The sequence below is a fragment of the Melanostigma gelatinosum genome (assembly GCF_949748355.1).
Source record: "Melanostigma gelatinosum genome assembly, chromosome: 16".
Taxonomy (NCBI): domain Eukaryota; kingdom Metazoa; phylum Chordata; class Actinopteri; order Perciformes; family Zoarcidae; genus Melanostigma; species Melanostigma gelatinosum.
In genome coordinates this window covers 17,412,546-17,484,452 of record NC_136649.1, presented here as the reverse complement: position 1 = coordinate 17,484,452, position 71,907 = coordinate 17,412,546, and the positions used below count along the sequence as shown (strand labels likewise).

Sequence of the window (71,907 nt, the reverse complement as noted above, 5' to 3'; positions counted from 1 at the left end):
TGGCACGGATTTGCTCCCATGCAAATGCTCATTTTGCAAAGATGACATAGCACTTGAGAAAATGGGATTCCTCCTGGAACAAGACTCACTAACGACCTGAATGAAAAGAGAAAGGGATTCTATTCAAATCGGAGCTTTTTCTTCTTCTTTTACTTGACAAGCCTCGGTTGTGAGTGAACACATAGTGAAATATGAATCTGGGAAATGCACTTCTGTTTTTCCTCCTTTTAAATTGTGTGACAATGACTCTGTCGCTCTCCACGTGCACCACTGTGGACATCGACCATATCAAGAAAAAGAGAGTAGAGGCGGTCCGGGGACAGATTCTCAGTAAACTCCGGCTGACCAGTCCGCCTCAAACAACAGGTCCAAGTCAAGTACCGTATCAGGTTCTGGCCCTTTATAACAGCACCAAGGAGCTCATCGAAGAGCTGGGAAGAGACCGGCATCAGAGTTGTGGACAGGATAACACGGAGACTGAGTACTATGCCAAAGAGATTTACAAGTTCAACATGATCAATGGTCCGCCAGAAAACAGTAAGTTGATTGTTTTTGCTCATGATTATTCAGGTCTTTTTCGCAACTCCTCATACTCATCCAAAAACTACAAATATGCTGTGCTGAAGTGGGAGTGATTATCACACATATAGTGGAGTTATTATTTGTGATTGGCACGATGTTTTGTTTTGTCAGCGCAATGTTGCAACATTAGATGCCCAAACGAAATCCAAATGCCTTTGTAAACTCAATTGTGCAAATCTATACATTCACAAGACTACAAACTTGTATCTGGCCTCAATACAATTAAAAATGATATGTGAGGTAACAATATCAAAAACAGGGGTCCATTTTTTCCAGCTGGCGTTAAGTCCACTGCAGCCTTTACGCACAGACGCGCCTGTGAGCAGCGGAGCGGCGCGCAACGGAGAGGGCAAAGTAAACAGTCTAATTGGAATGAGCACCATTCCTCATACATACCTCACACCAAAGCCATGGGAACTCCAGCCTAAGTCTGACACATTCCTAAGCAGGGAAAATTCTCAGGCAGTTAGGTCGAGTATTTATTGCCAACTCCAATACCTCATTTCCATTTTCTGGCCATGAGTTTCCCAATATTTTTCATCCAGTGTGTGTGCACTCTCTCACTTCTATTTCCCCACTATGTCTCTCCAGTAGCAAGGAGCCGAGTAGCTCTCTGTGATGATCTAATTCCCTTGTTCATCCATATTGGTATTTCCTGTATAAGCTATGGTCCATTGATTGTTCCAAAAAACAGTAACAGAAGCTCACTGAGCAGCAGATCCTCCAGAGTAAGTCCGTTTTATAGAGGAAGAGTTAGATTTGTGCATTTTCACGGTCAGAGGCCAGTTAGTGCATGGTGTGACCATTGTGAAATCAACAGGTGTTTATGCTGTGCTGTGACACTAAGCAGAGCCTCTGCTGGTTCCAGCATACTTCCTGAATCAAATCCATTTCACAGGTCCCACAGAGTGCTTCTGACACTCAAAATACACAGCTCGGGGTTTATCCTCTGGTCAGAGGTAGCCAGAGCTCCCAAAACAAACACAGGTCTAAGGAGTGGGATCAGTGATGGCCAGGTGCCCAGGACACGTCACGCTGGTCTCATACTGTAGGCCATAGGTGATAACACAAGACGTGAACATTACTTATACCGGCAACACTTTCTGCACTAAACAGCTTATCCAAGCAGTATGTTAGGAAATTAACCGAACGTGCCATCATACATTAATTAGCACTCTCCCTTTCCATTCTGTCATTTTAAAGAGAGCGGGGCATGTTTCCGTACATATGAACATAATATCTGTCACCTTGGTCATTTTGCAGTCTAGTTCATTTTCATTCCTGCTGAATATAATGAGTTTTACATTCACCGTTTTTTGGAAAGGTGGGAGCGTTTGGGAATGTAGTCAAGTTTTGCCTTGTTAAAAAGTTAAACAGAAACTTTTCTGTCATACTTTAATGTGTCACTTTTCTTAGCCACTACCAAATCAAGGCATTTGTCATTTATGGCTAGATGAAGCATAACTGAGACTGGGCAGCAATAGGTCGTCCTTTTCTGGTGCATCAGAAAGCTAATGTGGCACATTATATATCGTCATTAATCAAATACTGCTGAAGAAATTAGGTAGAAACTGAACTGAACTGAATGATGACCTTTGGCACAATAACATTCTTAGAATCCACTGCCTCTTAAATTAGAAAGCCTTGCTCACTGACTGAAACATGCAGCTTCAGTGAGATTTTAAGCCAACTGTTGACTCAGTGTTGGGTCAGTAAAAAATGAGGATTAACGCTGAGGACAGCAGGGTATCTGATATATGGGATAGTAGAAGGATGATGTCATCTAAGCAAACAGAGACAGAGGTCTTTGGCCTATTCCCAAAGAAACACCATCTCTCCTCCCCCAACTCCCACGCCTTTTTTTGCTTCCTCATCCTTAATCAAGTGGGAAAAAAGTTGTTTTTCAACTTCAGAACAGAGCTGCGTCACATTATCTCATCTGCTGTAGTGGCCTGCCAGAGTATTGAAGCATGCGAGAGTCTCCTCTGATACAAAAACAGCATTTTAAATCTGTATTATTAAAACTAAATATCAATTGTGTAAATCTCCATGTGAAAATCAAACCACAGAAGCATATTGCAAAGAAATTGTTATTTCAGATACTGATTGTAAGTAATATAGCACTCAAATTACTACATTTCCAAAGCCATTGTCCTCTATGAGACCTATAGCCACCTCAGCAGCTGGCCAGCACCTGCTGCCTTATGCTTCCTATTTCCTTTGTTGACCTCCACAAAGCTGTGGAGAGACTGACATCACGGACAATCCTGCGGGCAAAAGGGCAAACAGAGGTGATGCCTGAGTTTATATTTCATCTTTTTCCTCAGAGGAGAGGATCCCAGACACTCAGGGTGAGAGGTGTGGTCGATAGCGTCTGGGCGAGGCACTCTATGCAAAGCTTTACAACGGAGTCTGTCCCCAGGACTTCCTGAATAACTTCCCCCCCTAAATCCCTCATTAAGAGCCCATCTAAGCTCTTAATAACACAAAAATGAGATCAACTGGGCATCTTGTTGTTATCCAGGCTTTTATATGTGACCATAAAGCAAACGTGTTAATGAGAATGGTTTGCAGTGAATCCAAATTCTCTTATTAGAATCTGATCTAAGAACAGTGTGTAATTTAAATCAGACAATGTACAACAATATATCTACTTTGTTTGAATCTAAAAATCTTTTTTTCAATAATTTCTGAGTGACAAGAAACAAGACCTCAATGAAGCTTATTCTGTTAAAAATAGTTTGCAGGTCAACCTTATGCCAGCAGCCTGGCACTCTTAAAAGCTATCATCTGAAAATGGTGGGGGCCAGAAAATTGCTGAATGTATTTCAGTTAATTATGCAAGCAACCCCCTCCACTTACCAACATGGAACAAATTACCTTTCAGACCCTTGGCAAAAATAAGCCATAATGTGAAATCCACCTAAAACCATTGCAATAGGAAAAATGAGGTCATCCAAAAGGAAACCAAAGACTTGATTAGAATTTTAAATCTCCCCTCAAAGTGGGGCTTTCCACCTTCTGTTGGAGGGGGGGGGGGGGGGGGGGGCAGTCAGATGGGTGGGGGGGACGGAACAATGAGTGAGGGGAGGACAAGGCTACTGAGGTTTCCTCCTTATAGATTGTGTGGAAACACTGGACAGATATCTGGCTGGGGATGAATGCTGAAAAGGTCACCTATAAATAGGGAAGGTTGAAAAAAACGTTGTGGAAATATCAGATAATGACTGGGAGGACACTGAAATAGGATTATGGGTCAAATGAAGTACAGATACTTGGAGATGTGCAAGTTCCTTTTGCATGACACAGAAACAACTGAACTTCTGAGTTCCCATTTGTCCCCAAACAGCTTGAGGTGCAAATCAGCTAAAGGTGCAATGCCCCTTTCAACCAGCAGATCTGAGGCTTGGTAGTAAAGTTTAAGCTTGTGGTAATAAATTAGCAACGGCTTGGCTGTAAATGACTGTTTCCATTTAGCCCATAAAAAGTTTGCTTTGTGCTTGTTTTGCTCAAAACTACATGTGCTTGGCCTGTTAAAATAATAAACTGTTCAATGGTATTAGGATGTAAAAAGGGGAAAGGTTTCAATGCAACAGGAAGTTTTTACATAGAATCACAATGTGGCCATTCATTTAGCTGATTCTGCTAAAGGCCAGTGTACAATCACATGCCTCCACCATGTATACAGCAAGTCATTGCTTGTCAAGCACTCAGTGGCGTTACTATCATGCCGGAGTCGACCTCCTCGATGGTTTCTCAGGTATTGTTCTGCTCCAGCATGTGAGTCCACATGTTCCCATAGCTCCAGGGAATACTTGGCTTGTGGCCGAGCCCTCGGAGCACCTGTTGGGCTCAAGAGCTGGTTGGAGGAGGAGCAGCACGCTGCCGTCCCGCTGCAGCCGGCTCCACCACCACATGGGACATTTGGTTTTCATTTCATGACTTCAACTTGTTGCTAACTCGGACCGCACAAAGTATAAGCAGATGGTTCGCGGTAATGGCCCACGTCTCTCTGGAATAGAGTAGAAACGGTTAAAAAAAAGAACAGCTTTTTTTTTATCTGCAAACTATATGAACTTGTAGAGGAGAATTCTCTGCAAAAAGTTGATCAATAATCAGAAGGTAAACATGGCCACTCCTGTATGGAAAATAGTGGAAAATAGGCTTTGATAACATGTCCACTCTAAGGTAACAGATGGATAAGGGTTTAAAAGGATTCTGAAAAAAGAAACAATGAGAGTTCCAGTCTGATCTATTTTTAAAGGCCACTGTTGTTAAGTCATCATTTCCACTTTACCTGCAGATGACCTCCCCTACTGCCCTAAGGGTATCACCTCCAAGGTATTCCGCTTCAACGTCTCCACCATGGAGAAGAACTCCTCCAACTTGTTCCGGGCCGAGTTTCGAGCGCTGCGGATCCCCAACGCCGGCGCCAAGAGAAACGAGCAGAGGATTGAGCTCTACCAGGTGTGTGAACTGACCGTTCATTTCCACTGTTAGCAGCGTGCAGGGTTTATGTGCTCTATTGCTCTCAGATGGCCTGCGTCGGTCAGCGAGAAAGATGAAAACATTTATATTAGGGTGTCCAACTCCCTCTCTCCTCTTTTTATGTGATCATTCTTCCATGTGCTTACAGTCAAATGGATTCTACGTTAGGACCAATTCAAGAGCTTGCACAGCCATCTCATAGCAGTTGTCCATCCTTGTTATAACAAGTAATGGGCTATGCTTTCAACAGGGTTTTTAGATCTGCACCTGCATTTGTGTGTTTATGAGACATTTGTTGTGTTAAAGCAAGCATCTGTTAGATGTCTGTGGGGTGGCAAGGATGGATTTTTTTGTTTTGTTCGGTTTCCTCATTAATCTCCCGTGAGACACTAGGAGTAATGATCAGGTTCCAACATTTCCTGCCAGGGAGACAAGCGTCTCCGGACTGCATACCGCCTCTGAGGCAAGGCTCTGGCCAGCGCTGAATACAGACTGTCAGGCCGTCGGATCGTTTCCAGGGGCCTAGGAGGCGATAGAGGCAGGGTCACCCACCGGGGGAGTAAACGGAGCTGCTTGCTCGCCCCCACACTTTTCAGGCTGGACTTGATTGGCAGAGGGCCCCTCGTTCCCACAGGAAGACAGATTAGATGCTGACAATGTTCAGGAACCTGGTTATCCAAAGCACTGCTGTGGGGCTCACCACCCAAACACACACATTTCTCACTACAGATAAACACCGTTGTTGAGAGAAGTGCTGATGGAGATAGGAATGTCTGAACCACACTGTTGCATTTTCCTCCATCGGCAGGTTTGTACATTTGGGGCCTCGACATGATAACACACGAATGCCCACGGATATACCTGGCAACAATGCTGTTTTTCTGAACGTCTTGAAACTGCATCTAGGGAGCCCGGCTAAAGTGTAACTTTGAACTGCTGATGTGAAGGACAGCCAGGTTCTCATTGGCAGGAGGGTAACACGCAGGCATTAACTTGAAAATGGGGATATCAACACAGGGAGTCACTTTTTCCATGAAGAGTAGACATTTGGCCCAAGGCATCCTGGAGAGTCTGGCTCAGACAGACAGCTCTGGTTCTGTGTGTGTGTGTGTGTGTGTGTGTGTGTGTGTGTGTGTGTGTGTGTGTGTGTGTGTGTGTGTGTGTGTGTGTGTGTGTGTGTGTGTGTGTGTGTGTGTGTGTGTGTGTGTGTGTGTGTGTGTGTGTGTGTGTGAAAGGAAGAGAGTTTATGCAGCTGGGTCACATTTTCATCTTTTCCTCGCAGATCCTCCAGAAAGACGACCCCAAAGCCAAACAGCGCTACATTGGGGGCAAGAATGTCCTGACCAAGGGAACTCCTGAGTGGGTCTCCTTTGATGTTACAGAGACAGTGAGAGAGTGGCTGATGTACAGACGTGAGTGGGACACCTCAATGCATATCCTGCCAAAAAAGCACGGACTCATTCAAAATGAAGGATAGCGGCCTGAGGGGAAAATGTCAGTTCCTTAAATCCCTCTGCTCTTGTTCCCTCCTCAGAGACCAATCTTGGCCTGGAGATCAGCGTGCACTGTCCCTGCCACACGTTCAGGCCAAATGGTGACATTATCGAGAACGCCAATGAGGTGCTCGAGGTCAAGTTCAAAGGTGAGACTGCGTCTCTCAGTCTCAATCTCACCTATTGTGAAGCTATCAAGCATAATCGAGTGTCCTATGGCCAGGCTGTGGTCGTTAAGTTGGTATCTGGACTGGATTCCACTCTGCTTTTGATCTCTCACAGTGAAAAAATGTTCTGCCAGTTTTATTATTGGTCCAGAGGTAACAAGTTTACGTCTGTTTGATTTATTTGATTTGTCTGATGTTCCAGAGAGGCATCTCCTGTTTGATGAAAATGTGTTTCATTCTGAGTATTGCTGTTGAGGCAGTGCTGGTTTTAGAATGATTTGCATAAATGGGTCTCAGGACCAGTTTATTCAAGAAGTTTGTCAGATAACTGACAAAGTTCTTGAATGAGGATTTGATAAAAGTATAAATATTTTAGATTAAGCTCTAATTTGCTCAATAGGCCTTTTGTTTCATTGCATTTATTGCCAAATGAAAGCTACCTGAGGCGTTTCTTCAGTCTCTTATTGTGCAGGGTATGTTCTAGTCTAGTGCAGCGTTGGCTACGACGAACGTGAATCTGGTTTGTGGTTGTAATACAATAACATCCACAATACGGTCCTTTTCATCCAGTCATCAACATGTTCCTCCAGCAGCATTACCTATTGAGGACTTGTTGGTAAGAGAATGGGTTTCCTTTCTAAAATGAAGGAGAGAGACACAGAGCATGGGAACACAATCGATCTGGTATCTCACTTAGCACCGGGGCCCCCGGGCCCTCGGCCCTGGGAAACACTCCCGACTGGCTTGGCCACAAGGAATGTGCTGCGACGGCGCTCAGACGCTTGAATTAAAGAGGGGCGTACCAATCCAACAGCAGTATCTCTCCCGAGATATCCACTGCTTTAGCTATCAGGGGCAGATTGGATGAGCAGACGCAGGCCCAGGGGGGAGAACGGAGGAAAGGAGGAAGTTAGAGACCAGTGTTGAATAAGGAGAAGGCCGCAAAGTTAGCCAAAAATGAGTGAAGCCCTTCCTGGATATTACAGTATCCTACTGTAAAGGTTACAGCTGACTACACAGATTAGAGTGAAGATGTGGTTCCACTGAAGTCGGCTCTTGAAGACATCTTTACAATTCTCAATAAATCTGCAGTTTTTCTTGGTACCCTGCAGACTAAGTGACTGTCTCCTGCAGGTATGGAAGCAGACTACGACGATCTGAGCCGTGTGAAAAAACAAAAGGAGCAGCTCTACCCCCATCTCATCCTCATGATGCTCCCTCCCCACCGGCTGGATGTCCAATCCTCCTCCCGCAGGCGTAAGCGGGCACTTGACACCAATTACTGCTTCAAGTAAGGCACATTTCCTTGCCCTGAAAAATGTCTTGGACTGTTATTGATGTAAAATTTCTCTGGCTGCACCTGCACTTCAGTTTTTGAGATTTGATATGTGGGGGTATCAGCTTTCACGTCTCAAAAAGATGGCAGTGAAGAAGAGTACATGGGCACTGAACACACAGAATAAGCTTGTTAATCACCTAGACGAGCATGACGGAGGTATTATCCGATACAAGTCTGAATCCGTCCCAGAACTAGCAAACGCCACCTCCTCTTACACGCTGTCTCCTCAGATCTGGATTTCCTCTGTCAGGCTGACAAGCAACACCAAAAACACCTGGGCTGACTCCAAGAGGGAAAATAAGGGCACACCTAAGAGTGGAATTCCTGAACTTCACTCTCATCTCTGGCTGTGGGCCCATAGGGAGAAAAAATGGATACTACTGCTAAAATTGCTTATTATCTGTGAAATGAAGAGAGTATAATAATCCTCTCTGTCCTCTCTTCTTTGCAGCAATTATGAGGAGAACTGCTGTGTACGACCACTATATATTAATTTCCGGCAGGATTTGGGCTGGAGGTGGATCCATCAGCCTGAAGGGTACTACGCTAACTTCTGCTCCGGCCCCTGTCCTTATCTACGCAGCGCAGACACCACCCACAGCTCGGTGAGACAAAGTGCCACGACGCGTTAAAGTTGCGGATCTATTTGGGAAGCGTGATTGCTGATCCCTATCTCCTTCTGCTCTCTTTCTGCCATAGCTGCTGAGCCTGTACAACACCTTGAACCCCGAAGCATCCGCCTCACCCTGCTGCGTTCCTCAGGACCTGGAGCCCCTCACCATCCTCTACTACGTGGGTCGCTCCCCTAAAGTTGAGCAGCTCTCCAACATGGTTGTTAAGTCCTGCAAGTGCAGCTAAACTTCAGGGCTTTAGGGATGTGAGACGCGGCGGCTCCCAGCACTACTCAGGAGCGGGTATGAGGGGTTGAGGGGGCGCGGTACACTTTGCCCCACAAAAGTACCTCCAACCCCTGCTTCAGCCTTTCCTGAGCTCCCTCTCTCGCTCTCTCTCTCTCTTTCTCTCTCTCTCACGAAAAACGAAAGCTGCAGTCCACCACTCTGCTCACAATCATTGGCAGCATTTACCAAGAAGACTTGTCAAACACCACTCCACTAACGACACTCTCAAACCCATCAGACCTCTTCCCTTACCAATCGCCTTTTGACATCAGTGTTTCTCTTCTTTTTTTATGTTATATTCCAGCATTTTGAACAGCCTGTACCTCAGCGTTACATCCCAGGAAGAACAGAACAATAATTGCTTTTCAATGACCACTGCATTCCTAAGGACATACAATAATTGCAGTCAAAACGAGAAAATGACTGAGAATGCAGACTGAACTCAGCATAATAGGAATACGTCAAAGAGGGTGAAACCAAAGTGATTGTTTGTTGAGAGCAAACGTATTCCCTCGGCTCTGACGCACAGGACACCTTCCGATGTCCGAGCTGGAAACTGACGCTGTGCACGCCACAGCTCCCTACACTGTTTGTTTAGGATTAAAATGCTGTCAAATTACAATTACTTTAGAGAAAAAAAGAAAACATGCTGGAAACCAACCTTTCATTCAAAGTCATATTTCCATGGTTTTATGTTTCGCTCTGTAATACAACAGGATGGTGATTCCAGGGATCGTTTTTGTTTTTAAGTGGAGCCTTGCTGTTGTATGAGATGACCTATGTCACTAAGTGAACACTTAACTAGATCACAAACTGTAAATGTTTTTTCTATTACTCTTGGAAACACCTTTTTTTAATTAAACATGGACAGTTGGATAGAATTGTTCTACTTTCATTGTTGTTGGAGTTTTACTGTTTTTGTTTAGTATTTTAGAGCACTTTATTTTGATAGGGTACATTTTTGATGACACAAGTAAAAGAATCAAAGAACGACAACTTCCAGTGTGCAGTATGTGTGGTGAGCAAATACATTTACTGACATGATCAGCATGTTTTGACGTTATCTATTCATTTCAATGGTGTTTGATACAGACTGACTCGATGATTCCAAACATGTTACAATCCCATGCATGTGTGTTGTAAACAATCAGCAACCAAACAGATTAAATGATCAGACTGTAAACAACGTTGTATCACCACAGCAGAGTATACACATTGATTTTGATTCTACCGTTGGAGTTTTGTAACACGTCGTGCACTGGCTTATAAAAGTAGTAGTAAATCAACAACATTACGTTTAACATCAACCACGACAGAAACAATACTATCAATTGTATTAAAACCAGTTCTGTTGTACTGCATGGAAAACGACCGTACAAAATCACGACGATGATAATCATCAGTTGATATGACAAAAACATGCATGACATTCAAGTGTTGCTGACACGGTCATCACAAACATGTGCTGAATCTTTTGATATACAACACAAATGTTTTATTAACACACCCTGAGTTAACTCGCTAAACGGTCACAAGCAACAGAATATCCACAAAGGTATCGGCCTGTGAGTGCAATATTGACCTTCATTGTAGGCAATGCTGTGCATAACCATCAACCATTTTTATGCCTCGAGCTACAGAAATGGCCAAAAAGGCCGTTTGGTGGACAACGTACAGTAAATAAATACTGATGCAATAACAATAATTTACTTATTTAGACTACAAAAAATATTAAATTTGGTCCACCTAAGGAAAACAACATCAACATCTCAACAGCTGACAGGAATAACCACAAGCCAGCTGTCTTCTAATCTTGATATGAAGCTCAAACATCCCAGTAACACTGTTACATCATCCTTGTAAACGGGAAACAAGGCAGGAACCAATCGTATTGAAGCTCCTTCTTTTAAGCCAACAAGCAGAGGATGCTATACTTTAAGACATCCTTAGGCAATGGCCATCGTGTATGATTTGGCAACAACTTGTCTTCAAACAAGGACCTGGAGTTGGAGCGTCTAATACCAAGAGTCTTCTCGTGAGAGAAGCTTCTCTGCATGCTTGTCTGTTTGTATAACCTTCTAGGAAGATAAAATCTCCACGAATGGCTAGCGGTGCGCATGCTACTGCATGAGCAGAGAAGAAAAGGTTGAAATGCCACTGGGGCATTGAAGAACCATCTGCTGAAGGCTATCTGTCAGTGAAATCTCTCTGCCGTATCAGTAGCATGGAGAGAATGAGGGCGGACAACTGTTGGGATGTGTGAGAGTAGCCAAGGGGGGGGGGGGGGTGAGCGGAGGGTGGGAAGGAGCTGTAAAGGCCAACTAATGTTGAGCTGAGCAAATAATAGAAAGCTGGGCATTCCTGGCCTGGAAGACTATCCTCTTGCAAGTCCGTGGCTGTATCATGGAGAAATGAAGAGCACCCTGTTTGATGTCTCGGATATGTCCATCTGTTGCTGTTGTCCTTTCCCAGAATACACCTCTGTGAGGATGTAGTTACATGCAGAGACACCTGTCAGGCCAGCAGAGGGGCAGGACGCGCCGCTGGTCGCTTTCATGTCATCTGTGACCAGCCTCCTGGCCCTGGAACAGATTGCGGTGCACAGAAAGACCTTGGGAAGCAATTGATGAAAGTAAAATGAATAAAAAGAGATCGAACGGCAGCACAAGGTTTCCCTACAGCACAAACAAAGATGAAAGAGTCTTACTTCTAGAGAGTGCACTAGAACCCTCCCGGTGAATGTTTTGTTGATCTTTTAAACTTTTGGTCATGGTGGTCACCAGCGGATCTGCTCTGTCACCTCAGGGCTTAGCCTGGTGTCTGATTGTCACTTCATTCTCAGCTACTCATCCTATCTGCTGGCTCAGGGCCAGGCATCCAGTAGAAAAGGGCATTCCAAGTACAGTTAGAGCTGCCGTGTTTGTGCTCCCAAACAGTATTTCCTTTCATTCCCTCTCTGCACACTCTGTTTATTTTGGTGCTCTTTTACATCGTGGGGCCTGACTAACTGGAAAACGAAAACATCTCCCTGACTTCCAATCCGATGACATGACCGCTGGAAGCAGCTTCCTCCGGCTCGGCAAGAGAAAAGATAAAGGGACAACACTGCCTCTAGCATGTCCCTCTCCAGACGACGCTTGGAACTAAAAATGACGGAAGAAATGGTGTCAACAGTCGGTCTAACAAGTGGCTCAGTATAATCAGTATAATCAGCTACCTCCCATAAATATTCAACAGTATCGCTTCGAATCAAACATCCAACAACTTACACAACACATATGAAAAGCGGATGACGGCCAATAACTAATCCTTTCTCAACAGGGCACCACACAGTCGTATTTTGATAGAGAGAGGCCTACGCTATCCGTCCTGACATGATCAGACTCCCATTAAAATGGCACAAGTGCAGCATTCATTTCCTTCTCAAACTGAAAGCAATAAATCTCCCCAGTCACCAGCTGTGGAGCCATGAGAACTTCAAGGCAAGCATTGTAAAACACATGTGGTCGATATGATCTAAGGTTTGTAAGCTATGATAGGTCCTCATCAAAACCCTCCCTTCATCTCATGTCAAAAATGAACACAGAAGAAGTGGGGAAGGAAAAAGGGGGAATGGGTTGAGGGAGCAGGAACAGTTTTCAGAGGATAAAGGGAGAGTTGTATGAGCAAAGAGAGGAAGAGATTAAGAGAGCGCACAAGAGAGAGAGATAAAGGGAGGGTGTGATTAATGGCGGTTGACAGCTGATCATAGAGAATGCTCTCCGTTTGGACCCGCTCTAACTCCCTGTCAGAGTCAATCAGGGGAGCTCAGTCATCTCGCTACAAAGGTACACTGGGCAGGCAGAAAGACCTGACGCACTCCTAAGCTCCACAATAACACCCCCCCCCCCTCCTCCCAACACACCCCACTGAGTCTCTGTTCAACTCCCAGTCCCATTCTAAAAAGCACAGTTTAACCTGCCTTGCTAGCTGGTTTCGGTACTGGGTTTGTTTTTAGTTAAGAGCGAAGCATCTCCCCAACCCTTTAAGCCCGGAACGACGGAAAAAATGCATTCATGAGATTCAGAAGCTTCTCCCAACGGATCCAGTTACAGTAATTGATGAGTTTATAAGATGTTTGTTAACTTAAGCCAGCCTCCATAGTTTTGGGGGGGAAGACGAAGAACGAAAAGAAGTGTTCTGGTCACAGACACAGGCACTGAATTTCTTTTTTGGGGGGGGGGGGTTCTGGGTGGTGCAAAGCTACTGTGTTTTTCCGACAAGCTGATTTCTGGGTCACACACGTTATGTGATGAATGGTACGATTTGCTAATGCTAATGTATAGTGGGTCTATGGAAAGAAAAGCTCTTGATCAGGCAAACAGATGTGTGCATCAGCGCAAACTGCTTAATATCACTGTTACTGCAATAAGCTCAACACTTCGCTCGGGATGGAAAGAGTTGTGGAAATAGGGCAGGATGACAGAGCACACGTGAGTGCATGCAACCACAATTGCAGTGCATTACTCATAATACACTTAGCAAAGACTGAGCTCGATTTTTCATTCTCTCACTGTGATTTCTGGGGTACAACTGGACGCCACGTTTGGCGGACAGACAGTGATTACGACTGCGTAGCAATGACCAACAGATGGGAATGCTCAAACTGTTCCCATCACTGGATCTCATTACAAAAGAAAGATGTCATCACTGCTATGCCTCTTTATCTTTCTGCAGTAATCTGACCTCTACTCTTAAAAAAAAGAAATATGATCAAATGGCAAATTACAGCACTGGAGAGTTTGTTTGTGCACATTCAGATCTGGCTGCTTCTGTCATAAACTTAAAAGAGGGTTATGACACAAGTCTTATGATATAATAGCCAATAAAACCTCACTTGTACTATTGCAACAAGGTTGTAATTAAAGTTTGTACTTTATTTATCATTATGACAATATAGTGTGCAGACTACATTGACATAATGCTACACACCAGTGCGCAGGCAGGAGCTGGCTAAAAATATCCAGTGGTGTTTATCAGTCCTCCACGGGGAATGTCCACTATGCCTGGCCGTAATCACGGACACTGGCATAGAAAGGGCATAACACCAACAGGCCAAGTTACAGCTCGGTACTAAGCGTGTGTAGGACTGCAGCATCAGACCCACCTGTTCTACCACAGATGGCTTCGTAGACCACATGCTGGCCGCTGGGCAAGCTTCCACTGGCTGAACTCTCTGCGGACGTCTGCCTGTTAATAAAGAGACGATAAGTGTCGGTGATGAGCAAAAAGATCATTCCCCAAGTTGTTATACATACGACGACGAACTGTATCTGTGTATCTCCACAGCCCAGGTCAAAGCTATGGATTCATCCCAATGTACTGTCCCACTTAGAGCTCAATATCCAAATAAATAAATAACAGCTGGAAACTGTTTGTGGCAACTCCAGAGGAGTGGAGTCAGTTTCAAATAGTCTCTGTGTGTGTGTGTGTGTGTGTGTGTGTGTGTGTGTGTGTGTGTGTGTGTGTGTGTGTGTGTGTGTGTGTGTGTGTGTGCAGCCATTGGAGGCTGGTGGGGGTGAAGTGTTTGCTGAGTGCTTCTCATGAGCTATTGTGACAAGAAGGGGCCAAATTCCGGCTCCTTGTCCTCGGTGATGTGATTTTCACAGGATTGTTGTGGCGATTGCTGACTATGTGCACCTGAGGGCAATGGCTATAGACACAGAAGGCGTATACATATTGGGTGAATAGTCAGTACAGTAGTGTGTATTCATCTCACAGGGATACAGGAGTTTGGAGACCACAGAGAGGGAACTATATCGGCTTTTTTTTCTTTCTTTTAAAAAAATAATCAGACAGCAAATACAGTGTTTTCAAAGAATAAACCATTATAAGAACCGGTGAAGCATAGAGCACGTCTGTAACCTTATACATTCAATCTGCTAAGCATTTTTTCGGGGGAACAATAAATAAAGCTTAGCTGGCATTAACCTCTCGCCCCGTAACAGCAGCTTGCCAAAGGAGCATTAACAAGGTAATGAGGGTACACACTGCCTCCTTGTAAGGGACTGCACAGTTGTTCTTTCACACCATTACACAACCACAAATAGAACTGGCCCACTTTAAGCGTGGCATACCTCGACAGGAAGCAACCCCTTTCATATTGAAAGAGAGGGGGAAACTTGACCTCTGGGTTTTTCACATCACTCTCTTTGTCAACAGTCTCTCACTCTGTCACTTCAAGAGTCAGGCAGCAGCCAGAAACACTGCAGGTGAGAACAAGAACTGAACTTGCAGTTTATGCACGGATGGAATATAAACCTAAAGTAAAAGAATATTTCACACGACTCATAGAGAGCATGGAGGCCTTCTGTAAACATGGCTGATGTGCCGTTTTTTTTTCATGCATTCGGGTAACAAGCATGTCTTAATGTTATTCAGGTTGACCAAAGGGGATAAAGTTTAACCATAAACACACTTTTGGCAGCTTCTATGTGTATACAGTATCCTGTGAAAATAACTACTGTTGTGGCTGATGAATAGGGAGCGAAAGCAGCAGCAGGGCTGACATTAATGGTGGCGCTGTAATTGTCACCCTATTAGTAATGCCACACGACAGCCCGGGTTTCCGTAGTTACAGCTGCGTCTAGCCAAACCTTGCAAACAAAATACCAAACAGGCTCATTTATTTGTGTTGCAAATTGCTCCTTTCAAAGCCTTCACTGAAGTCATACCACTTTGAGTCCTCGCAGCCCCTTGAGGTGGCAGTTGTGGTATGTTGATGGACCAGAGAGCCCTGCCCTGCCGAGTAGATACCAACATGAAGCACATTCGCTTCAAGCAAGTGCGATTGCATGTTAGTTGAGCTTGGAAATGAAAAAGGCATTGCGAATCGTTGCCGCGGTCTACTCAGCATTTTTTAGTCTTCAATTAAAAGTGAATGCTGACTAATCACTCCGTTCAATCGCTGGACACAAGTCAGCAGATTCAGAAGGAAATGGATTGGACAGCACTGTTGTAGGATTTCGTCTCCAAACTGAGGAAATCATTTTGCTGCATTGACTTCACTCCACTTCCTTTCCTAAACAAGTACAGACACCAAATGTGATTCTGATAAATAGATTGAACTAAAGGCTGTCAGTGATCATCAGCGGTGGATTACTCATGGGAGACTCAGGCGAGGCCAGTGCTGGGAAATGTGTATCAAGCAACAGTTTTACAGTTGAACAGCTGGCTAGAGGAAGGTGTTTTGGAGAGCTGGATAACCTTGAACTGTTTGAATACACCCAGCAGAGTGATTCTATTGTAAGTTGGAGGAGCTTAGGTCTACAGTGGGATGCATTTCAGATGTGCCTCAATAACAGAGGTATTGAGTTGCCCCAAAAATGAGCGCTGGAAATAAAGGGAAGCAACTTATTATCCCCCTATTCTCTGCAAACAATCATCTCCTTTCTCCCGGACCGAGTTCACTTTTCGCTGTCATTCTTTCTTTTCCCCTCTCTTTATTTTTCATTGTTTCCATCGGTGCATTTTTGGTCCTGAAGCTTCCGTTTTTCCCACACTCTCCCCTGTCACACTGGTCGACCACAAAAATGCAGGACAGAGGAGAGTGTGAGGGGGCTCTGGAATTCCACATGCAGAGGGTAAACACAGCAACTGCCAGGAAGACACACACACACACACACACACACACAGGAGCAAACACAGCACCTATCCGGCCGCCCCTAACCTATTCTGGAAGCCCTGCGCTGCACCCCTGCCCTCTTAACTCTTGGCTTGCCAGCTACAGTTTGTCCAGTCGAGTAAGATGACTGAACGTAACACGTCAGCAGAGCGAGGGCTTTGCTCGGTGCTACCTGCTACTCTCAAACTCTACTGCTTAGATTGTCAGGAGACCTGCAAAGTGGCAATAAATGAATTAAGTCAAACAGAGAAATGGAGAGTTTTGTGTCCTTTTGTCTTACACATTAGAGGAGCGTAAAGAGCCCTTTACCACTGCGACTGCTAACACTGATCACAGAGGTTTGCTGTTGTTGTGTAATTTGGCCAGATGTTGCAGTAATAAAGTCATGAAGTCATAAAGTAAGCCAGGGAAATAGCTGGCAGTTCAGCCCTATTTCCCTCCTTTCCTTTTATTTTCAATTCTGTGCTCTTCAGCTTATCTCCAAACCAAACAGGAATTAAACGGCGCTCGGAACCCGGGGCCCTTCCACTTAACTACGTTCTGTTTACGGTTCAGGCAGAAATCAGGCCTGTGATGAGGCTGTTTACAGATACACCCTGCGGCCAAAAGACTGGGAGCACTCACATATAACGCTCATTAGCATGAACCCTATCCCCTTGAACTCACCGATGCCATGCGCTTTGTCTCAATCCACAAGCAGCGGCCAATCAATACCAACCCACTGCAATCACTGAATGGGCTATCCATTACCTGGTGACTTTGTTAAACTCTCAGCTATACTGGATTTAAGTATCATCAGGAGTCAGGAAGAAGTAAATCAGGACTAAATGCATTCAGTTGGTAGGCCGGTCTTACTTGATGAGACGCTTAGTCGCTGTTTTCCTGATCTGTCCCTCTCGGGCACTGCTGGGTGGCTTTGGGGCGAGAACAGGACTAACGCAGGTTTGAATCTGGCCGTGACTGTGATTGGACCGAGCATGAAAGCTGGACGGAGGGCAGCCGGATGAGTTTTTGGAAGCCTGAGCGTGTTGAGTACTCGTCTGGTCTGGAAATTGAGCCTAAGAAAGAAGAAAAACAGCAGTTATTTAAGGTTAGCATCATTGAGTTTACGATTGAAGTTTAACCTTTAAGGACAGGCATTATAAAGCTGTCAGTGCTGTAAGATGTTTCATTTTTAAGAATTAACAATTTCATACAGATAAATTGAATCATTCAAATGTTAGGGCAATACAGGGTAATAAACACAACAATACTCTATTGGCTTTTGAGAATGGCAAAGGTATGAGATCATACATAATCTAAATTATTTTTAAATTCAAAGGTATGGTTGTTTTGAATCAGGATATTCTCAATGTGTAGGTGACCCAAAAGAGGAGCAGGAAGAGCAATCACATTTAGAACGGGTTAGTCATGGGAAAATAAAATGTATTCTCTGGTCATTTAGGTGAAATATCAAAGTGAATTAGAGCAGACATAAATGAAATGCCATCCAGTATCAAAACAAGACCCTTTTTTTTGCCGTCGGCAGCACTAAAAAGCAAATTCTTCACATTATTTATTTGTTTATAAGATCTCTTTAAAGCCTTGGGAAGGGGGGAAATGCCGTTTAGTTTTTGACATAATAAAATAGAGTTACATTTCACTCTGTCCTTGCAGTGCTGGTGAATGCTTTGCATACATTCCTTCCACATCTCACGTCAATGCTATTTTCTCAGCAGCTTCATACGGCTATCTAACAGGCTAATGGTTCTCCAGCCTCACGGTGCAGCCGTTCAAAGGGGCCGCCAGTGTGACGGGGAATATCTGATGTAATTTGTGTGTTGATAAATGAGAAGCTGAGTTTCCAGGTTGCGAGACCCACGGTCGCAATTCAGTTTGAGCGGGACCAGGAAGGCCACCTTTCTTTGGCTGCCAGGTGGCTCGGAGCCAAGCCTGTGGAGGAGCCGCGCAGTCTGCACCCAGTAACCGGAACGTGGACTGGAGTGCCGGAACAGCCCCCTGTCTCTTTGTCATCTCACAGAAGCACACGCTCACACATGGGCACTCGCACTTGGTGAAGCGCTTCCTTTGTCTCTTCAAATAATCCTAAATGATCAATTCATTTCACCAGGAAGCCATAAAAAAACAGCAATGGGAATTCAGGGATGTGACGTACTAGTTCCTGGACCGATCAAAGAGTTTTAAAGAGGGACGTCTGATTTGATGGTGAGACAGTTACAGTATATCCAGAGTCAGCCTTCCTATGAGCTCAGTCTGTGAGGGTTCAACAACTCTCTGTTATAAAGAACTCATGCAGGAGTGTGATGGAGCACGTCAACAATAAAGGACATTTGGTCAACTGTGTTCGGACTATGAGACGAAATGAGAAGGGGAGTGGAACAGAGGAAAGGCATGGCATGTCCCATGACACTGTCCTGTCTCCATTTCTATCCATCCATAGATGGATACAAAAATCCTCTTGAAAATGAATTCACTCTTCCGTTTAAGATCCTCTTTCAAAGCAATTATACTAAAAAAACAGGGGGGCTGTTTTTTTTCTCTAAACATTAAAATGATGCTGCGCAAAAATGACCATGACCTCTTTACCTTTCTAATCTCCCTGTAAAAACAGCTAAATCACATCCGTCACAGCTAGTCAGACAAAAATGCTTTTTGTTGCTACATTACTACTGCTGAGAAAATCTCATATCCCAAACTTTTATTTGTGTTGTAATTGGAATGGAAATGGAGCTCAAATCTGATATGTACTGTAAAAACTTCAAGCTCATAACGGAGTCTGTACCGGGGCCTCTCTGGTGCCCTCCTGGGCAGCATTCCTTGATCACTCACCTTCCAATGTAAACCTAGCAGAGTCAATCAGCCAAACAATGTAATCTTGGAGTGAGGAGTCATGTTTGGCTCTCCAGGAATGAGCTTCTGTTGAGGAGGATATTCTCACGAACACCATTCTTTTTAAGCGGTTTGGAAAGAGAATCTTAGAATAGCTCTGAAAATGCTAACATGAAAGCTTTCCCCTTGACGTGGGTGTATTTTGCACTACTTTGGCGGGCGCAGTGCTTCGGTAAGGGAATATTCTGTACAGGCACAAATATGAGTTTTCCTGAACAATAGCGCGATAGTTCTCAAACACAACCCAAACGCTGTTATATACCTGGTGTCTGCAATGGCCTTGGTCCAGAAATTGTTGAGACTGTAGTTTCTGCTGTTGCAGTTTCTGTATAGCAAACTGAAGCTGGTAGCTCTCTTGGGTGGGCTGGTAGCGCTGCTGGGGGTTCACCCCTGTCACCAAGCTATAGGCACTCTGCATCTGACCATCCCAGAGACCCTCCTCATGCTGCAGTGGCCTGTGAGTTGAAGAGCACAAACGAGGAGGTCAGTGAAAAGTTGAAAGAATCAGAATGAACAAAAAGACATTTTGCTTCAGATTCATGCAAACTGTGTTGGTTTGCAGTCAATGCCGCCTCGGTACAGTACATGCGTCAGCTCAATGTTACTGATTTGCACTCGAATAGAAATTGAACATCTACAGTATGAAGGTTTCACCTCGTGGTGGAAAAGGAAAGGGTATTAAAGATGAATAAAACAAACTTAACATTAAAAAGCATAATTTCTATGACCAGTGAAATTTGAATATCGACACACCAATCACGACACATCATCAGCAAGAGACACATGTGTTTTGCCACTGTTAGCTAACATTCCCTCAGATGCAGTGACACAAAATGGATCGTTTTTTGAAAGGAAAAAGTGAGACAACCCGGCACCAGTAAAAGCTCCAAAGTGTGTGGTGAGCAAATATGAACCTGAATACATTTATTTGATTAAAAATGTCAGGCAGTGATGGGTGAGGGTAAGCAACATTTCTTCTTATCTATTTGGGAAGGTGGGCCTCGGAGTTTTTTAACAATCAGAAGTGATCAGGAGTAACAAAAGATCAAGAACGCCGTGGAAGAGGTGTGACGAAATACAATTACAGCATATATTGACAAGTAGTGCAGCATAATGTTAAAATACTTACATACAAAAGTCTACTGACGTACTACGAACCCATCTTAATAGCTAATAATTACCTGCAAAATTGCAAGATGGTGCAAGCTTCAATGGCTTAAGCCATGAAACCACAGTATTTGCTACCATCTTCTCCTTGTCAGTTATTTTACCATCCAACCAAAGCATGGATGTTGCAGTGCCTAATTAACTGACCCATTTCCCTCCACATGCTGAGTTGCAACACCACCGGCAAAAAGCAAAAAAAGACAAGACAGCTGACGGGAGTCCCAGTCGGTGGCTGCTGGGCCCACAGAAGCCTCAAGTCAAAGTGTGCAGTCAGAGTAGAGGGCAAGCCTGTGGCAAACACTGACCTAAAAACCTTTCCTCTTTGCCTCAGTGCTCCCAGAGCTTCACGTCCCATTTACATCACAAAGCCACAACCTGGAAAGCAAACCGTTTGACGAGTTGCACGAGTTTGTAACTGGATTATCTGTCATTAAAACGAAGCCTGTTTCAGCTTTTTTTCTTCATTTTTGGCCCCTGTTAAAGCAATGAGGCGATCCTCCCCTTCAGACATGCTTAAATTGCGTCTACGTTGAGTTTGGTGCGCGCAAACAAAAAGTGCCATAAAGAGCACTGTTGGGAACTGCGACAAAAAAAATCAAACGAGAAAGATACAAGTACAGTTTGAAGAAATGGGATCCCTGAGGGTCATAATCACAAAAGAAATCCTTGGGAATTCCTCCCATTACATGCAATAACATTTGTCCATTGGTCGAGAGTGAAAGGAAACACTGTCGACTTAAAATCACAATAGCTGCTATATTTGTAGAGCCAATCTAAAGTTAGAATTCAATTAATCTTGAACAATACACACTGTGGGAAAATAATCTTGTGTCGCTCAAGTGAAAACATATTCCTGCCCTGTGTGACACAAGGCACCTTAAACTCATGTGAACATAATGGGACATGCAGTATATTGCAAAAACAACCGGTGTGACCAGTCAATGTTTTTTAGCTTCTGGAAACAAAGGCTTGTCTATGAACCCTGCAAGGCCAGAGATTCCACTAACGCCAGGAGACAAAACAAAAACTCCTTCTGTGTTTACAACAGTCATTTCCTTTAGCTTGGCTGCAGTTTGCACACTGGACCACAGGGACCTTCAGCGCTACCAGTTTATTAGCATATGGTCTGAAACAGACTGTTCCTCCGGTCAAGAGCATTTGCTTTCCATGACGACAATGTTGCAGAAGGGCCCCGAGGAGAAGTGTCAACACAACACCACAGGAAACATACAACAGAATCACCATGCATTTAAAACCAGCAATGCAGGGACAGGCAGTAGAGGAGAGCAGCTTTACAGCTGAGTTTCTCATCACTGGTACAGCACATGTGTGTGTGTGCGTGGGGCTCCAACGACCTGGGAGCTCCCTCCCTGCTGGACTACTGCTCGTTGGTGTCAGCTTACTCCCCGCTGTGCTGCTCGCCATCTTTTAATACGCTGATATGACTCACTGTCGAACAACACGGCAGCGCAAGTTAAGCACATGTGCGGCATCAATCTAACCATGTGTGAATGTGGGAAAATGGACGGTCTGAGGTGAGATCATGCCACAGTATCTCAAAGCCCTGCCTGGTCAGTGTACACATCAGCTGCCTCAAGAGTGTGCGGGTATTTCCAGCCATTACTCAGTTGTTTGCCTTGTTTCATTGCAAAAACATGACACTTAACAGAACCGTCTTTAAAAAAAAATTTAAAAAAGATCTGTATCTGGGCATTTGTTGTTTCAGCAGTCTAGACATGCGTGCTGATGATTTAGTTAAAGCAGTGGTGACCAAGTGTTACACAATACGGGTTTACTAAAACCTAGAATATCCTGACATCTGGAACATGGACTGATGTAAACTGACCAGTTCAAGGTTTTACTCTCAAAGGAGCTCAGGGGGGAAAGTGAAAGGCAAAGGTCCCTGATACTGAAAGGACATGAGTGATACAGATGACACTGACATTCTAGATTTAAAGAACATTTAGAAACTCAAGAAAGCACCTTATTCTTTTGATGTGCGCTTTCAAAAATAACCTGCATTTACAAAATGATGGGAAGCAACATTTAACATATAACTTGGAACCCCTAAAAAACTGTTGTATGTGTAAATGATGTTACAGCTGGTGATGCTGCAGTGACTTCCTGTTTACATAGCGGATTACTTTTGACTGGATGATGGTACTACAAATGTGTCCTTGCAACCAATTTACACATACACAGTTTAACACAGTGTAACGGTAGTTTAACGGTGAACGTGGTTTAGCAAATTGCTAGTTTAAAACTAGTAGTAACCACAAATACTGGTGCAACTCAGTCCTGATCGATTAGCAACCTGAGTTTCACACGTTTGACAAAACTGCAAAAATGGGTGACACGTGTACTGCTGTTAGAGGTGTGTATATCTGCTGCCTCAATCCCTCCATTCACTGGAATCTCTCTCTCTTACCTTGAGGGCTCTCCCTCCTATTGCCACATCTGGCTCCAATAATTGCGAATGAAAACTTCTCTTCTTTTAAATCCAAGGAAGAGAGACATCAAACCAACCTCCATCGAAGACGTTTTACATTTTCACCCGAGCTTTTCTGATTAGTTGGGTTGTTGCTTCAGCAAATGACCTGTCATAAAATCCTTTGGAATGGTATGTTTTTACAAAATTCGACCAAGTCAAACAGCAATCTAACAAAGTATTGAACAGAACTAAAAATACCCAGCATAAGCAGGGTTGTGGTATTTCTCAGTTCTAGCTGTGCTGGAGCGAACACTGCAGAGGAAATAGGTTTGCGGTCATCTGTACGTACAGTGAGAAGAAAACAAGGAGGCATTTTTTTGTGGCCAGGGTGCTAATACAGCTCAAGACACGTTATATCACATGACTAATACAAGTGGAGAGGACAAACCATGACCTGCTACTGACTAAATACTATACACTTCATCCCAAACCCAAAATGAAGTAACATAAGTAACATAAGTAAGATGCTACTCTGTATGAAATGTGTAGAAGTAACCAAACGCAACAAACCGGTTGTTATTTTTGAGGTGGTCTACTTGACTGTCGTCAGAATGTCTGACTATCTGAGTGTTTTATACTGCTCACATCATTTCACAAGTACGTTGAATGGAAATCATCATGAACGTTTCAGGAGGTCCAACACCGGAAATGATCCCCCAGCTCACTGTGGATGTATGAGGACCTGCAGTATGGCTCACAGCCCTCCGGTTGTCAGCACACTGCAGTGAGGCAGCAGCTCTAATAGTGCTGATGAAGCATACCTGGTAGATCCTGGCAGCGGCACTTCAAAGAGCCGCGCTGCTCTTTGAAACCCATCATACTTCACCCCTGTGGTTGCTTTAAAGAGCCAGTGTGCTTAACAGTTTCAGTATGTTTGGCACAAACCATCGGCCCGAGTGTAGGGGGGGCGGGGGGGGGGCACAGGAAATTCTGTGTTATAAGAAACAGCTCCGAGGTGAAATCAAGGCAATTTATCCTGATATCTTATTAAAGACATTGCACTACGAGGTGAACGCCAAACCAAGGGCTGGGAGTACTGGGGTACAAGAGAGCTTTTGTATTGCAAGCCAGTGACAAATGGGAAGATAAAGGCAGCTGTGTATTTTCTGGAGAGATTTGGAACAGAAGCTAACTGTATATTCCACCTTCTATGAATTATTAACCTGAAATGTGAAAAGCTGAAATGCAAAGCTGAACTTAAATGTATTCTGTGATGAATGAAGTGCCAAAACAGTATCGGAAAAGCCAAAATATCTAAATGGCATGACATTCAGAGAAGACATTTATGATCCAATCAAAGCACTGGAGTTCTAAAGTTAAATGGGAGATCAAAGGGCGGCTTCTGTTTCCTCAGTATCACATGTAAGAGCTACGTGAAGCTATCCGTGAAATTATACATTCTATTAAATCGCTTTTGTGGAAATAAAAACATTTAAAAAAAAGGGAACAGGCCAGCAGACATTCTTGGAATTCCCTGACAGCTCGATACATAAGGAAGGGCAGGACTGGAAAAACACAGTCTAAGATCAAGGCCAAGCTGTCTGAGACATTGTCACTCACATATTATGTCCTTCTGTTTCCTTCCTTCTCTTCCTCAGAGCAATGGGAGAGGGGTGAGATCTGGGGTGAGGAATGGGGGTCAGTGGCTGCAGAGGCGAGAGCTTGGAGCAGACAGACTATGTGGCTGTTGACATTGCCCCCCTCACCACTGCCTCCATCCCACCAACGCAATGTTTCAAGCTGCCAGCATGCTTCACACACTCCCGACACTTGCCAGCCAATTCTGGTGTTACTTAGCTCCACAAAGCACGAATAAAAAGAGAATAAAATGCCCATTTGCAGGCACGTATTGAACTAACCTGCCCAGAGGAGTGTTGGCGCTGCACAAGCCTTTTCCAAAGACGAACAATGTTCAATCTAGAAATTTGTCAGAGACCATTAAAAAAGCATTTAGGTTCTATTGAGTGTGACCAAACAGGCTACCGCAATCTAAGTGTCTACAGTAAAGACTTGAGTAAAGTTGATTACACAGACAATCCTCAGGACATTGATTTGTCCAAAGTGATTAAAGCGTCTCTGTCTTTGAAACACTTCAATCTCAAGGGCGAAAAAAGCAACTCAACGAAAGTATTTGAACTCTTTTTAGGCCTTATGACATATCTTAAAAAAGAAGAATGGCAGTTTATTCAAACTACAATTTCTGTGTTGGTGTCCATCAGCGCAGCATCTCTCAGAGGAGAGATTATGCTGTTTTCCTTGGCAGTGAACCCCATCGAGACTGTAACACACTATTCCTTCTCTGCTGCCTCAGGAGAGGGCGAATAAGTAGTGCACTTGGGCACAGCAGTGAAATATGACCATGAAGAGCAATGGAGCACTTATAAGGGAGCAGAGGTCTGGTTTGTGCTAAATGAAAAACTGGAGTCATAGAGAAGGTACTGTAGCAACTACCACTAAATAAAGTCCATCTAAAATCATATTTATTTAAATGTATTTTGTCGAATTTAAGTAAAACTACCAAGAAATAAAATTTTCCCCCTTTGGTATCTGATTTCAGGTCTCAAATGAGAACAAAAGAGAAGTGACTTGCAGAGCAGGTATGTATGCTGTTACAGACAAGAACAAATTATAATTTCAGTTGGACTTTAAGAAATGAAACTTTTCTCTTTCTGATATGAAGTGCGAAGTCAAGTTTTCATTTTTTTACACCAAAAAAAGACCCTGATATTATTCGAAGCGCTGTTTATTTTCACACAATAAAACACACAATTTATTTTCAAATTCATTTCGTGTCCCCAAGCTCCTCAAAGTTGCTGTGTTTCCTGCGACAAAAACAGGTTATTCACTTTGCCGTTTACGAGAAACAAAGTTCTGCAAATCTCTGTGAAAAAATGGGAAGGAAAAGTAAAAGACTACTGATTATACACAGTCCCTCAAAGTACAACAAAAAGAAGAAATGGACAATGGTTGTACGTAGGGATGCACCATTACAACTTCTTCTCTCCCAATACCAATTCCAATACTTTAATGCAGGGTGTCTACTGATTCCAAGTACCAATCTGATACCAGTGCTCCCATTCTCCCATCTTAAAGATGCTCTACCACACTGTGCAGAGCCCATTGGAGTCATTTTCATCGAAGATAACACGAGGCCAGGGATTGTTGTAGCACGAATAACTGAGTGAGCGGCCCACCCTGACTGAGTGAATGTAACTCGTGCCACATGTCTTTGGACTCACCTAGTGCTGCTACATAGATCTGTTCCTTGGGTTGGAGCAGCAGAATGCCGCTCTATAGGGTCCAGTGTGACGCTCTCTCTGCTCAGCATCCTGTTTGCCAGGTTCAGGTTGGTCAGCTGCGGGCAGAGAAGAAAACTTTAACAGATCATTCAAATCAAACCAATTTAAAGTCATTTTCACGACACACACTGTATTAACAAGATGTATGTATTCACTAACAAAATCAATGTTAAGTCAAGTCACTTCAACCAAACAGCCCACTAATCCCAGCATCTAAAGCTAAATGGGAATGCTTGATGAATGAGCACTCACATTGCGTTCTTCCCTACATCGACCACTTTATTCTCCTGTCTCTGGGGGCTATGTGAAATGTACACACAGCACATGGCAGAGCTAGTCTCCGCTCAGCACTAAATCCAAGTGGTTCCCTCCTCCCTTCTCCATCTCTGACAGAATCAGCTATATCATGACTCGCCAGCCAAAATCTGTTTATGACCACTGTAGCGACTGCACCTCTGTACTGCTCCGTACCACCCTGGGAATTATGTTCGGTGAAAGCTAATGGGAGAATAAATTATCCTGCTGTGGCGTTTTATTTACTTTATTTCCTCCTGTGCACTAAATAGTCCAATGGGAAAATTGTAATGCTGCCAGGCCTTGTACGACGTGAAAAAATGTGTCAGCATGGTGTTACACAGCCGCAGCTCTAAGTTACTTATTAAGGTAGACTGGACGTATTCTTACAAGCTGTGCTTTTGGACAAATTGACATATATACCGATGATAAGCCATTACAATTTGAATAGATCGACCATAATGAATAGATCTCTACCACATCTTTACCACAGTTACCATTGTTAAGTGTATATAATTGCCAGACTAAGGTCATGTGCACCAACTTGTCTAACTGAGACACAGTGTTACAAGAATGTCTTATAACACTGTGTTGGACAGCGACTATGCCTGACTTTACTCATTTTCAGGTTCTGTTTGTTATACATTCTGACCAGCTTGAGAGCGAGTAAGTACTTAAACCTGAGAGGTCAACTGGGGCAACAGGGTGTTGTTCGTGTTTACAACGTTCTCCATTTAGTTCAGCAAGTGATTTACCGACTTCAAATCTGAGTCCAAAAAAAACAGAACACAAACTGCACTCTTTGAGCCATTAAAGTGAAAAGGACTGGACTATTTCTCTCTACAAAATACCGTGCTGCCATGCCCAGGATTAACTATTCATAAGAAATACAGCAACCACCTTTCAGATAGACAGAATAATGGAGAGTCAAAGGAAAGCCATAAAATCTGCAATCTGTGTGGTCTGGTGCCATCACAAAAAAACCTTTTACGAAAAAAATCCAGTGAGGCAGAGGAGGTAGAAGAGGGGGAGGGAGAAGAGGGGGGGGGGGGAGAAGAGGTTGAGGGAGAAGAGGTTGCGGGAGAAGAGGTTGAGGGAGAAGAGGGGGAGGGAGAAGAGGTTGAGGGAGAAGAGGTTGCGGGAGAAGAGGTTGAGGGGCTCCCCACGGCGAACGACAAACCTTTGGGGAATATAGAAGAAGGTGGTGATGGAGCCAATGGAGCTGCTCAGTGCCAATTTGCTACATTCCTCTATTTATAAGCATCAATTACCACACAAAAAAGTGGCTGCTTGTTAAGTATCAACAGAAATCACTCCCCCATGGTGCATCTGATAATGAGACCTCACACAGAGCTGAGGCTTGATGCGGCTCACCACTATTTGGGCCAGCCAGCTTTCCCCAGAGTTCCAGATCCACCCCCGCACCAACCCCAGCCCACAGACTGCAGGCGAGCCGAGGACTGAAGGAGGAAGGTGCACGGTGCGAGGCAGCAGACCCTCCGGCTCCAACGGGTCTGCCGAACGAATGAGCAGCTAGATGCCGCCAATCAGCATGGGGTCAGAGCCAGGTTTACGCATCAACAAAGAGAAGTATCAGAGACCTCACAGTGAGAGACTACTGCAGCAGCCCCAGATTCTTCTTCCTTACATGAAACATCACACAGATCCGTTTACAGTTGCTCAATAACTCAACATGGCTTCTTATTCGAGCACAACGAAACTTCCTGGGCTATAGAGGTAAAGACCTAGGGAACTCACGTGTTGTGTCAGCAGGTTGATGTGACTGGAGCTGGCATAGTGGCGAGCAGCCTGCTTGTCAGCCAGCTTCTGCAGGGCTGAGATGAAGGCCTGCTGGTTCGACTGGGCTTGCGAGTTTAAATCCTTCAATGTCCCGGCTGAGTTGGACTTCAGCTTACTGGAAGTGCTCCTCCTGATCACTGACATACAGGATAACAGAAGACGAATGTGAGAAAACGGGAGTGAATGAGATGAACAGCAGCAATGTAAAGTACTGAGTTTACCTTGGCCTGAGGTGGTTCTAGAGAGCTTCTGGTTATAGATGTGCGTGGCACTCGGGATGGAAGAGGCTGCTCCAGAGCTGGACGTTGATGAGGTAAAGGACTGAATCCTCTTGAGCGCCTGGGTGGGTGTCCCACTACAGATGGTGTTAGAGCCAGTGGAAACAGCTGTCCACATTGCTCTCGGGGGCTGTGTGCCCACGAGGGCAGGGGTGTATGCAGGAGGGTCAGAGAGAGTCTCAGGATGGCAGAACTGAGACTTAGCCAAGGACTGTGCATAGGACGGTGGCTGAAGAGGTGGCGGATAGTGGAGGGGCAGGGACGTCGGGGCTGTGGAGCAGTGCTGCAGACGAGTATGTGTGCCGTCTAAAGCCAGGGGAAAGCTGGAGCAGTGCTGGGAGGCCTGGACCTCTGGGTGGATTTGACCAGTTCTACCCGCTGCTTGTTGGTCTTCGGTACGGACATAGGGCTGACTCTCAGCGGCCTTGATGTCCGACTCACTGCTGACTTTCCCTCCGGAGAGCGAGGACTCTGAAGCACTGGAATCCTCTTTGGCCACAGGCAGAGCTGTTCAAAAGGAGGAAAGAAGCCAGAGCTCCTTTATCATCAGATAGCCATTCCTCGGCTCTGAAACACACATTTGCTTTCCCCCCAATGAGTCCTAATCGTTTGAAGCTGACCTTTTCTTCACCCGGGATGACTCAATCCTTTTCCTTTCACTTTTTTGGGGGGTTTACAAATCTAAACTTTTCCTGTTTACTGTGCTTGCATGATAAAGTATTCAACATAAACCAGACCTTCAGTAACAAAAATATGGGGGGGGGGGGGGGGGAACATGCGGGAGGAACTCACTTCTGGAGTTCTCACAGTTGCCTGAATCTCCGAAGGCATTTACTTCACGAACGTCTTTCTTAACACTCCTGACTTTTGTTCCGAGGAAAACGGCGGCCGATTTATTTTTCTGCGTGTAGAATGTCAGCACTTCCTCCAGATCGTTTTCACTGTCGATGAAAAAAGACAAAGACGGAACATGAATGCGTACAGCAGATAGAGAACACCCTTCAGTCAGTAGCATATAGAACTTTAACAGTAAAGAGCCAAGCACTGAACAATGGGCCAGTGGGCTTGCCAATTCACTAACCTTGCTGCAGTGATGTACTCCTGAAACACGCTGGGGTTAACACAATGCTCCTCTTCGCTGCTCTGTGTTTTCTTCACCACATGTTCAGTTTCCTGAGAAGATAGGAAAGAATGACACAGCAGGTACACACAACACGCATAATATTTCCCAGATTACATTTGTGGAGTGTGGGAACAGGCACCTTGTTGTAGCAGTGGATAAACTCTCCGAGCTGGTGGGACAGGATGCGTCTGCGGTCTTGGAGTGGAAGCTGTCGACTGGGCAAGACCACCTTTATGTCTTGTTGAAGGTTACTGGCTGCTCTTCTCAGGAAGCGAATCACCAGCTCCTGCGCAGAAAAAAAAAACATTCATATCATCACTTCCCTGAATCGGATTCATCCAGCTGCACGTATTCAAGCTGCCTGTGTGTTCGCCTTTTCAAAGCAGTGAACCTTCGAATTGAATAGCCCTAGGGGTTGACTTGAATTCACATTGATTTTCCCCCTAAGGTTTGAGGTCACTGATGATGATGATGATGTTGATGATGTATGCTCTAACAATGCAGACTTTCCCATCAGGCTAACTTCTACAGAGACCACGTTTTCCTTCAGTGTGGCCACAAATGTCTCGTACACATTTCAGCTCCAGCCAGGGTACATATGAGTAACAGAATAATAATAAGGGGAAATCTGGCATGTACACACATACAAGGGAGGCAATGCCCCAGGGCACTCCGCTCATGTCCATTTATCAGGAAAGGGAATTAAAAAATGCTTATCATTATACCATTTGCTCGTTGTCCTTGTCTGACCAAGCTGGGATGGTATTTGCCCTGCTTTCTGCCAGCAGTCTTTGCTGGACCCGCTGCAGGTAGGAGGAAAAGGCCATCCGGGCCTGCACTTTACTGGAGAAGGAGTGAGAGGAAAATCATCAAGAAGTGCATCGGTAAAGCAATGGGAAAGGACAGACGGAGCAACAGTTGATGGTAAACATTGTCGACTGGGTCCTCTGCTAGGAGCTCTTTGATGCATCTGTTGCAACAGAAAGAACAAGCAGTACTCATTCATATATTCATGAGCTGACATATCATCCGGAAAAGAGAGCGAGAAAGCAACAACAGGTATGTATCACTTTCAGCCAAAGTGTGTCGAAACACAATGTATCTTGTCTTGCACGGTATCAAAATGATAAACTTCTTTGTGACCCGCGTGAACCTGGAAAGAGTACCGGTACCGTCAGAAGATTGAAAAAAAATAAAAAGCTGTCAAACACAAACAATGATACGCTGTACTATAATTTACCCGCTACATGCACAGTCCTGGCGAGCGCTGAGGAATTTCTACAAACTCAGACTTGTTATTGTAATTCTTCCTCAGATTATAATTTCCGGCACACTTTTCAAAGCCCCGTCAGACCGCAGTAGGTATCATGTACATCGTTTCATACGTGTTAATGGTGCGTGTATGGTATCTGTATCGAGATAAAAGGGAAGATCTTTCTGATACTCTGCCAATTTGGAAAGCATTATGCATGTTGATATCATCTTACCACAACTCCCTCCACGTCTCACTCAGCACACAGTCAAGCTGTGGCTATCACAGAATAGATTCGTTTTTCTTTTTAAAAGCTTTCTTGCAGGCCGATCATGAACCTTAGCACTTCTGACAGAACTCATACATAAGCAATACATAAGCAAGTCACAGGCAATGGATCAACCTGTGGTGACGATTACAACAAAGACATACTGTATGTCGTATGGTGACAAGGGTACACACGAGTGGGAGGTGCATTAGTGCATTTCATATTTCCCCTTATTCTATAGGGAAGGAGGGAGAAGAGAATACAGTGAAGGAGGAAGACGAGAGCAGCAGCAGCCCAGCATTACAGACTGACCTGAGGTCCCAGCCCTGCTGCAGGATGTTGAGCAGGTTGACTCTGGGCCTGGCATTGTGCTCTGCCTCCGAGCTGGACAGAGCCTCGCTGCGGCAGCGCTCCAGCGGTGTGGCTACTTGTTTTCTTTGCTCTGTTACCAAAGACTTGTGTGAGACTGGCTCGAGAGCTTGTTTCACCTCCTCCCTTTCCTCCTGAGCGCACTCCTCTCCCTCCTGACTGCTGCTCTCCATCGGGGAGGCCTTGGATTCCTTCCCTGAGGTATGCAACATTGCAAAGGAAAGACACATGTCAATTGCATCACTGTCATTTTGGATACAATACACACATAACCTCAAATAGGGGTTCCATTGTTGCTGCAATGAAATTAACTCATTCAGAGTCATATTTGGCCAACCTGACCATGACACGGGAGACGTATTTATTGGAAACAGAAATGCATTATCTTTGTGATGTTGTCCCACTTAGCTACACTCTGGTTAGTGTTTCCTGAAGTGAGGCAGAACACATCAGGCCTACCGGATTTCTTCTTGCCTGCAGCAGAGGGCTGTCTCCTCTTCCGTGCCTCCAGAGACAGCAGCTTCCTCTCGTACTGGACATCGTGACATCCGTGGACGGCATCCACCTGCAGCTGCACATTCCCGTTCATATTCCTGTCACAATAGCGACAACTATGATGATTTACATGTGTATCATCAACAACTACGAAGCAGAGCAACAGTTGTGAATTTCAACTTTAACTGAAGTCAGTTCTGAGAAAGATTTATGTGGTTGAGTAGCTTGTCCAGAAGTTAACATGATGGTCCAGAGGAGAGAAGATAAATGACAAGTAATAACAGAAACTGAGGTCTTGTTTCCTTAATCTGGCTACCGGACAAAAAGCCCTTAGATGGGCTTAGTTGGGGGCCAAACCTCCAGACGATATTGCACAATAGTCAAAGCTGCGGTAAAAACTCTAAAACCCATCCTGATTCTAACAACATAATTGCACGCTGTATTACAAGAACAAAATGTGGGTCAATAAAAAAAAGCACAGTTCATCTCGAATTGTCTTTCCCCTCCTGCCCCCAAATCACCGCCACAAAGCCACATAGGCATTGGGCGCATGCTGGAAAAGTTGACTGTGCAACGTCTTTTCAGCTGTTCCTCTCACCTATCCAATCCAAAGACCAAACAAACGACACTTTAGAATCCAACCGTTTCCACACACTGATGGGGAGATTTAGTGCCCGATCCCGACCACAATGGAAATGCTTACCTTCCATGGAAAAGTCTGTTTGCCAACATGTAGTTCATTGATGTCTTGGACTCCAGATATCCACTGAGAGGAGAAGATAATAAGCAAATTACAATAATCATAAAGGCAGAAGCCCCAATGAGCCTCGGCCTCCTTATTTGCGGCAAATGTGTTATTTAGGCTAATTAGGCTTCTGTGATATGGCAGCCACAGTTAAATGCACCAATAATTCCCCAGAAGGCTCAATAATATGCTTTTGAAAAATGCCACAAAATCCCTGCTGCTCGGAGAGCCATGGAACTAATCAAGCAACAAATCCTCATATAGGAATATGAATTGCAAGCACAAAAACAGATTTCCTCTCTAATAGGGCCTCCGATGCCATTTCAACATAAAGTTGCTGTCCGATATAAGCCTTTCCTGGAACATAATACACAGAGCTCAAGAAAAACCAAGTTGGTGCACCTTAGTCTGGTGGTTCAATTAGTGACAGTCAAGAGGAGTCGTGTGGTCTGGCTTCATGCACTGATTGCATTCATATAAACTAAGTGCCCCACTTATTTGAAGACAGTATTAATAATGAGTAACATTCGACAAACACCCCTTGGGGATTACAAGTGTCTGTTTCTTCTTGGCTCAGCTCACCCATAGAGCTCCCACGTTTCTGCGGTGGGGAAGATCCTGACGAAGCCTCCCCGTCTCTCGTACTCTTCCTTTATCCTCCGCAGCACTTTGATCTACGTCAGTGAAACAAAGCAACAGACGTTTGCTAACAGTTTTTCAAGGTTACTGTACTTTTCAGGTCCCCATAACGTGTGAATTCAACAAAGTCACGCACTTCATGTCACACTACTAGCATTTCAAAGGCCTTACCTCGTCAGCAGTCAAGCTCAAAGTGCTGTCTCCTTGGCGTTGTTTAGGTCCTAGCTTGTCTTTCGACCCGTCTGTTTCTGAGTTACTAGCTGGTGCGGGCCTCTGGCGCTACAGGGGAGAAGTGTGGAGACAAAATCAACTAATGCCTCCTGTTATATCTCTTTCCAACATAAATACTTGCCAAAGTAAAAAGAAATAAAATAATTAATCACATTTTTTATTAATTCAAGGATGCTTAAAGGTTGCAATTTTTTGCGAAAGACATCACTGACAAACAACCTACTACTCATCTGAAACATAATTCTCATTTATAAAAGTAAAATGTGCAGACTACAGCTTGTGTAACTCAAAATACCCTCTTCTTTTCTGCCTGTCACATAAATGAAGCCTTTTTGTTTTGCACTGGCCTCCCTGGCTGCCTCCGTGCTGCATGTACTACCAGGCTGTGATTGAAAATGTTGGCATGCAGGTTGGAACTTGGGCCAGGCAGAGGGGCACAACCCCACAGGATCACATACAGAATTTGTCATCTAAATAGCAAGGGGATTATATTCAATTTGTCTGACGCGGCTGGAGGGGGTGGGTGGGGGGGGGGGGGGGGGGGGATACAAAGGCAGCCAAAAAGTGACACGGCCAAATCCTTCAAAAAAAAGACTCATCTGTTGCTCCTCATCAGAGTAAAGGGACAGGAGAGCTTCTCTAAAGGGCCCTGGAGTTCTACAACAGCCTCTGTGGTTTAGTGTTGGGCTTGTTTGAGCAACGTCTCAGTAACTCTGTACATCAAAGTCTCTGAGTTTTGGGTCAAGTGGTGCATTGCAGCACTTACAGCACTTGCTTACTAAGGCCACTTTGCTAATGAGAATTCTATTCAATATAGCATTAGGAATCGATCCGTCTGTGTCTGTCACTGTGAAAAATAGTAAAGCTCCATGATCAAATAAGGAAAGAGCAGTAAGCAATTTGTTACCGGTAATGTTACAGGCATCAGGGAATTGCAAAGAAACCAAGACAAAAGAAGATTAATATGTCTGAGTGTGACGAAAACTCACCGTTCTGCTGTGTGCAGTGGCTGTCGCTGCAGAAAGAGGTTTCTAAGAGGCAATGGGTGAAGACATTGAGTTGTGGGTGAACAGCATTACTGTTAAACCTTTAAGAAGCCGCATACATGCTCCATCGATACGCAACGATGAAATGTTGTTACTATGTGTCCAAACAGGCTCTTTACACAACATAAGGTGGAGCAGAAATCTGTCTGATTTAGTAATCTCCCTCCAGCAGATCCTAAAGCGCCAAATCTGGGTGCAGTAGTCGAGGGGAGGCAGCCAAGAGCATTTGGCTGTTGTGGCATCATTAGTCAACAAGGCTTGGAGAGAGCATCAGTCGCTTGATTAGAAACGATAAAACAATAAGCCACAGAGAGTAGCACTGACAAACAGATGTCACTCAAACTGTGTAATTGCATCAGCAGTTGTTTTGCATTACAGTGGATTTTCCATGAGGGTAGAAGAAGAGCTCAGTGACAGTGGCAGGAATGGACTGCAAGCAACACAGAGATGAAGACAAGAATGGGAATGTTTCACAAGGAAGGGTGAATGAGTGCAACACTTGGCTCAGCTCTCTGCTGTGCGTGTGTGCGTGTGTGTGTGTGCGCGTGTGCGTGTGTGTGTGTGTGGTTGTGTGTGAGAGCATCCAGTACCTGTGTTCTTTGGGCTGCTGGGTGCTTGAGGCTGGGGTCCAGGGAGACTCGGTCAGAGTGCGGTTGTCTCGATAGGGGGTCCTGACACACAAAGCCTGCGGGGGACACAGTAGAGCCATAAAGAGCTCTATCAATGACATCAGATCTTAAACATGTTACTCATTCCCATGACCTTCATGTATTGCATCAGATCTTCAATGTTAGTGCAAGAAGACCAAAGTACAGCGAGGGACACAAAGGCAATATATGGACATGTAAATCAACTGTATCTTTAACAATATCATTCTCAGTCAAGGACATATTTGCTCTCAAAAGACGTGTTTTGATACACTGACTCACCACAGCCCCCTGATGTGAACCACTGACCGAACAGAATAGTTTGACATTTTGAGAAATACACTTATTTACTTTCTTCCCCAGAGTTATATGAGAGGATTGATATCGCTCTCACATCTGTCTGTTGAATTTAAAGCTACAGCCAGCCGCTGGTTAGCTTAGCTTAGCATAAAGACTGGAAACAGGCGGAAACAGCTAGCCTGGCACTGTCCAAAGGTAACTAAATCTGCCTACCAGACACCATGAAGGGCACTAATTATGAACACGTAATATCTTGTTTGATTGGTACCTACAAACACCAAAGTGTTAAAAAACAACAATTCAATGTTTTATGGGAAGTTACATGTCAGACTATTTCTTGTCTCGGAGCAGTTGCCAGGTAGTCATCGGAGGCTCTTGGAAATTACAGCTAGTATCCCTCATAAAATGTCGGAATTTGTGAGCTTTAGAGGTGCTGGTCGGGGTATTTTGTTACCGTCGGACAGAGCCAAGCTTGCTGTTTCCCCTTGTTTTCAGCCCTTATGTTAAGTTATGCTAACTGGCAGTTGGCTGTAGCATTACAATGGTCAGATGGGAGAGTGGCATCGTTCCTGCCAGCTAAATCTGCGCCAGAGAGAAAATACATTTCCCAGAATGTCAAACTATTCCTTTAACTCTTTACTCAGGGAAAGAAGACATGTTTTCTAATTGCAAATTTTCTAACTCTACCTTGGATCTGTATAGCTCCACACAGTGGTAGTTGATAAGCGTGGGGAAACATGTCTGTAATCCACATTTACCACAAAGACGTTCCCACCCAGTCAATACGATTTGAATCTATGATCTTCTGTTAATGAATTCCCACACTCCCTCGAGGCTAATAGAGGTAAAAGTGCATGTTAAAGAAATATGTTTATGTTGCATCTTGCAGTCACACTTGAAGTGAATCACGTCCGTTGACAGCTTGGAGCTCGAGGCTATTTGTACTTCCTCATCCCAGCCGTCAGGTAAGAATCAGGCCTCTGCCACGCTCTTTCCCCAAACACTGCAATTATTACAAACATGGGCGACACGGAGCTGACAGCTTCACACAGGCGGTAAGTGAATACTAATGGTATGCTGTCATTATTTACAGGTCTGGGATGCGGCCCAAGTGTTATCAGCCAACAGCGCCTTAGTTTGTTTGGTACATAATAGATGTGCTATGTTTTACATGCCACTGCTCATTTTCCCCAGACCCGCAGGAGCGTCTCAGTCCAAAGATAACTGGCAATTTATGATTCTACTCTTTCATTTAATGAGCAAGACCGGAGGGTTTCAAGCCACAGCATGGACTAGGCTGAGACATATGTGCACACACACACACACACACACACACTAGCTATTCCTTTAATATCATTAGGAGACCACAGACAGACTTAATGGTTCAGTGATAGTTTAGATGGCTGCCTGCTAATCAGTGGGCTCCATGTATTCTGTGAATGGTAATAAGGATAAATCAGAGGATTCGGTCAAGTTAAATAATCAAGAGACGTGAAAGTGGTGGCTAATATTTGTCTCTTTTTTACTCAGACAAACTTTCAGACCTCTGCATGTCATGGTGTTGTATTCTGCTTGATTTGAACTATTATAAGCTCTTCTTCTGCATGAGGATTCAATAATTAAGTCGGGAGGATACATATACAGAGACACATCTCATTCTCTGCTACAAACAACGCTGTATAAACAGTGTTTATCTCTGCCTCGGGCCAGGCATTTATATCTTCATGTGAACGATTGCTTTAGTTTGACATGTCAGATCCAGTTTCTCAAGAAAGCTTAATGACTACAAAACAACAAAGGCCTCTGTCGAGAATTTTGTCCGCAAGCCATTTGATGTTAATTAATGAAGTCTGCGGTTTATTCTGTCAACACTGGAGCTCCTATTGTGAAGCCATACAGCTATTGTTGGCAGTTTGAGCATTTGAGCATTAAACAAAACTGTCTCCACCTGCGTGAAACCTGCTGCTTACAAGTAAGGCCAACTATCATATATGTTGTGTCAGCTTTTCTAAAATTACATAATTCTGCAACGAATAATCTCTGAGTTGTACCTCAAGTAAAATAAATAACACATTTGACCAATTATTTATGTTTTTAATTATTCAAAAAGTATGAGAATTGTTGTTATAAGTCTCCAAGAACATCTTGAGAGTCAGTGGAATTGTGTTTTTAAGCTCTGAATATGACTAACCCTGTGGATTATTTCAAATGTGTGCATTTATGTCATTCAAATATGCAATTCTTTATGTGCCGCCTCTACACAACGTTTTTCCTCCTCTGTTAATCATGTGATGGTTGATAATATAACTTGTGAAAGTGTTCACAGATTAAAGTTTCTACTTGTTTGGTGTACTTTATCTCACCAGCATATCATTTACTGGTGTAATGGATTTAAAAATCTGACTATCAGCAGTGAACGTACGTGAACTCAATGTCTACGCAGTGCAATGACTTGTGCAAAACTCTGGAACCGAATGCAAGTTGTATTTCGTCATTGTTTCAGCACGCACTCACCCACAAGCGAAAACATGTCTGCAATCATGCTGGCCTTTATCTTCAGATCCAAGGGCGCATCACTGTTTTTGTTTTGTTTGAAGAAGCAAAAAACAAACAAGAAAATTACAACACATTCACGGAGTTGAGAAAATGAGTCAACTGTGATTAGAAGATACAGATCGGTTGTGAGACCTTGACTAACTGCTACACTGAGGGGGTGCTTTCACAACGTGTGAATGCCGTTTCCTTCAATGTGGCTTTTTATTGACACTTTCTTCTTTCTTTTGCAAATTCCACAAAAAAAAAAGCCTTGTTCAAGTTGGTCTAATGTAACAACAAAATAAAGAAATGATGAAGACAGTGTCACTCACCAGGCCAGGGAGGGAGAAAGGTTCACCTCTAACAACCAGGGTTTCAGGCTGGAGTCAATGAGCACGTCGAAACCATACAGTTCTACAGAGAGAAACACAAAGTGAATCCAAAAGCTTCCACCACTGAAACCTCTGAGATCACTGAAAATAAAGCATGAAGGCTATCAAAGTCACTAGAGGTCGCGCATAGCCCCATTATGTGGCATTTGGCAACATGGCCGATGTCTTTCTGCTACTGATTACACGCATGTTATATCCGCAATCACTCAAGAGAGAAACATTCACCAAAGCCTGCTACTGAGGGATTGGCTCAATTACATTAGCTAAGTACATACACATTTCATCTGTCATGAAGTTGCTTACGTAAGACGGTAGATCAAAAAAAAAAAGCACTGCAGGCTGTGAATATTTAAATACATACCGTCAATAGTTTTCTCATGACGGGTACGGTTAAGCAGTCTACATATTGTCACTACACATTAACAAGAAGGATGACGCACTGAAGGGGACCAGAGAAAGCTTCACCCCCGTCATCCAGTCAGGATCTTGGCTCTAAAATATGAACTCCAGAAGTACAAAGCTGGAAATGTGACAGCATGTCCCAAGTTGGAGAAGCGTGGGGAATTAGGCTATATATTGTGTATATGTCACTCCAATAATATCTGAGCACTGAGTGACACAATAAAAGGATTTTACAAAGTGGTCAGGAAGTTCCCTGTGTAAAAACCCATCCATTCTATCCCAATGTTTCACTGACTGACATATATATATATATATATATACACACATATATCGCTGACAGAGGCAGAGTTGGCCTATGAAAAGCACTCACACGGCTCTGGGGAGTGTCACCCTGTAAGCCAACGACCCGCCGGCCCCAGCAGCAGCGTGCAGGGAAGCCACAGTATTTTACAGGGATAGGGCAAAACCCAGCCATCGAGCCGGAGGGAAAAAATCCTTGTAATAGCACTTCAAAAGAATAGACTGTGTTGAGAATAGGCCAGGGGGGCTGGAGGTTTCAAAGCGGCCCATAACCAGCACTGTTTGTTCTAGCATCTCAGGTCAGTGCCAATGTTAAGCATATACAAATGCAGCATGGCAGCGAGAAAAGGCTTTATATTGCACTTGCCGGCGTAATGTTAGGCTGGTCTAACAAGAGGAGCTCAATGTATTTGTCTGTACATTACTTACTGTGGATATCTGTGAAACAAATGTGCACCCTGTCAAGGCCATGCCTAACAAATATCAAGTATTTTTACTTGACAATGCGTGTATATATTTGGTGTTTTAAATAAAGGAGCATAGATAAGATAAGGTAACTCATCATGAGGAGCAGTACAGAACGGGGGCTTTGCGTTTGAAAGACAAACAGTGAGACTCTATTAAAAGATACTATCGAGATGCATGGGACATTTAGGATCCAGGGTTTTTCCAGACTGCTTCCAGTTTGACCGTTCTATTTTTTAATCTGCCTCTAGTGAGTCCCCCGACTTTATTGAAATGTAATACTAAATCGCTCCTTGAAACATTAATTGGAAGTTTTCTTTCTCTACTCATCTTTCAACATCTGTATTAAGACAAGTTGGCTAAAACGCACATTGGATTTTGTCCTTTGGGCTGTATTACATGGGTCAGGGGGTCAAAATATGGTAGCTTCATGAGGTCCAAATTGGTGTAACTGCAAACTGTATTTTCATGATGGAACTGAACAAGGTTTGGCATACGCCGCTGAGCCAAGAGCAGCAACTGAAGCTGCCACGGCCATCTTTAACTTCTTTAACTTCTGAGGATGGGACGGGACCCCCACTGCTAAACAGTGAGCAGAGCACTTAGATTTTATTTTCCACTTGTCGGCTTATCCCGTTCTAGCCGCTTCTGTATAAAAACGCACACATAAAAACATTATATGCATTAGTCCTGGGGAACAGGGCACTGTAATAAATGGGTTTGAGCCTCTAGTGCCTCACCACCAGTGGCACCACAACAACAGGGGAAAATGGGGAGGTGTTACACCGCCTCACCAGCCCCGACAAGCAGGCTCCATGTGCCGCTCATTTTCCCCCAATTAGGAGCAGACGCCGCTCCTGCCCCATGAGCCTGCCATGCCGCTCACTGCTAGACACGTTTATCTATGGCTCGACCGCTGCCGCTGTTAAATGTGCCCACAGAGAGGCCACAACAAGCATCGCAGACAAGGAGAGCAGCGAACATCCACATCACACCCATTAAAGAGGGAGGATGAGAAAAGATGATGCAGAGCTGTTTTTATATTGGATGGACGCTGCTGGAAACTTCACCACAAGAGACAGACACCCAAAAACAATAATCTCCCCCACCCTGGCTCCCCACAACAACAGCAACATGAAGGAGTTCCTTCATGTGTGTTTTCTTCATTGGTTTGCATCATTCTGAGATGAATTAGTGTCGGTGCAGGGAGCACAGCGGAGCGGTTTGGAGACACAATCGTGAAAACACTCTGAGGACAACAAATTAAAGCAAAAGTTAGCACTCTGTACCCAGTCCATGAATCCTTCTTTAAAAGATTTTAGAATTATGCAGCAGAGACACTGTCATCACAGGCTGCAGTGGAGTGTGGGAGTGTCTGACAAATGTAAAACAGGGAGAGTGGTTCACAGACAGGGGATCCGACCACACTCAGCACTTAATGAGGGACGTTCAGTGGAACACAGGACCAGTAAGTGGAATGTTTTGTGTGTAATAAAATAGGCCTTTGGCTTGGCTAATCAGATCTTAGTCAAAACATCTCGTAATCAGCATCCCTCAGCAGAAAGCCTGTCCATTAATCACACAGCAAGTAGCTGCATGGGTGGCATTTTCTCCCCACAGACACAGACACACACACACACACACCTACACACACACACACACACACACACACACACACACACACACACACTCTCTCTCTCTCTCTCTCTCTCTCTCACACACACTTCTTACCAATGTAAAACGAAAAATCTTTTGTTTTTATTTCTCCCCACATGAGACATTACGGAGCTATAAAAAAAGTTGTGTTACAGTATGCCCATTTAGATACGGATGTGCAATTTGCACAGAGGGAAGAAATCCCATTTGAAAACAATAAACATAGCATTAAAGCCATTAATAGACATTAAAATGGCAGGGAACAATTTCCAGTAAATTAAGATGATAATGTGCGTCATGATCTTGCTTGGCTCACTTCCAGACAAGCAGAAGACCATATAAAAACTCTAAACAATGGCTTGCTTTTATCGGCACATTGGCCCTGCATTCTGATGTTTTACCTGTTTACAATTACAGGCAGCTGCCGAGGCCCTGGATGAATGCCGAGTGCATTTTAGGTTGCAGGAGGAGTGAGAAAGTAGTCAGGATATGTGTGCAGCTCCCAAAAGAGAGCCGACGCTGACAACGGCAGACTGAACATGACTCCTTGGTGGTTTGGGTGGGTTTGATTATAAGCTTATACAGACCTGTGTGTTTGTAAAACCCGTGCTTTACTCTGGTTGCTGCATGTCTCGATATTTGTACTGTCCATACATACATACTCAATGAGCACACTGGGAGAAACAGATGCACAGAGACAGGACGGGGGTGGTCCTCTGGAACCGTCAGTGTCTTGTCTTTGGAAACTTAATCCTGGAGACAGAACCATGAATGCTGTAATTAACTTGCTTGGGGCCATCTGACTAAATTCAACAGTAAACTGATACGGTTGAAGTAGGGTAATGGACATGTTCACAGCAGACCACAGTGTATTATATATCTTAAGAAAAGGTGTAGAACCTAATTGCTTTCGTGCCACAGAGTGGCATTGCTGTAGTATATATGTCCATACAGGTCTCTATAGGCTTACGTATTACATTTCAACATGCGCGGATGTTAACACCCTCAAAGCTAATGGTAATGATGTTGTTACTCATGGTTTCATTTCATATCCAATATCTGTGGACTCAGAATCTAAATAAATCAAGAGGGAATATTAATTCAGAAATATGATCTGTTGCTGCTTCCATAGCTGCACAATGTACGACACAAGAGACGGCACCAGACAGTGTCGTGTCATCAACAAGCTTATCACTGAACGTTTAAAGCATTGTTGTGATTGGGGCATGGGGATGTGTGTTAACAAAGATTCCAGGTTTACCTGAATGAGTGAATGAATGAGAAGGGCCAACTTGTTTTTCCATTCCACCAAATATGTGTCATCTGGTTGTTTATTCGTGTCCACCACATGTGCATGAGAGCCAGGTTGCGGCATGGTAAGCCACATTTCCCCGTAAATACCTGCGCATGGTCCACATTCACACCCTGGGCTAATGTGGTCTTTCCAGCTAGCAGTTATGCTCAGAGTGCAGATAGCATCTTTACGCAGGCGACTGTCTGATGGTGTGAGTCCACGCTGCTACAGCCCAAACAACCACCAATCAGGGGGGCTATTATGTCTACAGAAGCCTGTCACAACTGCAAATTCCTTTATTTTTCTAACATCTGAGAGGTGAAAGAGAGTGTGAGCAGGAGAATCATAAACAAACAGAAACAGCGAGAGAAGAGGAAAAAGAGACAGCGGTGTTGAGGGAGGCTTGGCCAACGTGCTCGCTTTCAAACTCCAAATTCGCAGAGAGACTGCCAGACACAGAGAGAGAGAGAGAGAGAGAGAGAGAGAGAGAGAGAGAGAGCGAGAGAGAGAGAGAGAGCAGACAATTAGTGCCAACACTAACATGGGTAATGGCTCCAAAATGGAGTTCACACGAGCCCATTGCTAGGCAGGAGCAGCCAAGAAAACAGTCAGCCTAAAACAGGCAGACCTGAATGGCAACAGAGAGGAGAAAGCAAAGTCCTGCCTCAGTCAATAGGCCCTCCACGGCCCGGCAGCCAGTCAGAGGGCAGCAGCGGGCAGGAAGGCTCCACACTGAGGAACTCAGCTCGGCTCAGTGTAGAAATAGTATCGAGGAACTGCTGGACAATGAATATGAAACTGAAAGGAAATGTGAGGGGTGGGGTAGTGTGTGTGTGTGTGTGTGTGTGTGTGTGTGTGTGTGTGTGTGTGTGTGTGTGTGTGTGTGTGTGTGTGTGTGTGTGTGTGTGTGTGAGTGTATCTGCACTGTGAGCAAAAAAGGGGAAATTCATTTAAAGGAAATTACTTTGAAGCTGCAATTCTTCTCTTCGAGTTTCATTTTGTTGTCCTGGATGTATTTCACCTTTTTCTAGTCTTCCGACCACTCAAAGCGCTCAAACACTACATGTCATCATTCTCCCATTCACACCCATTCATACACTGATGGCAGGGGCTACACCATGCAAGGTGCCACCTGCCCATCAGAACTCGACACTAATCATTCACACCCATTCACACACAGCAGGCACAGCCTACGGGAGCAATTTGCGGTTAAGTGTCTTGCCCAAGGACACATCGACGGGGATCCAACCGCCGATCCTCTGATTGAAGGACGACCCCTGCTCATCGGGTGTAAACGTGTTCAACTTTGGCGGACTAGATCGCTTTAGTCTCTGTGAGGTCAAAAACATTTGAAGAAGAATACGAAATGATTACCAAAGCAGTTTGTTTTGTGGGGAACATACATCTTGCAGGCGTTGGCTATCTGCAGCTCAGCACTCAACACTGCTTTGACGATGAGGTCCTCCACCTGTCTCATCAGCACTGGAATAGACAAAAATACAGAGATGACTTTCTGTAGCACTCTCATAGGATTCTTATGTTGTGGTTAATTGCATGTTTTGTTAGAATCTAAAGGGGGGGAAACATGCATGGACATATAAACATGAAAAGGGTGAGCAAGGGAATAAAAACGAAGCTTTGACTCACATGTGGTGTCCTTCCCCTTCTGCTTCAAATACCTCAACACTGCACTCATACTCCACTTGTTCCCATAATCCTCAACTTCAGGGTCATCGCAACTGAAAGGAAGGAAACGCACGTCAAACGCTGGAGTTCTAACAAGTGGACGAGTCAATCGAGCTGCCCGTAACAGCTCCACATTCACAGTTACCTGACATAATCGCTGCTCTTTTTGTTCACACTGTAGTTGGTGAGATGCATGAACGTGTTCTTAATGTTCTTTGAAGTCCGGTCATACTTGACGGTGGCAAACCTGCGCACAGGCAGAGTGTATTTGTGCAAGAAAGAAGAAGAAGAAAGAAAAAAAAACGTCTGTCATCCAACAATTTCACTACATATATATCCGGCATAATGCCTACATTCATAAGGCTGACACTTCGCTGAATGATGGGGGCACTTTGGAGGAAGAGATTAGCTTCTGGCAGTGTTTGAGAGGAGTGGATGCCACATGTGCAATACTGAGAATTCCTTGGCACGCACAGTGTACCTGAATACCAACACAACCTGAAGGAATGTCAAGAGATAAAAGCGGGATTCAGAATTTGGCGGTGATTTATTGTCCACATTATTGTTGCTAATCAAGCCAGCAAAGAAGAGGGCGGTCGCGTTTTGTTTCCAGCACGTACCTCTATCAGACCAAAGCGAAGGGCCGCTCCTTCTATAACTCATCTAACTTCTCCTGGCCTACCTGTGGCTGACAATAAATAAGCCTTGCTTTAAGTAAGAACATCCGATAAATATAGCACAGTTACACAAAGTCATCGTCAGAAATGATCTTTGAACAATGACACGATCAGTAACATTTGATGAGCACAACTGGAACAATAGAGCGCTTTGTTTCAAAGTCACCGCCACGGCGCACAACAGTTGGTCTGCAGAGTGAAGGCTGCCCTCTTCTGGACACTGACGGAGCACCGGGCAGGGTCGAAGCAACAATCCACCGTTTAAACTCATTTCACTCAGTGCTGAATTTGTTATTTTACCCCCAAGAGGATCAGCGACCACCGTATTGCCGGGTGATCGTATTTCCCAAATCATGTCACAAACAACGCAAAAAAACAAACCCTCACACAGCTCACCTAGCCAGGCCCTCCTCATACATGTAGATGAGGACTGGGTCGTATGATGTTACCAACACGTACAACCGCACATCAAACTTGAACTCTGTAAACCAAACCAAAAGTAGAGTCACTCACACCGACTACTTACAAATGAAGACGTGGCTGTCAGTGGAGAAGAAGAAGAAGAACTCACCGTCTATCAGTAGCGGGTTATTAATATAGCGAGACACCAAGATGTTCTCATCCATTAAAATCTGATTTGGCTGCAGATGATGAACAGAAACAGATAAAAGACAACATCATTAACACGATGATGCAGATGAAGGCAGTCGATCATAATCATCTTAACATGTTCAAAGCGTCGATGAGTTGGTATGGAGGGTAAATGAATTGACCAACTTAACAACTGAGAGTGTATGTTATTTACTAAAGTGATGAAGTGAGACTTCAAACTCAACCAACATCTCTCAACAGCATGAACAACATTTCCATACTGTATATTCGTTCACATACAACAGCATTAAACGCTGAATTCCAGACAGATGATGTGACACTGCTGTTAACCATTAACATCAAAGAATCAACAAGAAGAGTCGGAGACTGCAGCGACACTGGCCGTAGCGGGTCAACATTCTCTAACAGCCTATAAAAACACAATCTGCTGGTGGGAGATGGGTCATTTATGAGGTTGAAATGTGTTGCAGGTGCCGAAGTTGAGAAGAGATGGGGCGGGGGGGGGGGAACCTCAGTGCTGGCTACAGTTCAGAGAAAACCTGAACCAAAATAATGACCGTATTTCTTTCCTCTCTCCAAATATCACTCTGACATTCTTTCCACTGTTTCATAAAATGCCTGAGAAGAAGAAGGATTGTGCATATGTTTTCCAAGAGTGAGAACCTTGTTGAGCTCCTCCAAAAGCCCGGGCCTTGGAAGAGTGCAATTCACTCCACAAAGCTTATTAATGTCTGAAACACCGGTTGAGACTTATTTCAAAGACAGCTGTATCTGCACACACACACACACACACACACACAAATAACATCTGGACAACTGTTTCAGTTCACACAGTATTTTTTTAAGTCAGGATGCTTACAGTTAACTCCCACTAGCTCTGTCATTAATATGAATCTGTGTTCAAATTTAAGCAAAGCTAAAAGATGAGTTGTTTCCAGTCTGTGCTAACCTAAGCTAACCATCTGGTTCTGCGTAGCCTTAAAGTTATCCTACAGGTTTGTGAGTATGTGAATTTACCCAGATGTCAAAGTCTTCTTTTAACTCAACGCTTTACTCGTACAGATAACGTATGCAAAGTAGTTGCAGAATCATTATCCTCCAAATTTGTTTCTAATTTCTTTCCAATGTGCATGTTAGAGAATGTGTTCAGCGCTGTTTTACACACTCTTTTAAACAAAAGGCAAGTAATAAAAACGTCTCCCGTGTGCCAATGTGTAGGAGAACTGCAGTCGCCGACACAAAAACGTGAATGGCCTTATGTAGTGGCGGTGTTTGGTTTGTCGTGCTGGGCTACTGAAGAAACGAAACGGAACGGAACGGAACGAAAACACAATTCTTATCTTCACATTATTATACACTAAAGTAATATCATTTTCCATTTCTGCCAATAGATCCCCAAAAATGCTACGCACTGTACCTTTAAGGGATAAGATTTAATAAGAAAGAAAAGAAAAAAACATATCTATGTTAAGCAAAACTAAGTGTGAGCTTGAGGGTTCATCCTTGAAAAGCCAGAAAGTCCTTCAAATCAAGATTGAATGAGGAGAATGAATTACAAAGTCAGACCAAAAGGTCAGGAACGAGTATTAGAGAGCGAAATCACTCACATTGCTGACCAAGTAGATGCCTCGCCCTCTTGAAGATGCCACTGGTTTTATGATCCAGGGGCCCTTGTCCTTTGCAAAACAGTCTGAGATTGAGGGAGGAAAGACGAGGAGAGAACAAAATGTTTAACGTTTAGAATGGGCAATGCCTGAAAACAGAGAGGTGCACTTTCACAAACAAGATCATGTGAGGCGCGTCTTACTGCAGAATTCCTGGTACTCAGAGGGAAGCACAAAGGTCCGAGGAACGATATGGAAGTTTTTGAAGCCGTGAGTCTGCTGCATCCGCTGGATGTTTTTATACAGACGGTCTTTGCGCGTCAATTCATATGACCTGGAAATAGGCAGAGCCTCCAGTTTTAAACACTGACAGAACACAAAATATATGCAATACATAACTGCAATGGATCGCCCTCTGCAGTATGATTCATTTCATGTTTTCAGAGAGGCAGCGGGCCAAAAACGAAATGCGCTTTGCAGCGGAAGCCAGCCCAAACACACGGCCTGAACTGACGGGCTTTGAATGGCTCAGTCGGCGGTGATATTTATAACGCCGAAAACAGTGGCAATGCACTCGTACGTTGGAGAACTCTATTATTACCGTGGGAAGTGGTTGACCTTCTGGAAGTCTTGCAGGCTGCGTAGTAAGTAAGGCTTGAGGTGAGATCCTGTCCACATGAGGTTGAAGTCATTGCTGTTTGGGTGAACCTGAAAAAAAGAACAGACAGAATGATTGAGCTCACTTAACACGACGGAGCAAATCATTTGGATTCAGTGCACACGAAGCAAATGACATTTGTAAAAGGGTCGTTAAAAATAGCATAAAACCGAGCCATTGCTGTACATGCTGAAAATGCTCTGTGGAGTTTCCAGACAGCAGTATTATATTCTGATGTCCATCACATATGACAGCTCAGTTAAATTAAATCGAAGAAGCAGTGAGACACTCCACCAACAACCTGGAGAAACACCGCCGGCTCTTCGGAAATTATTACAAAAAAGGGAAAAGCCAACTCACAGATTTTCATCACCCTGACATTATTTTATCTGCTTTGTTTTGTTTTATTCCAACAATTCGTGAGGAGGCAGCATTCAAATGGCTGCTCTGTGTCTCGGGAGAGCCAGATGTTTGCAATAAAAGCGTATTAAAGTTTGGCGCTGTCGCGGCTGTGGTAGACACTCGTCTGCCTTTGATGATGGGTTAGCGGGAGTCAAGGAGCATTGAAATGATATAAAAAGGGAATTAATTGTAACTGCTTGGAAAGAGCAATAATGGGGATTGTGTGCCCTCGTGAAAAACGGGATTAATGCTCTTGAGGTCATTTGGGGTTGTTTTTTTTGCCGTGGGTGCATTCCAGGGCTTTGACATCGGCATTATTAGTCAAAGGAAATAAAAACAGCCTTGCTATCTCTTATCCTACACAGCAGAGAGGTACATAAGTAGCATGTGCAGCTGAGAAACGCAGCTTTTTGGAAAGAAAATGTAGGCTGATCTTTTAAATTAGCATGATTCTGCACAGAACATTACCTCATGGAATCCATGATTGGTGAGCAGTCCTCGTACCAGGCGACTCTCTGTGCGCACAATCTTGAAGGCCATATGATATCGCTCTGTGGTAAACAAAATATTCTTAGTATCCAACTCATTGGAGGCTCCAAATGTCAACAATATTATCATCACTTTTCTCACAGTCATTGTGTAGTTTCAACATATTGTGGTGTACCTCCTGTGGAGCACATGTTCCCATCTTTTGAAACAGCAGCTTCGGGGAAAAACAAGAGAACTGGGACGGTCTTGCTGAGGCCACTCCAGGCAATGCAGGGATGGTCTCTGGTGCACACACAATTAGATGACACACACACTGACAGTTAGTTTCTACATGTCCAAAAAGTCTGGGACCCACAGAACTGTCAAAAATAAGATAATCTAGAAACTTCTGTGCTATGGCGTTCACTTCCGGATGATGTGAACGAACCTATACGGGTAGTTTGCCGTTTATTTCAGTCGGACAGAAAAAGACAGAACCAAACACATGTTCAGGAGGTTCTGGGGGGGAAAACAAACCCATGTACTGTACTCACAAACACCCTTGACGAACTGCAGACTATCTGATAGTACCAGACTCAGCCTGCTTATCAGGGGCGAAGAATAAGATAAGGTAGCACGACGATGGAGTAGAACTCAATCGGGTACGACCGGTCTCGTTTCGGTGGAGAGGCATGTAAACAATCGCTGCCCATGTCAGACTATGTGGTGTATATCTTTTCCACCGATGTGGCTTTGCTACACACCCTTAAAAGACTCAAGAGTATTAAGATACAAGATGTGAAGGCTAAGGGCTAAGACAAAAGGCCAAATCGTTGTCACCACAGTAATATTTCAGGACAGCATGACCATTTAAATTGCAAATATTTGGCTAAATATGCCACGTTGTACATGTACTTGTGCATAGATGTGTTTGTCTGTATGTGTGATATGTGCCTCCTGTATTTGCTTGCAACACTTGGTCGTCCTTTGCATTTTTTAAGGTTGCTCGTTGTCATAAACATCTACGTTATGTTATTGTAAATGAAAATCAATTGCCGTGAAAAAAAAAGTGACATTCAAGTCAGAGTTGAGCAGAAGATTTTAATCAAATTTGCAGCCGATGCTTGTTTGGTAATTAGTTTAAATCAGACAGGGTGTACTGGAAATACTACATTTTTGTAACATTAAAGCAAAGTGTTTTACTGCAGCAGTGTGTGAGAAAACTGTTTTTTGGGGGGAAGGGGGGGGGAATCGCATGTCTTTACTGCTATGGTAGCATCTCAATGCAGTAAAAAGAGCACTGGTCAACTGGAGGTTAAACCATAACTAAAGCAATCAAAACTAATTCAGGAAATGGAAATAAGACTAAAAGCAGGCGCAGTAGCTCTCAGAACGTCACGACTAAGTATAGCTTAAGAGGGAATTAGTTGGCAGGGACAGGTTAACATAGTCACAACTGTTGCTGCTGTGCTATGATCTAGAGCTAGACCTTCTTCTCTCTCGACCAGCCAATCTTTCATCAATTATGCAAAATGAAAGCTGGAGGTTGCATTTTGTCTAAATGTATCTTTGCATAAATTATTTAACAGGGCCTAGCCTGTAATCCTGCATAGATCACATTACACAATCAATAAACTAGTAAATTGGAAAGACAAAGACTTTGGTACAGCCGCGGGACAAAAAGATATTGCTTTTGGTTAGCATGGTGTTACATTTAGACTTTAGTATTTGGAGTGAAATCTTGAGTTGAGGTCTTATCGGAGGATCAGGAGGCTAAGAACCTAACTGACACTGCCGGCGACCTGCGTAATTCAGACAGCATCGTTCACAAGCTGCACAGACTGTGAACACTATCTTACTCATCTCCACCTCCGCTTACAACTGTCTGTTATAAAAGACATGCAAACATATCTAGGGAGGAGCGTGTTTTGGAAGACAAAATACTCCCACTAGTGAAACGACATAGGTAGGTTTAATGTAAAGCACAAGAATAAACATTCTGATTTAGAAAGTCATTGTGTTTTAATGTAAAAGTTGGCACAGACCTGCTATTTAAAGGCTTATCAACACTAAGGTGACTCTGAGGTGAGTTTGCATGCTGACTGCAGTACACCACACGGGCACTAACTATTATGTGACTCTACAGTAGACCAATGTTATGAGCTGATACTTACTCGTCTTCTGAAGAGGACTCTGAGTCCTCCTTATCCCGGATCACAGCAGGCATCTTCACAGTGAAAGAGGACGAGCTGCCCGGTGAGATCTTCTCGGCATCAAGTGTCTATGTCTTACCATGGCACCTAACGCTCACCACCTCCGACTGCAAAAACATAAATAGTTCAACTCAGTTCAAACAAACGTCAGCCCATTCATGCAAAATCGTAGTTTTATCAATGACCATGTCACAACGGCTCGTAACACATAACGTAAATTCGTTCAGTCCTGAAACAGTGCTACACATTTAGCACTAAGTTAGTCGGGAACAGCTCTACATGTAGTATTATTGACGTTACAGGGGACAGCAGACGTTACGACGAACGTTAAACCCAGACAGAGAGCCCATAGACAGCCAAACAAGCGTTAGCTAAATACAAATTAAGGTCAACGTTACTGTCATGTTACTTTAGTTACGGGAAGCTACCCAGGTCTGCTTAGTTTGAGAGTTAAGTAGACGTTTTTACGATGCCAGAGAAGTACAGACCAACGTAAACTTGCCTTTATCGCTGAGTTCCTGCTTACTGCTAGCTAGCTGCTATCAGCAGGGCCAGTTGATCATCGCGGTTAATCTTCCTGGTAACTACAACAACTGTGTAGCAACAGAGCAAGGAGCATGCGCAGTCGCGGAAAAAGAATATTTGTCCAACTGACCAAATTTTGCATTGCATCTCTGTGCACCCACCCAGTGGTGGGACGTGGGAGTGTCAAATGAAAAAAGCGCATAATGATGTATGTGGTTGTGTGTTTAAACGAGATCACATGCGAAAAATAAATCAAATCTGATGTGCATGTTGCTTGATTATTATTCGTTATAAACTGAATTAAAAACTGTAATACTTAAACCAGTGTATCAACGTTTTCCTCTGCGGATATTATGGTAGGATTAACGTTACTCGAATGTTTTTTTCCCTCCGTGACACCTTTAGCAGTTCCTTACGTTGTACTTCCTCAAGCGTTACTTTAACCGATTTAACGAAGACACAAGTCACCACAGAGTACTCTGCCGTCCGATATTTATTCTTTGTGTGAACGCAGCCTAGCCTGCAGTCCACAGGTGACCGAATTGTCTGGTTTCTATTGGTTGGATAAGAAAGTGGGCGGGACCTGAAAGCTCGTTTGGGCCAATCATATGAATGGTACGACTGGATGGAGCCATTTCTTAAACTCTGTTATTGGTCATCCCCTCAGTCCAAGAGGAAACGACTTACTATTGAAAACACAACACCGTTGGCTTGAATCCCACTTAATTGTTTTATATTCAGTCCTTTCTCTCAGGAATATGTCCACGTGGTAGTTTTGTAGAGGCCACCAGGTAAATATACTATTTTTGTATCATAATCGGCTCGTTCGTTAATTTACGTCGTCGTTAGCCTGCTATTGTCACGTTAGTTATTGTTGAATATCTCTGTTTTTCCTGTGATGTGTCAGTTTGTTAACACACAGCAGACATCCGTTCATCTGTCTGTCATATGGCATTACTCTGCGTTGATAAACAACAACACTGACTTCCTTTGACAGGTGCGTCTCGCGGATATAAAACATGGGTCGCTTTCTGAACGTGCTGCGGAGCTGGTTGTTGATGGTCTCCGTCATCGCGATGGGAAACACCGTGCAGAGTTTCAGAGATCACAGTTTTCTGTCAGAGAAGCTCTACACAGGCGCACCAGAGTTTGGTGAGCAAACCAGGCTGACACAACGTAATGGATGCTACACAGCTTGACAACATTAAATGTCACGTCGCCATATTTTTCACTCATCTGAGCATGATGTCGGTGCTGTCAAGTGTTGAGGAGTGGGTGATCAAAAATGTATGCACGTTCATGAAATGGGATTGAATAAAAGGAAATGTCTGAAATTTGAATCCAGCTGCTAATACAACATTCAGGCTTTATATCTCTCTATTAGAATAACCAAAATCCCAACGAAGTAAAGAAAAAAAGCAACTGTATCATATCTTATTTCAGGGGCCAAAATTAATATTTGTGAGGAAAAAATCTGATGGAATAGTCAATGGTGGACCATTACCGGAATACATGTTTTTCATAAAAATACCTTTTAATATAGTTGTTAAAGATATGTTTACTACTAAATGGTACATTTTCGCTGTTAAAAAGATAAACATGTAAGTGCTCTCTGGTGGACAATGTAAAGGGGACAAGGTTTCTAAATGACCCTGATCACAACATATTGTTATTTATCTGCCAACATATACTGATAGCAGTGTTTGTGTCAAGCAAACATTGGCTCAGCCGATTTACCGATCAGGGTTTATCAAAAATGTGTCAATGAAATGAGTCTAGGCAGACTAGGATATACAAAAGCCCATATCATGGTCCCTCATTCCTGATTCTCTGTTTACTTCTCATTTCCTATAGTGAATGGTCTCCAAGCTCGAACATTTGGTATTTGGACGTTGCTGTCGTCGATCATCCGCTGTTCCTGTGCCATCGATATCCAGAACAGAACGTAAGACAGCTCCTCACTTCCTGCACCTCGTTTCTGTTGGCAGGCTTCATACTGTATGTTCTTACTGCGTGTCCTCCCGGCTCCTGCAGGCTGTATCACGTCACCTTGTGGACATTTGTGCTGGCGTTGGGCCACTTCCTGTCTGAAGCCTTCATTTACAAAACTGCCCCTCTGACTATCGGGGTCATGGCACCTCTCATTGTGGCAAGTGAGTGTGGACCATGATGGGACATATGTTGACAGTTTTCTCTTAAATGATCAAATCTTTGGTTTCAAAGGTATTTGAACATCATCATGTGCTCTAGGTTTCTCCATTGTAGGAATGCTGATTGGATACCAGTGTATCCCAGAGTCACAAGAGGAGGTCGGTGCAAGACACAAGAAGCGTAACTGAATCCTGGCTGTTTTGATTTTCCTCCAACCTCCATAATGACCACTAGTGGACCGGTCCGAGTGTGCTGCTTCTTGCCTTGAAGAGAATGACATCTGGTTGTACATTGATTTATGTGAGATTTTCTACAGACTATGTACAACTTCATCTGGGCTGTATTTTATGTTTTTTTAACTGACATTTTAAAGTTCACAGAGCAATCAAAAACGGTTTTACAGAAAGTCAGGTCATACATGGAGGTTTCATTTAGTTCATTTTGTAGCATCTGAACTGTCAGTCCTGAAGGATGCTCATTCATGTGTTTCCAAGCTCAAAGGTTAATTCAGTGTAGATTTCTTTAAGGATGTTTTATTTCTCCAGACTACCACTTCCTACACATTTTTTTTTATTCCTGATCTGACAAAGAACTCAGCTGACTATATAGTAAACAACTATGCTCGCAATTCCAAAGTCTGCTATTTCTATGAACCAGTTATTCTTGCTGTTGGTTCTGTGCTGTGAAATGTTCGTGCACCCTTTCAATTCATGCACAATTATTGTCCTATAAAACTTTTAAAAAATGAAATGTTTTGATTTTGGATGTGTTCTGCTAAAGGAGCAAGCAAATGTTTTGTTTGCATTATTTTTGATAAACATTTCATATTTTGTGCTGCTCTGATCTCATATTTGGGTTGAAGCGGGAGGTTATTTTCTGCTAAATGTGGCGTTTTAGCGCTTTGTTTGAAGAACCAAATGCATAAAACAGGAGCTCATTGCTATGTGTGTTTTTTTATTTTTTAATTCCAAAGAGATATAAATTCCCATGTTATCCAATTAGGTACGGAACACAAAAAACTCCATTTAGTCCTCTGAGTCATGTTTTTTTTTTAATCCAATTATTTATTTTACTTCATTTTCTTTGAGTCATAGAAAACACTACACTGTGCATACAGTCAAAATAGAAAAAAACTGGCGATGTAGAGCTTTTCTCAGCACTGTAAAATGTCCTAAAAATACCACTGAATGAATAACTAGCACCTCTTTAAACTCACAGACACAACATTCATGATAAAATAGGAAAACCACGAGACCACTTGCCACAACACATCAAGTTGTTAATGACAAACTACACCGGTTACACAGCATGGACTACATTTCTCAGTAACACCTTTACAAGCTAAGTAGCATTACACATAAAAACAGACGCTCTCTCATGTATATCCAGATATTTATGACCAAATGTTTTTGGACGAAACTGACCTTCCAAAGTTTACTCAGATGCACGGCATCCATTATATTTCATAATCAGCATTATACAAAAGTAAAACTTCCATGTGATCCTGAAGGTCAGGCAGAGATGATATGACTTGTTGAGCTGATGGCCATGAGGGGAGAACACAACAGTTACACACAATCTTAGGAAACACTCACAATTTAAATATTGCTCATTAGCTGCATAGAACAGAGGGGGACGGTATAAAATCTCAGGACACAATTCAGTTAAAGAGTGTAGTAATGTTGAAGTCGCTAAAGTGGCCGTTGCATTGCACTAACAGGACATGTAAAATGCCTACATTGGATAAAATTAATGTTTACAAAGATGACTTTGTCTAAGGGGGTGAAAACCACTAAGGTTCCTTGTGCATGATTAACTTGTGCTTTGATGAGCTAAGTTGCACTTGGGATGTTCGTGTGAATCAACGATACGGTGTGTGAGATGACCAGCAGGCCTGCTGATAGGGTCTCACAGAGGGCTGCTCAGTAGGATTCACTCTCCTTGTCCTCCTGTTGCCATGTGTGCATGTTAATGCGTGTGCATGACAGTATTTCTCTTATCTGTCATGGTGTCTTTGGCAGAGTCTGTCCTCCTTAGAACTTCTCCTCTGTCAGGACCTCTGGTGGAGAGACGGCTCTTTCTGGATCCGCCGTCGCTTCCTGTAAAGGACGAGGACAGAAAACAATTACAATCACGGCGTCCAACTAATGAGGAAAAACTCAAATCTTGTACAATCGGAAGACACAAATTCATCATCACAGCCTTTCAAAAAGACAACAGAACATTTACGTCGACCAAAATGAGTCTGTAGATTACTTAGTTGAATGTTAAACATCTCATCTTTATTCTCATTCATGGATCAATATGATCCATGAATTGTTATATACTCATCAGAACCTCTCGGTTTATCACAAATATCCAATGATCAATTGTCCCCTAAAAAGTTGATATCGTTAAAGCAAAAAACGTTTATGCACAACAATAAACACCACGACTGGAATTCAGTTTTTCTTAAATATTAACTTTATCTTTCAGATGAGTTTTATTGGCGGCTGTAATCCTGAGATAAAGAGATTTATTCCACTCTAACAGAAGGTGAACCTGTTTAATTAGAGTGTGGAGTAGAATGTACTGCAGTTCAAGTGTTCGTGGTACTAATATCGACAAAATATCAGTCATCCTTTTGTGAAGAGTAAATGAAATCCTGTATGTTTGTAAATTGAAACACAATGTGGTTTGTTACAGTTTTGTTGAATGTAACATTGAAAATAACGTTTGTTCACTGTCACATATCCATTGTGTGTGTGTTGGTGTATTACTGGTGTTGAAGCTTCACAGAGGGTGTGCCCCTACCTTGGCAGGTGTGTGTTTTGGTTTTAGTGAGATTGTGGATTTTTGGCAATACTGCCGTTGCCGGTGGGCCTTGCGCGCTGTGGCCTGCACCGATGACACGGAGCCTGTTGGCTGGAACAATAGCTTGGGTGTCAAGTCTCTGAGGGGCCCAGATGGGCCACCTCATCCTCCTTTGTCTCCTCCATCCCACACCACCACCACCACCACCACCAGACTGCCCCCCCCCCCCCCACCAAAGTCTGCACACCAAACTAATACTGCCTGCTACCTTCTCTCTAGTCCAGCGGCCACACTTAGTGTCTTTAGTGAAGACAATAGGTGTGCAGTCAGAATCTTTCCTGCAAATCTTCCTAAATGTAAAATAACAGTATTTTGGCATTATTTATTTTGATATATATTCCATCAATTACACCTATTATGGCTTATTTCAATTGTTGCGCATGCATCCTTTGTCATCTCACTGCTGCAATTTAACAGAACTGGCTTATTAATAAAACAAGGAAACTAGTGGTGGGCTGTTCAATATATCTTATTTGAGTTGTATTAGTGAGCTGGATTACTGTAGCTTTCTATTTAAGTGCACATTGTTATAATGGGAATATTATGACAGCAAAAGAGTTCCCAAGTTTGTCTTAATTAAACAAGGCAACGGGTGAGCAGCAGAAGACACACAATGGGAAGTAAGATTGTGTTTAAAAGCAGCATTCATTGTTAAAAGTTTGAAGATGATTGTGATCAGCTGGAGTCCACTGGGTTTTGTTCTATGTTGAACTAAATTTGAATCTGTGATATGTTCAGTATTCATGTGAACTATTGACCAAAAAGATGCCTTTTTTTCAGATTAACTCAAGAAATGAAACCTCCTTTTTTATTTATTAACAGCAGATTGCGGTGTGTTTTATCGCCTTATTGCAGTGATTTATAAAACGATGAGCTGTCAGACAAAGCAGAATCGTGCTTTCTGTTCACAGCATTTGAGAGTAGTGGATGTTTTTTGTGAGTTTAGAGAGAAAGTTTCCAGCAGTGCCATCCCTGCATTCACTCGTGCGCATGCCTGCAGTGTCAGAGTGCATTCAACCCAGAGCCAGGGCGGCAACACATTCCTTCTCCAAAGGGATGTGAAGATCCCACCTCTGACCGATGTACTTACACTCACTGACTGCACCTCGGTGTTTTGAAGGTTGGCCTTCTGTCGTCGGAGGTCCGACTTGATAAGACCTGTGATACAGGAGAAGGAGAAACTTTGCTTATTTAAGTCATGGTCTGTGTGGAATTAATATTACTAATTAAAGAGCTAGGGCAAGAAAAATAGCGGGAAAAGAAAATGGTATCAGTGGGGAATAGGGCTGCACATTTAATCGAAATTTGATCAAAATTGCAATGTGGTCTACAGCAATTTTCGATGAGCAGGAGGTACAATATATGTTAAAGTCAAAATGTGTGTCAAAATAATATTTGAAATAGATATCGTCGCACTGCAGAGATGTCCTGGCCTACACATCATATTCTACACACTTCAGAAAACATCTTTGTTTGGTACAGATCCCCGCAACAATCACACCAATCATCACTTTAACATGTTTTTCAATGAAAATGATAATAAAGACGTAAAGATCATTCTTCTCTCTAATCTCGCAAATCACATTGCAATTGCAATATCAGGCAAAATAGTAGAACTTTGATATCTTCTTCAAAATTGTTCAGCCACAGAGGTGACTCACTTCTGTGTATATATAACAGGGGTTTCATATCACAACCTGATGTGTTGGTAATAATTGTGTTGTCATGTTAATGCACAGCTAATACATGTAATCACGTCTCCAGTTTTAAAAGTTGGTTCATTTTAAAAGAGCATACGTTTTTGTTTGGTATGTAGCATTAATGGGTAAGATTTAGTCTTCCTTTTCATTCATTTATGCCTTTAATAAATGGCGATTCTTCGTTCGGCCACTAGGGAGCAACCTTATCCTACGAAAGACACAACTGGGTTAGACATTCTAAAATACCTCTAAAATGCACAGCGTCTTAAAGTTCCCTCGTGGGTCCACAGCTGCTGGTATGAGTTCAATGTCCACTGTTGGTTTGAAAGTCTTTCTGTCTGGTGACCACAGGAGAGGCATGCTGAATAGAGGCTCATATCGTACCTGTCAGTGCTGTTCCTATTAGCAGGAAGATGCACAGGAAGATGTTTCCTGCAAAAGTGCCCCATCGATCAATAATCTTCCCTTGGGAGATGGTGAAAATGATTCCAAAGATCTGAAATGAGGTTAAAAAAACTGTCACATCCCCAAACCAACACATTTTGTATCCTGTCTTATGTGTGTTGTGATGATTGAACCTTCTCTGCGCCGAGAATAAAGACAACCTGGTTTTTGGTGTTATGTATTTCACCATTAAAAGACCGTGCTGATATTCCTGACCTGAGCTGAACAGTTAAGCAGTCCAGATGAGGTTCCCTCTGATTCCGGATAGGTGAGCTCTACTGCGAACTCAAAGCCCAGAGGTAGATATCCTGTCATGAAGAAGCTGCAGACAGACAGAGGAGGTCAAATTAAAGTCTGTGGTCTACAGTAGTTTTCATCCCTACCAAAGAAAAGAAGAAAAACACGAATCTAAAAGCAGGGCGAGTATTACTCTATAATAATACTTCCTGTCCTGGTTTCAGGAAAGAAAGGCAGACAAAGGAATCACTATGGAAACCAGTTATGGGCTTAATCAGCTTACCATAAATAGCAAGAATTGTAGGAACAAAGCACGAGGACTGCAGGATCAGAGGAGCATTAATATTGCTTTGACAATAACACTCATGCCAGATGAGAGAAAAGTAAAGAAACATGAACTACATACAGACATTATTGACTCCACACTATAAAATTGGCATGTTGTAGGATGAGGCATTGTTCAAATTGAAACACTTGTGATCATGTTTGTCAATTCATTGTTATGTTATGGTTTTTCTTCCATGGTGGGTTTTTTTTTACAGGATCCAAAGTCTTGATGACAACATTAAGGAGTCGAGAGAGATGTTGCTCACTTATTCCTGAAAGAGAAATAAGTGACCATCATGTCAAACATTGACTGTGATGTTTACAACCTTTTGTAGTAATTCATCTTGAATGGGTACTTACCCTAAAGCTCCAGCAGTGACAAACACCACCCACAGGTGACCAAGGTTGAGGGTGAAAGTGTAGACCAGCATCCCAATCAGGGAGAAGAGGTAAACGGCCAAGGTGGTTTGTCTGAGGAGACACGATAGAAACACAGTTTAAGAGCGCTATGGCGATGTGATCCAACCTTCACACACAGGTCACACAGCTTGTGTTATACACTAAAAGACTATTGTAACTGAAAAATCATCTAAGAAATGTGATGTAATGTGATTTGACTGTTATATTAATTCATCTAGTGACAACGCTCCCGTTTGCTACATGCCTGTCGAATCAGAACAAAGAAATACTTCAGAATCCAACAAAAAGATGAAATGTATACAAACATATAGATTGTAAAATTAGGGGGAAAATATGTACTGATAATCCTCCATCTACAGTCTGATAATTCTGTACTAAAAATATATTCATATCCAAAGGCGAAACCAAACTTAAGCGTTAATGTTTTGTGTCTCCTGTAAGGACTGGTGGTTATATGAGGCCTTTATATATACTATTGATCCCATGTTGCATCTGAAAGAAAACGTACTATTCACATACTTATTTTAATCATTTAGTCAGCAGGGTTAAACTGGGAGCACTGGGCCAGTCTCACAAGCCAGTAGCTCTTACTCTACATTGAACATGCATCCTTTCAAGTGTCTCATGCATTTAATGTGTAAAATGCAAATCATGATTCACCCAACCAGGACAAATGCCTAAGTATCCTCAGTTTATAAGAGATAAGAAATGATCAAATATACATATACATATATATATGTACATATTTATCTACAATATATATATACATTTTACCAGATGGTAAAAAAATCCGTATTCCTGAGTCACTAAAAATCCTTCGTCATAAGCCAGGCCGTCAGCTCAAACCGGCTTACTCTGGTGAAGCGGTCTCTCGTACAACCACGCGTAAGATAATGCTGCAAAACATTTTTGTTAATGCAACACAGTCCTCTGGCTCTCTCCCACATGGGACAATAGGCGTGTGAGGGTCAACAATGTAAATCTGGGCCTGACTGCTTTGACAGCTAAGCATCCTGACTGCGTGTAAGGAATGTGAGGATTTGTTTCACATCATAATAGTTTGCGTGCCAGATCCCTGAAGACAGTGTACCAAGTATCTAACACGCGGAAAACTGCTGCAAATAATTGGTTACTTTGTGGAAAATAAGTTAAAGTTGTGCCATGCTTAATCAAGACAAAAAAACGACAACGACAATGATACCCATTGGATATCTTCACTTTTAGGATTGGATGATGAGTACTCTCCGTGTTTAGTGTGGTGGCTTGAGATGTGACCAGGGAAGAGCAGCAGAGTAAAGGCTGTCAGTTCAGATAAGCAGAGAGGGACCTCACTTATAAAACTCAGTTCCGCTGGATTCCACTTTTGTTGAAAGTGGGCACGAATTCACGTGGTCATATCCCTGTTAATGGATGATTTAAAAGACATCCAAGCAAGAATCCCATGTTTTAAAGCAGAGAGTGACTGTTGACTGAAGACTTCCTTACAGAAGTGACAGTGAGTTTCAGTGAGTGAGCATGTTGGAAACGGACGTATTTTGTCGTTTCAAGGAAACGCGTATCGTAACGTCGGTGGATAGAAGGAACGCTACAGGGGGAGTTTGGCTGAGTTTTGGCATCCTCTCAACGAAAGCATGACTTAAGATCAGTTTGGCAGTTTTTTTGTCCTTCGAAGTGAACAGATCAATAGTTAAACTGTTATGTAGAAATATCTTACTTGTATGTTTTGGTCCTGTCCAGCCAAATGCCACATATGAGGGAACCTGCCATGCCAGCAACAACAATAGTCAGACCAATTCTCCCAGCATTCACCTCTTCACCCTGAGAGGAAAAACATATGTTTATGGTTTTATTGACCATATAAGGCATCTTTGACATTTGCAGTTATCTCGTCCAGGAAGCTCTAAGCAATAAAAACTCACAGAACCCTCGTTAACTGTGTCAGGGTCATCTCCTTGGCAGCTTTTTCATTTTAGTAATCAGAGTCAAAGAAAATGGCAACATGCTGGACTTGTTGACACTAAGTATATGGTAGGGGGAAAACGGTTGAGGAGGTAAGAACATAGAGAACAAAGAAAGAAACAAAGACACACTGGGACTTACAGGGTAGTGTTCAATGATCATCCGATTCAACAGCGTAGAAATAGAATAGAAGCTGCCAACATTCAGCCCTGCAGACAACAAACAGAAATCAGCGACTGTCTATTTAGAGAAGACCTGTAGGGAAAGGAACAGGGTGCAGATGGGACCTCATGCTGCCCCCCCCCCCCCTAAAAACACAGCTGACAACTTCACACATCAAGTCAACCCATTACGGCCTCCAGACGTCTTCACTTTCTTGGCTAAAAGTATATAAGTTTGTTTATACTGGAGCACAGAAACACAAAATTGCCTTAAAATCCCATTGTTCAGGCATGTTTAGGGTACACATTTGAAGACTAACACATTCTAGTATGCTTGACACTGTCAATCTATTTCATTGTCTTTTTCAGTGACCTTTGAGCAAAGAATGTGGCATCTCAAAAGTCCCTAAAATCAATGCTACACGAGAGCAGTGCACTGGAAGTCCATGGTGTTATGACGACACATCCTCATATCTGCACACCGGCTGATAAAGACAGTGAGTTTCCACAAAGCTCCAACTGACGACATCTATTTCGAGGCTTTTACATCTGTACCTTTCACCGAGATATTGCAACATCCTCGTCTGGATATGTGATAAAAGTAAGATGCATTGTGGGATGACCTGCATGTCACAATGACGTAATCAACACATCATTATGACACAGATGTGTCACGTGAAGACTCTGACCTGGACTTCCTCCTCTGCTATCTTCATGATTTCATTCTATGTGACCTCCCTATGAACCTACCACGTGCTAACATTTGTACTTTAGAGATTTAGCTGAAGTCATGTAAGGAACTCTGATCAACTATTTTGATATTTATAAATCACAAATCATAAGCAAGGAAAAATGCCAAGCATCTACTAGTTCTGTCTTTCTCTGTTTGATATCATTGTGATTTAAACATCTCTGGGTTTTGGATTGTTGGTCAGAAAAACCCCAAGCAATCTAAAGACATCCTCTTGGAATTTTCACGGTTTGGCACAGTTTTCTTGACATTAACCTAAAATGAGGACTCAAATGATTAAACAACAGAGTAATCACAAGTGGCAGCCCTGGATAAACATCAGTGCAGGCAACAGGAAGGGACCCACCATAGCTGACCACCAGGAGCATGAAGGGCTTGTTGCGCAGGAGGTTCGAGATAGAAGCCATGTACGAGTAATCGCCGGGGGGGATGTTCCTGGCCTGAGCCTGGGCCTGAGTTGGAGGGATCTCTGGCTTTTCCTGAAAGACTAGAAGACAAACAGACTTGTGTGTTCCTTCATGAACCTGCTTGTGACAGTGCATCGTCTGTTCTTTGATCAGACAGGACAAACAATGACGGAGGTTACAGCCCGGAGGCAGAGGAGTAGTGGAAGCAAATAGGAATGTGTGTCTTACCTTAATTGTATTAATATTATGTTAATGCCTTGTATTATGAATCAGTTTGTACCTTTTGAAATGTGATAAATAAAAGTTATTATAAGCCCAGAAAAGAAGATGTTTTTTTGTTTGTTGTTGTTGCAGGGTCAGATCGATTTGTAATGCCTGTCCCCGGATTGGCTTTTGTCTCTGATCTGATATAATATAGTATTATTACAAAGCCCTTGATACATTAACTCAGTATCACATTAGAGTGGCCACACAGCAATTTGCTGCAAATAAAGTAACAATAATGTGAAAGCCATACGTGCTGTATCAGTATAATTGTGATATTGTATTGTAATGTTGTAAAAATATTGTAAAAATGTTTTGGTTTTTTTCAATAATAAGAATAGTTAACATAGTAACGATTACAATACTGAGTTTTATTATTTTGATGGTAGGTTGAAATTTTCTGGGAGGAGTAAATATTGTATTTATAGATTTTCAATGTCTCTAAATAATAATAACAATACATTCTGTGTAGGCAAAGCACGTCATATTTTACTTCTGGGTTTAGCAGGTTGCCAGCTGAAAATCTCCATTAAAAAAAAGTGCAACCCGTGGTGAAGCTCCAGTGTGTTTCCCTGACTGTCGTTGAGTTTTAGTCCTTCATGGAGGTGAAAGGAGGATTTGACAGAGCTGACCAGGAAGATGGTTTCTTAAAACACGTCCATGACTCCCTGAGTTCCTGCATGTATTTCACATTGTGTCTCAACACATCTCATCAAAAGGTGAACAATTACAGCAATTACTGCAGCTGCTCATCCAGTGGACTGTGATGCTGTTGAGTTTTCGGTAGAAAGCACATCTCAGGGAGACTCAGCTCTTCAGCAGTGCTGCCTGAGGAGCCCAACAGCCATATAAGAAGCTGAATAGAAATGAATGAAATTGTGTTTTGAACAATGAATCCTGATGTGGCAAAAAATCCAACTTGAGGATCGCTTGTGTTCTCATCAAAAGATACCATTACAATGTCAACTAAAAATGTTATTAGCGTCGCTGCGGGACAAAGGAGGTCAGGTAACAGCTTTGTTACAGTCCCTAATGCTGGAAAGCACAAAATGTCAAGATGCCTCTTTGCTTTTTATATTTCCACAACTATGACTGTGGGAGTTATATGGCATTGAAAAGGACTTGCAGCGAGCTATTTCTGCGTGAGTGAGCACAGAGCCTGACAGCTCTTACCCCCTCTACGAGCCTGTGGATGTGAATAGTCATCTTACCAACGACCACGAGGATAAAGATGAAGGTGGCCACTCCGGCGCTGATGTAGAACATGATTCTGATGTGGTACGCCAGCTCCTCCACATCGTCCACATTAGGCACAAGGATGGGTGGGAGCAGGAACCCAATGGCGACACCCAACTGTAGGTGAGAGGCACAAAATAAAATGACACTGCATCTCTAGCTGCCGGCTACATACACACACACAGCTACAGTCAGTACACATTGTTAAAGGGGCAAAGCGTCATTACATAGGTGGGGAAAATTTGAAATAAAGAGTCGGTAAAGAAAAATGGCGTGCAGAAAAGATCAAATATGTGTTTTTACTTTGCCTTGAAAACAACAGTTTGATTAGCATTTGACTTCTTGGCATTTGTGTGAGTGATGGTTACCCAACACATCAATAATACATGCTTATTTACCGTATGACTACATTCAAAAGATATAAAAGGGGGGTTAAAGTGGGGTTAAAACACAGGTTGACATTTTCGGAAACGAGATGATTAGCTTAGCGTGAAGACTGTAAATGAAACAAAACCCATCCATCAGCACCTCTAAAAGATGATGTAATCTCTATAAAAAACAAAGTGTAAAAACTTCAACTCGCTGTTTTATGGGGGATTTTGTTGGCTGGCTGTTTCCCTGTTTCCTGTCTTAATGCTAAGCTAAGCTAACCAGCTGCTGGCTATAACCTTATATTTGAGGAACATGTACGTAAACCCCCCAACCTCAAGGTCCAGCAACACCAAACTTTCCGAATGTGAATACATATGAGTAGTGCCGACTTCCTCAGCTTCTTAAAGCCTCAAGGATATTCCACAGTGGACACTCAGCAGTCCCTCTGCATTCGGAGAAAGGCAAGAGAAGAAAAGGTGCGAAAAGTGACAAGACATGTTCCTTTAGGAGGAACTATCCTGAGAACAGCAAGCACAGAAATAAGTCCAGAACCCTTCAGTCCTTTAGGAATGTTAAAGCCACCATGCTTTGTCAATGTGCACCTGTAACCCTACAACATACAGACACATTTCAAACTTTGGTCATTTGGCTTGAGATTTGGACAAGTAACTGGGGAGTCATCGCTGCATATCACTGTCCCACATCCGATGCAAAGAGAAGCCACTGTATTTCTCATTTATGTGCATTTTGGATAAGTAGAGCAACTCTTGATAACTTGTCAAAAACAAGCTTATTCTCAGTTAGTGCAAATAAAAGATCTCTTATGAAGTCACTTTTGGCACACAGACTGTTGATCTGTTTGATCTTCAAAGGCCTTTGTGGAAATCCTGCCTATTTTTTCTTAATGTGAACTATTTCTAAACATCCAAGGGTAGTTCACATATATGTGAACTACTTCTGCCTGAACATTTGTAATCTTCAGGTTTAGGGGCCGGAGCCAAAGGAATAAAGTCGTGGTGAGCAAGTAAACATCAACAACAATGTGTCCTTTTATCTTCAGCGGCGGGGAGCTGGACTTGGGGACAAAGCAAGAACATGCGTGACAATGGCCGGTATGCGGTGTTTGGTTTAACACATGTGAGAGAGGACACACATCAATTGAAAAAAAATACATTTTATGTTCAGAGGTTCAAGTGCATCAGGGGGGTAAGACGTCTTTTGATGGTCTATGTTTATGGGGTTAAAGGTCACGGTGCGATCACAAGGCATCCATATATAGCCCAATACATAAGAACTGTCATAGCTGTCCAGTATTCATTCACTGCCTTTGTTGGCTTGTACAGAAATAATCATTTAGAGCTAAAACAATAATAATGAAGGAAAGATCTTTGGAAATCTCTCAAAATATGATGAAAACTGTGTCAGTCCACTGCTCTCTATTCATCATCTTTGAAACACTTGTTTGGGTCTTGTAAGTTGAAAGTAACATGAACCATGACAGTCTTCCTTTACCTCAAGCTTCAGATCACCTGGCAAGTTTAAAACGTTAGTATTCTGAGTGTGAGGGTAAAGGATAAATGCTTAGCACATGAAGTCTCTCTCTCTCTCTCTTTGTGTGTTTTAATCTGAGATGGGTTGTCGCAGAAGCATAGTGCCCACCCTCTGGTTCCCCCTCAGGATAACTGTTAGCTCACTCAGCGCTGTTGATGTTGTTAGCACTGTTAGCTGTAAGCCACCGGCTCAGCCGTTGCCATGTTTGTACCAATATTTTTGAACACTGCCCTCTAGAAGTTATCTGAATGTGACAACCAACTCCATTCTCCTCTACCTGCCTGTTTTTCAAACACATCGCCATCTATTCAGACACTGCAAAGACGATAGAACTCTCTTTCAGTTTTTCTCTGCAACCGACACACACAAACAGTTCTCTTAACACCAACGAGAGAAGTTCATAACACCATATACACACTGCTAAAGATGTTGTGAGCCTGAAAGGCAAACAGAGACACACCTGGGTTCCAAGAACAGCAATGGAACAGGCGGTGGAGACCTCCTGCTCCCCAAACCACAAGGATGCAAGTCTGGACGGGATGCCCATGTAAATAGTGCCCACCGAACACACAAACTGGCCGAAGAAGGTCACGGCAAACATGTTGGGGTTGGCCGTGCCCGTCTTGATCCAGGCCCCTATGCAGTTGAAGGCTGCTGCCATCACCACGACCTCCCTGACGCCCCGGTTGTTGAGCACCCACGTGACAGGCAGGAAGAGGGGGATGTAGGTGAGGAGGAAGAGCATGGAGAGCCAGTCAATGGCCAGGGTGCCGATGCTGTAGAAGCGCAGGAAGATGTTGCTGATGATGGCGTACTGCAGCCACATCAAGGCGTTGCTCATGGAGAAAGCGCTGAAGATGAATAGCATGAGCCATCGCCGCTTGTACAACTTGGTCTCCATCAGTGGGAGGAGCTGTGCCGTGTCCAGGGCTGAAGGCTCCGAGGTGTCGCTGCTGTCTCCCAGAGACAGCTGGCTGTATTCCCCCAAACTGGTTCTCTTTTTTCTTGGTGGAGACCAACCATTGCCTCCATCCTCCCCAACGCCATCCATCCACTCTTCAGAGAATTCATCCTGAGAAATCATGTTCTTCCCACTGAAGTCTCAGGTTTTTTGTAACACTTAGCAACTGGAGGGAAGAGCAAACATTGTTTTACTTGTGGATCCGCTTTCTCAACACCGTGGCAGTTTACCTGACTCGCCCCTCCCAGCAGGTAGCGTATAAACTGCTGATCATAAACAACTCGCCAGCTGTGACTAAAGTAGCGATTACTGCTTATTAATGCTTCTGATCTAACAAAGGTGGATCTGGGGTGCAGTTTTGAGCGATGTTGGAAAGCTCTGATCCCGGCCAACAGTTAAATACCTGCCTGTCCTCTTCAGTCATGTGATAAGCTTCACTTCTCATTTTAAACTCCTCCTTCCAGCTTATGTCATGGGATCAACTTAACATAATAGCCGGCGGTGCGTGGGAATATACAGTAGGAAGGTCGAAGAGAGCAAGTCCATTTTATTACTAAGTTAGGCACATGACACACACACACACATACAGGGATGTGCACAAGGTGCTAAAGTGTGCGGAGGGTGACGATAACCAGCATAAATATGGCTAAAAGTGGCCCACACTTACCAGCCCATCTCATCAATATATGAGAAAACATCTTTGAGCATTGACAGTTGTCATGGGAAAATATGTCATCGTCTTATGCTTTAGGATTGAAGAATGTAAGTCTTTAAAAGTGCAGGCACAAAACCTATTTGAGTAGATGATTCTATCAGTTTTGCATCCAGGTGTCTTGTTATCTGTTATCTTGTTATCTGTTTTCCTGTGCATTGTTTCTGTCTTCAAAGACGGCGACACACAGAGGTCTAGATTACGGTACTTGCTGATGAGCATCAGCTGAAGGGCATGACCCTCTGTATGTATATGTGATGTGTGATGGTAAAACAGGCTTATTTAGACTCTGTATTTCTTGTATCTTAACTCTTTGATGAGGTCACAGTGACCCAATCAAAGGAAGCAGTATAAAGGTCCATGTATCTGACTATGTTGTCAGAGCACCTCTAACAGATGACGGCGATGTGTCTGTGAGACTGTGCTCTCTTTGCTTGCAAGACATGCATCTGACTGTGTTATTCAGAGCACCTCCTGCAGATGACGTGATGTGTCTGTGGGACTGTGTTCTCTTTGCTTGCAAGCAAATAAATTGACTATTACAACTTTGATCGTTCATCCAGACTCTGTTTCGTTTGACATTGATAAGAAACACTTTAACTCTTCTCCCGACTTTTCATAGAAATATTCCACAACACAGTCGATTCTGTAAAAACAGGTTCAACACTAGTGGTAGATTACTGATGTTGTGGTGAGGAAGTACGCCTTTCTGCTCAAACACAACATGATAGTATCCCACTGTTTAAGGAAACTGTTATTTATGCAGAGAGTTTGTGGTTCATACATTTGATTTACTAATGCAGTCACTTCCTATCACAGCATCCCTCTTGGGCACTAGAAGACCTGACGCAGGATGATTTTAAAAAGTCGGTTACATTCACAGTGCACTAACACATTTTTGTCACGCTGTTTTTGTAATAAATGCACGGTGCTTGTGTACTCAAAAACACTGGATTTTAAATGCTCCGTCAGGCCTATCCTGCAGGCATCACCAGCTACAACAATGAAAATAATGACCACTGTTGAATTTATTAGAATTTGGTGGACAAAGGTCAAAGGTCAATGTCTCTGTGACCTCACAAAACGCGTTTTTTTGGCCATAGCTCAGGAATTCATATGCTAATTGTTACAATTTCACACAAATGTCACAAATGTCTGATAGGATAGCATGATGAAGTGATGACATTTTGGACAGACACGGATGTAAACTGCAACTTGACTGGTGGGCTGAGGCTAACAACCACTGGGTGGTACTCTAGTTTTACACAGAGATGTACAACTCAATGGAGGATTATTACCGTAATTACACAATTAGTCCTGATGAATCATTTTCAAACCTACATTGTTCAAGGTTAACAATCAGAGTGATTCATTTCATTTTGGCTTATTCAACATTGAGCCACTTGTTTTTGTTCTATAAAAATATATTCTATCTTGCCACAACTGAGTGTGATAAAGTTTTCACGAGCATTCGAGTTGCAACAATTAAGCGTGTATAATATATTATATATATATATATACAAAGTACTGTCGCGCCCCTGCTGTCTTCAGTCTTCAGCCTCCAGCTGCACCACCTCTGGTAGCATTGAGCAAATCCCTGAAGGGGAGGAGTGAAGGGAAGAAAACCAAAACTCTCATCAGCTTTAAACTGCAGCCCGAACGAGTTCACTGTTCTCGGGTGTCTTTAAGGAAACGATGTGAAATGTAATCATGCTTCAGTGTCGGTGCTTAGATATCTAGTGGGAGGCAAAGTTGTTAACCCGAGATTGCTTAGTTGGCATTCACCTAAATTCCTTAATTCTATGAATATAAAAAACAGCCCAATAAAACACTTACCGATCTAACTAACCCGATCGTTAAACAATCCCAGGAATTTATATCCAAAACACTTTCGGTATTTGGGCTATAAACTGCATCGTGATCGTATTCCGCGAAGATCGACGATGAGATATGAACACATGAGCTGTGTTCATATCTCGTATGAAACCCTGCAGCCAGCCTTTCCTGAGATTTTGATATTTTCACACAAAAACATACAGTACTTTGTAGAGAACAGTTTATCATACCTTGCACACGGCCGCCTTGATCGACTAGACTCGTAACTTGTGCACGTCACCTGCCATTCCGTTGGCACGTCCGCACCTTAAAACAGATAACTTCCGTGATGTAGCCTGCCCTACACTACACCTCTGTAGGCTGTTTGAGGTTGGTTTAAAAAACCAATCAGCCTAACGAGGTGTAGCGCACATCACGTAGCGTATACACAAAATAATCCTGCTTTCTTCTTTTTCTTTTTTACCTTTACACTTCATTTCAGAGGGAAATATTGTAGGTTACTTTTACTCCTCTATTAGCGTACATGTATCTAATAGCTAGGCTATAATAAGACTGATACCTTTAAATAACGAAAACAAAAAATACAATGAATTAATAAAATGCAAAATATGTTTAAGAGGCTTGTGACTTCTGACAGGAAAGCAGAGTCTTGTTGGGGCCAATTTTCAAATGTCTATAAATTCTTAGCAGCTCCACCAAAGAGAGAGGATCCTCCTGTCTAGATTTATCAGATGTTTCATTCAAAAAATGTTGAGGCCCAAAGAGGAGAAAGTATTTTGGCATTTCACAAAGATTATGGAAACAAAAATGAATAGACATTTGTAAAGCAGAAGTTAGTGTTTTCTTCTTTTGCACTCCATTAATACGCAGGTGTATTTTGTGACCCTTTGGTTGGGGCCAAACCTATAAGATTGGGAACCACTGGACTAAACCTAACTTTATTCGACCATGCTACAAAAATAATAAGCTATAAACATTGATGCATCAAAATCCAATAAGTTAATAGATATATTATTTACAGGGGCCATTTTCTGCAGAGCCTTTTACTTATAAAACTTTAAGTAGGCTACATTTTACCGGTTAAAGGGACAGTTCACCCCAAAATCAAACATGTTTCCTCTGCCTTATCACTGCTAATTCACATGGAGCTGTTCACAACAAGGTCTGTGGATCATCATGAGTGACTGCATCATGATTTCTGGGAAAGAGACATTGCTGTTGAGTTTTTCAAATGTATATTTTTGGCACCACAAGCCAAATGCCATAGTCCCATTATATTTGAGAGAAGGCAGACATCTCGATGGCCAATATCTCCAAATCAAAGCAACTCACTCCAAAACAATTAAAGTCAAAATAAGCATGGTGTTTAGTGCATTGGCATTTCGTGGAGATAAAGGATTGTGTAGTAATAGGCCTAAAACTCATTTCATGTCATGATCATCATGTTTTCTGTCACTACTCCAGGGATTTTTTTCCCCAGGAATTCACTTCTCAAACTAAGGAATTTCACACAAAAAAATGTATTCATGAGCCAGCGTCCTATAGCAACTATTTGCATCTAAAATGTCAAGCCAAGAGTTTAGGTGTAATTTAAGCAACTCGCCTGATTCCCAAAAACTCCAATAGAGCAGGCGGTGGAGACCTCGTCCGCGCCGAACCAGACCGACGCCAGGCTGGAGGGCATCCCGAGGATGAAGACCTGGGCAAGGGAA

General features: G+C 43.1%; 4 protein-coding genes across 4 annotated transcripts in view; 2 read left to right on the top strand and 2 right to left on the bottom strand.

The window, feature by feature from the left end:
- tgfb3 (transforming growth factor, beta 3) overlaps positions 1–9,868 on the top strand; it is a 10,073-nt gene extending 205 nt beyond the window's left edge. Inside the window, exons 1-7 of the mRNA XM_079286432.1 lie at positions 1–537; positions 4,886–5,049; positions 6,353–6,482; positions 6,605–6,712; positions 7,865–8,021; positions 8,521–8,674; positions 8,769–9,868. The exon at positions 1–537 is cut by the window's left edge and continues 205 nt beyond it. Coding sequence (XP_079142558.1) covers positions 192–537; positions 4,886–5,049; positions 6,353–6,482; positions 6,605–6,712; positions 7,865–8,021; positions 8,521–8,674; positions 8,769–8,927 — 1,218 coding nt within the window. The 5' untranslated portion in view covers positions 1–191 and the 3' untranslated portion in view covers positions 8,928–9,868. The remainder of the gene's footprint in view (positions 538–4,885; positions 5,050–6,352; positions 6,483–6,604; positions 6,713–7,864; positions 8,022–8,520; positions 8,675–8,768) is intronic.
- A 1,402-nt stretch (positions 9,869–11,270) lies between these two features.
- ttll5 (tubulin tyrosine ligase-like family, member 5) lies at positions 11,271–51,342 on the bottom strand (the record flags this gene model as incomplete). Its single annotated transcript, XM_079287249.1, has 31 exons — positions 11,271–11,579; positions 14,115–14,197; positions 17,487–17,689; positions 19,783–19,975; positions 26,418–26,533; positions 28,530–28,708; positions 28,793–29,356; positions 29,642–29,790; positions 29,931–30,022; positions 30,112–30,258; positions 30,698–30,815; positions 31,805–32,057; positions 32,321–32,454; positions 33,060–33,122; positions 33,684–33,775; positions 33,912–34,019; positions 34,961–35,002; positions 35,608–35,702; positions 38,479–38,540; positions 38,832–38,913; positions 44,383–44,490; positions 44,656–44,747; positions 44,840–44,941; positions 45,768–45,852; positions 45,943–46,012; positions 47,591–47,673; positions 47,791–47,921; positions 48,189–48,295; positions 49,116–49,198; positions 49,312–49,418; positions 51,290–51,342. 31 exons carry the CDS (start codon positions 51,340–51,342, stop codon positions 11,527–11,529), a joined length of 3,849 nt encoding a protein of 1,282 aa, XP_079143375.1. The 3' UTR covers positions 11,271–11,526.
- A 1,172-nt stretch (positions 51,343–52,514) lies between these two features.
- On the top strand, positions 52,515–54,864 carry erg28 (ergosterol biosynthesis 28 homolog). The gene is made up of 5 exons (XM_079286319.1): positions 52,515–52,644; positions 52,851–53,005; positions 53,708–53,798; positions 53,888–54,006; positions 54,104–54,864. The coding sequence occupies exons 2-5, from the start codon at positions 52,873–52,875 to the stop codon at positions 54,190–54,192; spliced, it is 432 nt and encodes a 143-aa protein (XP_079142445.1). The 5' UTR covers positions 52,515–52,644; positions 52,851–52,872; the 3' UTR covers positions 54,193–54,864.
- A 1,173-nt stretch (positions 54,865–56,037) lies between these two features.
- On the bottom strand, positions 56,038–67,770 carry flvcr2a (FLVCR choline and putative heme transporter 2a; the record flags this gene model as incomplete). Its single annotated transcript, XM_079286150.1, has 11 exons — positions 56,038–56,103; positions 56,798–56,908; positions 57,948–58,015; positions 58,942–59,053; positions 59,218–59,323; positions 59,926–60,036; positions 61,700–61,803; positions 62,086–62,153; positions 63,203–63,343; positions 64,739–64,880; positions 67,147–67,770. The coding sequence occupies 11 exons, from the start codon at positions 67,768–67,770 to the stop codon at positions 56,038–56,040; spliced, it is 1,653 nt and encodes a 550-aa protein (XP_079142276.1).
- Between the last annotated feature and the right edge of the window lie 4,137 nt (positions 67,771–71,907).

What these genes read in the sequence shown, in the direction of transcription:
- erg28 (XM_079286319.1), top strand. Translation starts at nt 52,873, where the DNA reads ATGGGTCGCTTTCTGAACGTGCTGCGGAGCTGGTTGTTGATGGTCTCC. An exon ending in CACAGGCGCACCAGAGTTTG is followed by an intron (nt 53,006 to 53,707) that starts GTGAGCAAACCA and finishes CATTTCCTATAG; the next exon opens with TGAATGGTCTCCAAGCTCGA. An exon ending in GGCACCTCTCATTGTGGCAA is followed by an intron (nt 54,007 to 54,103) that starts GTGAGTGTGGAC and finishes CATGTGCTCTAG; the next exon opens with GTTTCTCCATTGTAGGAATG.